General features: G+C 41.7%; 2 protein-coding genes across 4 annotated transcripts; both read left to right on the forward strand.

The window, feature by feature from the left end:
• Nucleotides 1-3,359: 3,359 nt before the first annotated feature.
• ago1 (argonaute RISC component 1) lies at nt 3,360-23,243 on the forward strand. Of its 2 annotated transcripts, none has more exons than XM_075466050.1 (19): nt 3,360-3,836; nt 7,378-7,564; nt 10,748-10,868; nt 11,929-12,110; nt 12,649-12,785; nt 13,056-13,214; nt 13,478-13,565; nt 14,124-14,271; nt 14,393-14,512; nt 14,655-14,777; nt 14,912-15,045; nt 15,444-15,628; nt 17,103-17,262; nt 17,693-17,783; nt 19,327-19,521; nt 19,645-19,779; nt 19,867-19,968; nt 20,150-20,349; nt 20,529-23,243. In XM_075466050.1, exons 1-19 carry the CDS (start codon nt 3,812-3,814, stop codon nt 20,635-20,637), a joined length of 2,601 nt encoding a protein of 866 aa, XP_075322165.1. In that variant the 5' UTR covers nt 3,360-3,811; the 3' UTR covers nt 20,638-23,243. The 2 variants fall into 2 exon arrangements, with proteins under 2 accessions (XP_075322165.1, XP_075322166.1); XM_075466051.1 differs by having other exon boundaries at nt 13,056-13,190.
• Nucleotides 23,244-24,313: 1,070 nt separating this feature from the next.
• Nucleotides 24,314-49,781, forward strand: ago3a (argonaute RISC catalytic component 3a). 2 transcript variants are annotated; one of them, XM_075466052.1, is made up of 19 exons: nt 24,314-25,206; nt 36,565-36,736; nt 36,991-37,111; nt 37,270-37,478; nt 38,334-38,470; nt 40,857-40,991; nt 41,145-41,232; nt 41,910-42,057; nt 42,193-42,312; nt 43,922-44,065; nt 44,885-45,018; nt 45,477-45,661; nt 46,017-46,176; nt 46,306-46,396; nt 46,520-46,714; nt 46,940-47,074; nt 48,445-48,546; nt 49,184-49,383; nt 49,482-49,781. In XM_075466052.1, exons 1-19 carry the CDS (start codon nt 25,188-25,190, stop codon nt 49,588-49,590), a joined length of 2,604 nt encoding a protein of 867 aa, XP_075322167.1. In that variant the 5' UTR covers nt 24,314-25,187; the 3' UTR covers nt 49,591-49,781. The 2 variants fall into 2 exon arrangements, with proteins under 2 accessions (XP_075322167.1, XP_075322168.1); XM_075466053.1 differs by having other exon boundaries at nt 24,315-25,206; nt 43,922-44,044.
• The last annotated feature ends 18,533 nt before the right edge of the window (nt 49,782-68,314 follow it).

Genomic DNA, 68,314 nt, shown 5'->3' on the forward strand with positions numbered 1-68,314 from the left:
TGAGGTCTTTACACTGGCTGCCTGTCCATCAGAGGATAGACTTTAAAGTCCTGATGCTGGTCCATAAAGCTCTGAATGGTCTAGGACCAAAACACATCAGTGACCTCCTGACCCAGTATGAACCTTCCAGAGCCCTCAGGTCATCTGGATCCGGTCTTCTATAAGTTCCCAGAGTCAGAACCAGACATGGAGAAGCTGCGTTCAGCTTCTATGCTCCACATGTCTGGAACAAACTCCCAGAAAGCCTCAGATCAGCTGAAACACTCAGTGTGTTTAAGTCCAGGTTGAAGACACACCTATTTTCAGCTGCGTTTGAATAAAGCTCCAAATCTGAAGCTAGAGTTTCAAAACTTAATCACATTTTAACTACTGATTTTATCTGATTTTATCTAATTCTATCTGTTGTTTTTATTTATTTCTTTTTTGTTTAAAATTTAAATCATGCTTTTTATTTCTACTGTTTTAATGTATCTGTAAAGCACTTTGAATCGCCCTGTAGTTGAATTGTGCTAAAAATCCTAACTTTTCAACAAAGTAAAGAGCATCTTCCACAATACATTCCAACCTCTGCCGAACATCTACAAATTTAGCGTATTAATTCATTCTTAGACCAGAAATATACTTGTTTTTGATTATGGATACACGTGTTTATCCCGGCTGCCTCTTTGTTTGGAGCATCCCTTGTTCACATCCTCAACGATTAGCGCTACGAGCTTGCAATGTTCTGCGCCTGCGCTTGCAAAGCTCATCAAACATCACAAGCTTTGAAGAATAACAGGCAGAGAAAGAGGCTTTAATTACGCTTTTAAAGACTGTATCACATCTGTACACGTCTTAAAATATGTAAAATGCATGAACAGAAAGAAGTTATCTGTTATCTGTTGAGTAAAGCACAATTACCTATATGGAAAGCCTTGTTGGTATGGTGAGATGTCGGAATGGTTAATGTTTAACTTAAAAATCTAACACACTGTTATCTCAATAGACACATTTCAGATTAAGCCTTTAGCATCATAACAACTTGAAAAATATATTTGATATAAAAGCATCTTTCCAACCTCCTAACTTTTTCTTTTTAAATCAATCTCTGAATCTAGAAAATAAGGGTGGAGCAAGCTCAGTGTCACATTCTGCTGACCTGCATGACTTGAAATGCTGCTCAGTCTGGTAAATGCAGGTTATTTCAGATGCTCATACCTTGTTTGACATGAAGGAACACATTCATAGATTGCCACACATTCCTTTTTGAGCCTTTCCTTTCTTGTGAGACACACATGTGTTGTCTTGTTTCACACCATGTTCTTGACCTGTGTGAAACAGAAAAATGATTTAGGCAAAAAGGCAACAAACTTATTGAAGCGTTAAGTTTTGAAAATAGAGCTAAACTAAATATTGGAGATCATTTAGTTTCTGAGACAAAGGGATAAAAATGCTGTGCAGTCGCACTCAAAGAGGGCCAATTAGCCACCTTACTAATCAAGGCTGAGCGAATTTCAGTCTTATTTTTTTCCTTTGAAGGTAATATCTAACAACACTTGATAGTTTGTCTACTAAATTACAGAATACAGGCACTTGAACTCTTTATTTTGGGTTGTATCTACTCATCGCAACGTCTTTAATATGTAGGTTCTTATTGATATTTATGTGTAACTACAAAATAATTTTCCTGTGTTTGAATACTTGTATTTTGTTCAAGTAATTGCTCATGTGACTTGGATATATCAGTTTACTCAATTTAGGTTTCTGTTATTTTATTCCTGATTTGTCGATTGATTTTTAGTTTTTGTTAATTTGGAAACGGTATATTTTTCTAAAATTGCTGATAAACTGATAAAACTGCTGATAAAAATGTTTTTAAAAAATGGTTTGTACCTTATATTTGCATGGATATAAAGGCAACACATGAAATCTGTAAAAATCACAATTCTTTTCTTGCTGACTCAATAATACGCACATATTTTGAAGTTGATGCCGGCAGCACATTTAATACAAAGTTATAGGATGGGGTGAGCTTACCACTGAATGTCCTCCTCTGTCACAGTAAGTGTTCCCAAACTGAGGAGACCAATTGCAATAGTCTTTGAGGCAGACTGTTTTTGCATGATGTAGGATTTTGTGGGTGATGTCAAATTTTTGTACCAAAGTTTTCATGGACGGGTCTGGATTGGACTATGGAGCCATGCTGTTATAATAGTGCTTTTCTAGTCTTGTTCACCACTTAAAGCACTTTTAAACTGCACGTTACGGTAACCCATTTGCACACATTCTCTTGAAAAAGTTCAGTTTTTTTCTTTATTATACATACATGCTGTTGAATGCATCTGAGGCTAAATGGGGTACAGTATTTTGCCCAAAGACACCTCAGCATGTGTACTGGGGAAGCTGAGAATTGGGCCACTGATCCTTCGATTGGCAGACAACCATGCCTGAGCTACAGCTGTTTGGGAAAATTGTCCAGACAAAATAAGAAAGGTCGTCCCTGAAAATGATGTCCGAAGGGCAGTAAAGGTTTCCCCAAAAACTTCATAGCATTAATAGTGCAAGCAAATTGCCCATAGCATGTGCCTTCGTGGAGTCTGAACTTTGCACTGATGATCTCTTTAATCTGAAGGATTCAGCACCAATAATCTAAAAAAATATTCTTAAAAATAAAAATACTTTGTATTTTATCTAGACACAAATGTCCAGGACTATAAAAGGTGGTGCCATTTCTGGATCTCATTGAATCCTGGTGGTGTTATGTTGAGAATTTGAAATTATCCTCCTTAATGACTGCACCTCTGGGATGCTCTTCCTTTACTCAGTAATGTCATCCATCTTTTTGCATTGCCATCCTTATCAATGTGAGATGTTTAATTCAATATTTTATATGACTATTTCTCCTTTTTAAAAAACTTCAAACATAAACTTTTTTTTTCATTTTTCTTTTACAAAAAACCCAAAAACATTTCTGCATTTGATATATTGTCTTCGTATAATTTTCTAATAATACTAGGGTTAAATGATTTGCAAGCCATTTTATTGTGTTTCGATGTGCACTTACCACAACATCAAAACTTTAAAAAAAAATTGGGTTAGAAAACTTGTGATAAAAACAGAATAAACCTTTGATAAATTGTTTATTAGATACGTCTATCGCAATAAGCATAGCTTTAAGTAACTGAATTACTTTACATTTTATGTTTGCATTAAGTTAGCATTAAAAATTATACATAATATTTTATTTTGAACTCATTGACTGAGCGCCCTGACAGAGATTTGTATATCTGCAGTGTAGTTCCACTGTTGACCTCCAGGGTGTGACATCAAGTTACTCAGCAGTTCCTTTGTACTTTTTTAATGGCAAAGAAGAAGTTTCATCTTATTTTTTTTTCGGGGATAGGGGGGTGAGGGGCTGGCCTTTTTGTTCCGCTGGAGAATCCTGCTTGAACGGTGAGCAGGAGAATAACACACCGACGAGAAATCACACTGCTCTGGCCAGTCGGCTCAATCACAGCACAAGGGGGGCACGCTGCGCTGCGGAGGAGGAGAGGGTAAAACAGGACGTTATCTCCCTCCAGCTCTACCTTTAGCAGCTCCAGGGTCAACGGGCAAACCAGCAACTGCCAGCTATCACCGTTAGCTTCAACTCCTCTGCGGGTCTGGGGGGTTCTGCTAGGGGCAGGGGGCGGGGGTACACCGAAAAGGGAGAAGACTACACGCCGAGAGGAGGGGGCTGGAAGTCTGAGACGCTTCCAGCCTGAAGGGGCCGGCGGTTTGGCCACAGCACCCCGGACTAGCTAGCTTATACCCGCGCGGCTAAGTGAATGGGATGGAGCCGGGACCGTCTGGCGCTGGTAGGTTAATTTTTTTTACTTATGCTGCTCAAAATACCATAAATTCTGATACCCGAGTCATGGTTACTGATGCTGAATGCAGTTGAAAAAGCAGGGCACCGTACCCTGGCCCAGCATCAGAGTGGGATGCACAAGGAGGCTTGGTGTCAGTCCTCTGTTGCATCGCAACGTTTAGAGAACAGAGTGTGAGATGGAGAGGGCTCTCTTCCAGGCTGCATGTACACCACTGGTGAAAACGTTAAACATTCAGATTTATAGCCATAGACAAGTCTTGTAGAGTCCTGACAATATCTTCAGCCATGAGCGGGGGCAGGGAGGTCGTGGGAACCTCTGTGAGGAGGAACGAGGTGAAGCCCGCCTTCAAGCAGCAGCAGCAGCAGCAGCAGCTGGCTGCACTCCGCATGCCCCACGCAGCACACCAGCCACCCGTTTCACTGATGGATGCTCCCACTATTAAACTTATCTAAACAGTGTTTAACACCAGTATTTTACATGCAACATTAAGGACAACATCAGGCCTGCCATTTGCAGAGAAGAATTAATGATTTATTTATGCGAAACCAAAAATAAAACTCAATTGTGATATCTGCACATTTACTGCAGCAGTTGACAGGACCTGTTTAAGACCGAGAGAGGCAGAAGCATTTGCAGGTGCACTGCATTTGTGTGTGAGGCTTTTTGGTCCGCATGCATCACTTTCAGATTTACAACAAGTGCTTATCAGTGCCAGGGATAGTGATCTTTATTTGTCAGATTTTTTTGAATAATGCAGTAGTGGGGGAGCAAACAGTTAAAAAAAACTATGCAGTGTTTCACTCTAAGCCAAGGTCTAAAGTCCATTTATTGTGGATTATATTGAACCCTGACTTTAATAATCAAACCTCAAATATCTAGAGTTGCATAGAGGTAGGGTTGTGGCCTCTTAGACAGTCACAAGTATCTCCTCAGACTGGCTTTATTAGGACAACCAGGCCATAGATTTAGACAAAAAAGAAAAAAAAATCACAATTTCATGCTATATCCTTCATCTTAAATTCAATTGAATAGACTTGTTTTTATTTTTGGGGATGGGGGAAGGGTCCCTGGGGCCCCTCATTTCAAAGTCTGCTTTTGTGTTTGAAGTGTGACGATTCAGAGTGCCGTTAACCCCAGATTGATCAGAAATGTTTACCTCGTTGTCGACCGCCATTGCGCAGCTTGTTTGGCCAAAGAAATTGATGTGTAACTGGGTCTTCCTTCTGCTACATGTGAAGTGGCCTTAAACTTGATTCAAAGTACACAGACACCACATGCATGTATACTATGCATAACTTTAAACGGCAATAACAGTAACTCCCATGTGCAATGGTCTTATTGTCTATTACGTCATTGTAAATACAGCAAGTAGTGAGTGACTTCATGTTGTGATGCTGCGCTCTTAATCTTACCGCCTGGGAGACACTGCTATTGTGTTGGGATATGTGAGAACGCTGGCTTTGCTTCTCACCATCTGCCTTCACTGGCACAAGGGCGAAGTGTGTGTCATTGTGCGTGAGTGTGCAACAATGACAACACACTTGCACGTTCACACCCATGTATGCTTTCTTGTGCATGTCTGGTGTCTTTGTTTTCTGTGTCTGTCAGACATGTGATTCTACACTCGAGGCGGATAAACAGGCTCCCGAAGCAGCATTTAATGGCTTTTCTTCCTGTCTGAAGGCATGGCGAATATATGGTTGAGTGGTGCGTTTAAGTCAGCAGCTTTTTAAAATGGGGGCTTTTCCAGTTTAGGTTGCTCATGCACCTCCGTCCCATGTGGGAACATCTTCAGAGCAGGACCAAAAAGGCCAAGGTCTCTACAGCATGACACAGGGGCACCCTGCCTCCTCTCATCTCCTCCAACAGCCCTACACATGCAGACACACACACACACACACACACACACACACACACACACAAGTCCCCTGATATCCATGACAATGCTGTGTTACCGTGGTGTCTCCATGGTGAGGCTGGGAATGTAGAGGGGGGCCCCTGTGTTTCTGTGTATGAGTGTGTTCATCGTAGCAAGGGCGATCCCTCTACCGTACACCCATGTATTTGTGAGTGTGAGATGGAGGAGCAGGGCAGCTGGGGTCTTTGTTGGGATGGATGAGGGCTGCTCTCTGGGGACCCAGAGGTTAAAGTAGTGGGCCCCTCTTGGGCAGGAATCACATCTAAGCTCACATCTACCCCCCTTATTTATGTATCAGACCCTCTGATTTGGTCAAGCTTTTCATATTTAAGAAGGGAAACTAGTCTGGGCACTGATAGTCACTTATCAGTCAGGTTAAGATTACGTGATGTTTGTGAGTAATACTTCTATTGGCCAAGATGATACAAGTCAGTGTCAAAGGTCAAATGGCCCACAAAGAGTCTTTTGCAGGCAGAAATGTAACTTTGTTTTAAAATTGCTAAACCAATGGCCATCCTCCTGCTGTTCTTATTTTAACCAAGACATGTTCAGTTTAACCATGGACAGGTACATTGTAACCAGAAGCACCCAGAACTTTAAAATACCCCAGAGAATTTAAAAAAAAAAAAGAGGAAAAGATCTAAAAGATGATTTCAGCCCTGGGCCATTTGCTATTTCCCTGAAGTTTAAGGACCAGGGTTGGAGCTGGAGTGTTGGGGCTGCTGTGCTGGTCAGCTGCCTACACAGAGCAGTAAAACCAGGAAGTGCACATCACCGGTATGAAGTAAAAGTCTGTTAATGTTACACATTTCTACAAGCTGAATATATATTTTTTGTGCCCTAGAAGATAAACAATTGTAAAACGATAAGAGATGAATGGTTTATTGCTCTGATTCACCACTTTGTTCTTACGAACGATCACCGATCTCTGCTCCACGACAGACGCACATAGTTGAACCAGGACGGGCACTTCAACTGTATTAACCCAAAATCTGTGAATGTTACACCTTTTTACTGTTAAATAGAGTTAACTGACTAATTGATGGGTATTTCTTCATATGGGGTCAATTTGCTAATTTATTCTCTCTCTTCTTCCTACCCTTATGTCTCTTTTGATTCTCCTCTTTCCCTCCCTCGTTCTTGCTCCCTAATCTGTTTGTTCCTCCTGTTCATTATGCCGTCTCAATACCTCCCTTCAATTCTGCTTATCTTACTTTTCCTGTAACATAATTTTTTTCCCCTGGCCCCAAACGCACACATCTGCTGCCTAACTATTTCCTTGAAATTGTTTCTTTTCTTTCCTATCTTTCCTCTCCCTGGCTTCCTGTCTCTGCTGCTGACTCCTGTGGCCACTTATCATGTGTATTTTTTTTTGTTGCCCCTGCCTACGCTTCCTTTCTGGCATGTGCCCACGTTTGTGGCGCTCTTTGCCCTTTCCTCTGCTGTTTTCAACCGCTTCCTCCTTTCTTTCATGCCTGCTCTGCCTGTACTTTGAATGAACTTATCATCTGATGTTCTGTTACTTCTTATATTTACTTTCCAATCCTCTTTGCTGTTGAACCCTCTTCCCTCTGTTACCTGTGATTGTGGATGCCTTATCTGGTCCAGTGCCCTTGGGGGTCTTCCCCCCACCCCTGCAGCAGGTGTTCCATGCCCCCCGCCGGCCAGGCATGGGCACCGTGGGCAAGCCCATCAAGCTGCTGGCCAACTACTTCGAAGTCGAGATCCCAAAGATGGACGTCTATCATTATGAGGTGGACATCAAGCCTGACAAGTGCCCACGACGAGTCAACAGGTAACAGAACTTGTTGATGGATTTGGTTAATCTTATTTTTTTTTGTGAAGTCCCACTTTAAGTTTACAGGTCATATCCTGTTGGCTGTCATTTCCCCCCCCTTTTTAATTTTTTTTTTTTAGCAACTTTAGGAAGTGGTGCATGCATTCAAACCAGTCAACAAGCAGCTGAAATGCCTGCTGTGAAGTCCAGTTTGAAACTGGATAATAAAAACCCAGCAGCCACCAGTAAATGACTGTTTTCAGGAGGCAGTGAAAGCAACTACTTTCAGCATGAGAATAGTTATTCTTTGTAACGACTATTTATGTATTTGTACATGAATTCCCAGGTTTTCTGTGTGGAAAAATCATTTAGAAAATTGAAGCATAAGCTCTTCAGGTTTAAAGTTGTAGTGTGTCATGAGTGAATTCTAAACAACATCTAAAGTTATTTCTATTCCTAAAACACACTTGAAGCGGTAAGGAGTGAGTGGAAATGAGGAGTTGTAAGCAAGAACGATTTTTGGTATCTGTGATGTAAAAATTGTATTAATTAAATAATCACCAATTCAATACATTTATACGAATTATATGTATGTATTTGTTAAATTTTGTTTTACAAAGTTTGGAGAAGAGTGTTTAATTTTGATCTGATGTTGACTTCTGCAAAAGAAAGACACCCAGTCTTTCCTTAACAGTCTGGACTTGAGTAATTAAATTAACTCTTGTATGAAATCAGTGCTCGTTACCGTCCGATACCAAAAGCAAAGGTTCTTATGAGGACTGAAACAATCAGAATTATTAGGATGTTATTGGATAAACATGAACAGACTTTAGAGGGCTTTTTAATCTACATTATAAATGTAATGCAGTGCAAATAAAAAATGTGTAACTTAAAGTTAACATGCTTACAAGTTAATGAATAGCTTTTCTTAATTTAACTATTCGTACTTGTGATGTTTTAATTGGCCCCCGACAATTTTTCAGGTGTGACACTTATATATAAGAAGGAACCGCTATGCTTGTGATTTGTCACATTTATTCCTTTAATCCCACCACTAAACGCTACATAAAACAACAAAAAATGTCAAAGCCCAGAAGGGAAATGTGCTGTCTGCCACACAGATTTGTCTCATGGCTCCCCAGAGAGCAAACTTCTTTAGAAAAAGAAAAAAAAACATGTTTTAGATGTCATGTTCCCATTTGCTTAGCATTCTCTACTTTTGTTACCAAACTGAAATAGTGTCATGTTTGTGACTCTGGTGGATGCCAACGAGACATGATGGGCCATCAGAGTCATGTGCCAGAGCTGGCTCGATACAGAAATATTATAACTTTGTTTATTGTCAGTAGGCCCAGAGCTCTGATGCTAACTGTGTCTTGTTAATGGCTTCAGGCGACTGTACGATTGTTGATCTTCATTTAAGCCACCTGAAAAGAATAGCAAAGATGCACTTTTGACCAGAGCATTTGGTTTTTAGAAGCTAGGTTTATTTGCAAACATGGGGAGTAGACGTGTGTTTTGCTAGAATTTCATCAGTCCTGGTTTATACTGATACTAGTTTTTATTATTGATATCATTACTTATATTATCTTCAATTTAAACCCAACGTTAGGAAACAGTTTAGAGATCTACATCCACATGTTGCTCACTATGTGAGCTGCTGCCACTGTTTGAAAACCTCACATTCTTCAGCTTGTCTCCTGTGGTAGGTTTATACAAAATGTGTGCAACAAATGCAGGCAGACAAACAGCTGTTACACTATTTTCTAACACAGACTAACAACTTAACTCTTAGCAACTCATCAGCAATCGTTAAACAGCTGGCCAAAGTGCAACTGTACCTTCACCAAGTAAACTGAATGGGAGCTAAAGCTTGGATATCTTCCAGATTAACTTTGGCGACAGCTCTGTGACATTCAGCTGTTTAGTTTTCCCTCGTCTTGCGATACATAATGGTCATTACCCGACTTCTACTAAACCCATCGCTGCTAACTATCTCATATAGACTGTGGGGATAATTTCAAAACATTATACGTTTTGAAAATGACTGCCAACTTAAAGCCAGACTCGCACACATTTTGGAGGTCTCAGAGAAATGGTTGAAGGGTAACCAGCTGCTAAGGGTTAACACTTCAGCGACAACCCGCAGACATGTCCCAGTCTCAAACCAAAGATTTAACATTGAATGAGGCGACAGGACGAGCTATGGCCAAATCACTGCACTTGAATTACCTTTGAGAGTTTGGCTGTGGTTGGAAATCAGAGCGTAAACAAACTCTTTAGTCAAACATAATCTTTGGGTGTAGGCAGGTAGTGGATGGAAGAATTTGTCCTGGAGCTTACCGGTTCTTTGAAAACCAACTAGTCTAGACCCAAAACAAGTTTAGCACCATTCTTTTATACCCATCTCTGATGCTGAGGCTCTGACTGTTGACTTTATATATGGACACGTACAGCTTTAACAAATGAGCTCATTTAGGTTATGTGCCTCTCCTGAAGTAAACATACGAATCTCCAAACAATAAAGAAACAACTTGGCAGTAAATACATCTGCCAGCTAAAACAAGCACGACACAATACTTTGTCTCCTCACAGCATTCTGTTTTTGAAGCTCTCCCCTAAAACCCTGAAGTCTCTCAGCGGAAAACTCTTAAGGGAGAGTCCTTGAGCTTTGAGTCTTATCTTTTAAGAGGGATACAAAAAGAAACAGGAAAAATGGAACAAATCAGTGTTACTTTTTCATCCTATTCTAATTAAACTGAGCTGTAGGGCTCAGCAAACCTGAAAGCAAAAGAAATAATCTTGAAAACTGCACTTCCTGGTACGAGCTCCTCTAACATTCAGAGAGGAGCTTAGTCCCTTTTGGATTTGAGACACAAAGAGTCCAAGAAAGCCAGCAAAGGTTGAGGCCTTTGACCTTTCCTTTTATGAACTGGTCCTCATCCCCCACACTTAAACAAAGGCCAAGGCATTGAACATTGCTCCCCGCTACCACCTGCACCCTCACTCTTTTTGTCCTTGCCTCCCTCCCATGACCATGAGTTGCAAGCACCAGCTGTATCCTGCTCGATCAATACTCTATCTAATCAAAACTATGCCTGCCAATCACTATAGAACATTCTAATGAGGCTGAGGGTTTAATTGCAAAGTGGCATTTCTTTCTGTTTTTATATTAATCCCATTATGTGTTGCTTCCCGCAGAGAGGTGGTTGAGTACATGGTTCAGCACTTCAAGCCCCAGCTCTTTGGCGACAGGAAACCGGTGTATGATGGCAAGAAGAACATTTACACGGTGCTAGCACTTCCAATTGGGAGTGAGAAGGTAAAAGTTTGCAGTTGTTTTGTATTACAGTGTAAAATCATATCTTGATTGGCAACTCATTTCTCCTCGGGGATCAATGAAGTCTATATTAGCCCTGTTGAGATTCGCTAGTAAAGCACAAATCTTTGTCACGATTTAAGAATGACGAGCACATTTTGCTACAGATTAAAAACCTAATTAGTGTGGTTTTTGGACAGAGCAAAGCTAGCATTTTGCCCCTGTGGCTACTTTTTCTGATCAGGGGCTTGCTAGTTTGTGGAGCTTTATATTTCCTAAGAGGATTTGAGTGGTTTGGATTTTTCTCATCTCATTCTTGGCAATAAAAGTAATTAATATTGTCTAATGTGGGATTCATGCTTATGTACCCTTGCATATGTTTATTGAGGTAACATTTCTGTCAGAAATAGATTATTGTGCCTTTGGATGCTGCTTGTAATTCTAAACTGAGAGTTAATTGTGATAAAAGTTATATTCTAACCAGTGCGAGGTGCATGAAAAGACTGGACAGCCTTCAGTCTCTGTAAGATGTGATAGACATGATCATTTATTAAATTGTTCTATTTTGGTATTTTTTTTGTTTCGAATGTTATTGCATCTCTTTGTTACTGCCTGGGAACACGCTGAAATGATTGCATTTTGTTACAGCTGGCTTCTGTTTCAGCCGTTTGAAAATACTGTTTAATTGATGTTTACTTGCGATGTGGAATAACACACAGAACGATTTTATCTTTTTTCATTTAATCTGATTTTACTTGAAGCCTGTCTTGGTTTCACATGACTGATCGTCTTTTCTCACTCAGCAGTGATGTAGACGAGGCTTCCGCCCTTCATTGTGTTTTATGTTTAAGTAAAGAATGGATGAATATATACAGTTCTGGAAAGCAAATCCATGCAAGCTCATAAATTATTAGAACGTGTAAATCATTTTGGGAACCCTGTTCATAAAGGGGTTTACCTCATGCTTTACAGTAAGAAAAGATCATCTTTATTCTGGTTGTTGCTCTCTCCCTGCAGCCTCGTTCTTTACTTCTGCTCTTTGGTCTTTATGTCCTCTGTCCAGGTGGATTTTGAGGTTACCATCCCCGGTGAGGGTAAGGATCGAATCTTTAAGGTGTCCATCCGTTGGCTGGCCAAGGTGTCATGGCGCCTGCTGCAGGAGACTCTTGTCAGCGGCCGGCTGCAGGTCCCCCTCGACTCAGTTCAAGCCCTGGATGTGGCTATGCGCCACTTGGCCTCTATGAGGTATACCACCGTAAAACGGATTTTTCTAACAGCACCCATGTGCATAAGTAATTATACTACAGTCCTTAATGTTCAGATCGATTGTCAGTTATAAGTATTTGTATATGTGTTTTTTTTTATGCTGTTGACAGTCACCGTTGCTAAAGTGAACCGTTACACTGAGTTCCTCCCTTCACTTATACTGTACAGTATCTTACCATCATATCTCCAGGTATTACTCAACAAAAGATGGTCGTTAGCTGAGACTTGTGTGAAAAGTGTCTGAACAATGCTGAGTAATGCAATAGTGATAGCTGGCTTCAGGACTTGACCTAAAAATGATCAAAATGGAAGTCCTCAAGTGATGGATTATTAGTTCAGTGACAACGTATCCCATTTCTCAGACTTCAGAAAAGATCGGCTCAGAACCTTTTTTGGCTTTTTCTGGTTAGAGTTGATGTTTTCTGAGGTCACAACTTTACTGGAAATGAACTCGTACTGAGATCATACTCTGAATTTGCACATTCATCATTTTCACCTCTCAACCCCCTCAAATTAGGTACACTCCAGTGGGCCGCTCATTCTTCTCCCCACCTGAAGGATACTACCACCCACTGGGTGGTGGGAGGGAAGTCTGGTTTGGATTCCACCAGTCTGTGCGTCCCGCCATGTGGAAGATGATGCTTAACATTGATGGTGAGTCTCTGCAGACGAGCTCACCAGACTGTGTAGTCAGTCCGTGACCTCAGAGGGTTTCATTGACATTGGAGAAATGCTAAAAAAATAAATGTACTCTTTGACAAAACAGGAATTGAATAAACAGTCATTTTTATCTTGAGTAATACATTTATTCTGCTGCTTTTGTGTTTATTTACTGCTTGTAACAGCTTGGGTAAAAGGCACGAGTGGTGACAAAAACATCCTGACAGTTGTAAACAGTCATTGTTGCTCTCTGTCTCCCTCCAGTGTCTGCCACGGCCTTCTACAAAGCCCAGCCTGTAATTGAGTTCATGTGTGAGGTTTTGGACATTCGCAACATAGACGAGCAGCCCAAGACTCTCACAGACTCTCAAAGGGTTCGCTTCACGAAGGAAATTAAAGGTAGACAACTAGATCGTTTTGAAAGTACGTCCAATATGTCCTATGAACGATGTAACCCCATTGCCCTTATTGAAAGCATGATTCCTTATTTTCCAACTTTTAGAATGCATAATATAACCTAATTTACCATGTTGTTACTTACAAATTATTGTAGTTTTTTTTCTTATTCGTTGACATGTGTCTTTTGTTACTGGTGCTTTTTTTTTTCATATCAAGATTTTGCTTTTATTTGATCAATCTTTGTGCATATGTTTGTGTTGATGCTTGTGCATCCCACCTGTTTGCAGGCCTGAAGGTAGAGGTAACCCACTGTGGCCAAATGAAGAGGAAGTACCGTGTATGCAATGTCACCAGACGTCCTGCCAGCCACCAAACGTAAATATAAAGCAAAAAACAAATTTTTAAAACACCTTGCACAAATCTACATTATTGAGAGAGAAAAATAAATTGGCTGTATGGACTTTAGGGGTGTTGACACAAGGGCTGCTGGATCAAATAAAGTTGAACATAAACTGTTTTTTACATTTTTGTATCATTATTCTGGAAAACAGTTGCCCATAATAATTACATTAAAACAGATTTATCAATCTTTTATCCTAAATGTCTATTTTTGGTCTTAAAATATATTTATTAATTAATTTAAATAATTAATAAATTTTTGATGTTTGACAGATTTTAGTCTTGTTTTAAAATGGAGACACATGTTCTCTTCTGTTAAATATCAATCCGCTGGTCAGACTGAGGAAGCAATCACAGCACATTACTTGATAAGATGTGTCACATATGATCCATACTTGAAACATTTTACCAGTTTGATGAATAACCGATTCATTGAGTTGATCAGTAACATTTATTTACATTCGATGGAACTGTAGGGCATAACCCACAGTGATGATAACATGATAACCAATCTGATGGTGTTTTCACTACCAGGTTTCCCCTCCAGCTTGAAAGCGGGCAGACGGTCGAATGTACAGTGGCCCAGTACTTCAAGCAGAAGTACAACTTGCAGCTTAAATACCCCCACCTACCCTGTCTCCAAGTGGGGCAAGAGCAGAAGCACACCTACCTGCCACTGGAGGTGAGGAAGAGTACACAGATGATTCAGCTGTTTGAAGACTAAAGCCTGAACAAGTGTTATAATACCATGAACACAGACTCGTGTTTACACCCTTGGGACTCTTTGCTTTCACTCATTCCAGGTTTGTAACATTGTAGCTGGTCAACGATGCATCAAGAAACTGACAGATAATCAGACCTCCACTATGATAAAAGCCACAGCTCGCTCTGCACCAGACAGGCAGGAGGAGATCAGCAGGCTGGTGAGTTGTATTGAAAATTGGCTGATGGAGGCCTCATGTTTGACATAACGGATGAGAATATATGGCGCTGTGATTTATTTATTTATTTTTTTAAGTATAAGTTGGAGGCATTGAAATATGACCCATGTTGTTCACTCTACAGATGAAGAATGCAAACTTCAACCTGGACCCGTACATCCAGGAGTTTGGAATCAAGGTGAAGGATGACATGGCCGAGGTGACGGGCAGGGTGCTGCCAGCTCCTATTCTGCAGTACGGAGGACGGGTAAACATGGTTCATTTTCAAAGCCTTGATAAATAGCTTTTATGCTGGGAAATTACAACCATTCAGCAGTATGTTTTCACACAAGTCTGACCGGGTGTAGCTTACAGTTTCTCCTCTGGTCCTCTCTTCCACAGAACCGAGCCATAGCTACCCCCAACCAGGGAGTGTGGGATATGAGGGGAAAGCAGTTTTACAATGGCATTGAGATCAAAGTGTGGGCTATCGCCTGCTTTGCTCCCCAGAAACAGTGTCGAGAAGAGGTGCTCAAGTAAGTTCTAATGAGTTGCTGTTGTGAGGATTATTTTCTTCAAAAGCGGATTAAATGGTCTTCACTCACAACATCCTTTGGCTTTGAATTGCGTTTAAGTAATTACATCCACTGTTAATTGAAATGTTTCACAAGAAAGAAGAAATATGCCTCATGATGCTGTGCATTCAGCCTGTATTCAGTATCCCAAAGAAAGTTATTATTTTTAGACTCTGTAAACTCTAAATACAGTATTTAATGTTTTTCCTAATGAATGGGGAGGAAAAAGACAGCATTTCCCATACAGCACCACCTCTTAAACACTGTTAGACAAATGTTTGGCAGAGTTTTACAAACCTAAGCTTGTCTTGGATTTATTTGGTGCAGCTTGCCCCAACTATCTTGTGGTTTAATCTCAGGAACTTCACAGACCAGCTGCGTAAGATCTCAAAGGATGCTGGAATGCCAATTCAGGGCCAGCCATGCTTCTGTAAATACGCCCAGGGAGCAGACAGTGTGGAGCCGATGTTCAGACACCTGAAGAACACCTACTCTGGACTTCAGCTCATCATTGTCATCCTGCCAGGAAAAACTCCAGTCTATGGTATTTTAATTTCTTTTTCTATCTTATTTTAGAATGTTTATATTGTTGTTTTTTTATGTTGCATCCCCAAATCAAAGTGAAAATCCCGCAATGCCAAGAAAAACACACAAACGATATCCAGAAACAAAGCTGCCATCTTATTTGAGATGGAGTGATTTGTGATGGGTGGGTGCATTACTGCACGTGGCACGGCTACATGTACATCAGTGAAGACACCATCAATGTTGAACACTTTATACAGATTCTAGAGCCACTTATGCTGCCATCCATCCATAACCCAGCATGGTTACCCACTGAAGATATTTGGCATCAAATACAAAAAAAAGCAGGCCCTGAACTGTGCTGTTCAGAGATTACGTAACACAGTGGCAAACCCGTCTTTTGCCAACTTTTTATTTACATATTGTTCTGGCATCAAATATTTTCCTAAAAACATATAAAGATCCGTTTCAACATTTGATTAGCTCTATATGTTCTGTTTTCAGAAGGGTGAAAATGGTTTGTAAATGACTGTTCTGTCAGAATGCCAAGCATTTTTTTGTTTCCGCTCAAGAGGGTATGCTCTCAAGTTAAAGGAAAGTACTTAGTAGAAAGTACTCCTCTCCTTCTCCGCTCTCTACACTGGCTCCCGTTAGCTGCTCGCATCCAGTTTAAGACTCTGGTGCTGGCCTACAGGGCAGTGGAAGGAACAGCTCCTTCATACCTCCAGGCTATGGTCAAGCCCTACACCCCCGCCCGACCACTTTGCTCTGCGGCCACCAGGCGCCTGGCTGCCCCGTCACTCAGGGGTCCCTGCGCACGATCGACACGGTCACGGCTTTTCTCTGTTCTGGCACCCCGATGGTGGAACGATCTCCCGACTGATATCAGGACAGCTGAGTCGCTGCCCATCTTTCGCCGCAGGCTGAAAACCCACCTCTTCAAGAAAAACTACCCTGATCCGTCCTAGTTCCTTACGCACTTATTGTTTCCTCCACCACTGGCACCCTCTAAATTATCATTACCCCCTACCCGAACCAGGGTTTGAATCCCATTCCTGCTTTTCTTACCTCTTTTATTTCTTCCCCTACCCGAACAAGGGTTTGCATCCCCACCCCGCTGTGACTGGTGTGCAGTTGGTGAGAGGCTGGTTGGTTATCGCACTTACTCTAGCACTAGTTTTGCTCTTAGCTGTTTGGTATTGGAAGGAAATGCACTTATGATTTCTTGTGACCTTAAGTTCTTTTGCCTACCGATGTTGAACGCACTTATTGTAAGTCGCTTTGGTTAAAAGCGTCTGCAAAATGACCGTAATGTAATGTAATGTAATGTAATGTCCTCTCTTCTACAATAAAAAGCACGGTTGTCACCAACTCTTCTTGAGACAAACTCTGCTGCCAAAGTATCACCGTCAAGAAGCATTGAGACAGATTACTGAGAAGAAAATTAAAAAAACTTGACCAAAGTGTCTAATTTCCAAACCTTTTCTTTTCAGCGGAGGTAAAGCGTGTTGGAGACACTCTCCTCGGCATGGCCACGCAATGTGTCCAGGTTAAGAACGTTGTGAAGACGTCACCGCAGACTCTCTCCAACCTCTGCCTCAAGATCAATGTGAAGCTGGGAGGCATAAACAACATCCTGGTGCCTCACCAACGGTGAGCTTCTGTTAACTTACACGCTTCGGTATCTTTCTCAGTCTGTGTACATTCATTTCTCTCTCTGAATGATTGCCATAATTGCCATATAATATAGAATTTTATTAGGACCCCATAGGTTGTTGTGACCCATCTCCATGCCTACCCTCATAGTTCACATGTGACATTCAGCCACCTGATAAAAGAAACTATTTAAATGAGAGAAGCCTGATAGGGAATTACTCTGTATTAGTATATGCTTATACTTTACTGTTTTTACAAAAAGATGCAAAAAGAGCACCCAACCCCTTCTGAGTCTGTTTGACTCGAAGCCACATATTGACCCATCTCGTTATTTCTGTTGCTGATGATGATAAAACGTCAAACGCAGCCCAGTTTTGCCTTGATGAACAAGTGTAATTTGCATGTCCTCCCCTTTGTGTGCCCTCAGGTCAGCGGTATTTCAGCAGCCGGTCATCTTCCTGGGAGCAGACGTCACACACCCCCCAGCTGGAGATGGCAAGAAGCCCTCCATTACTGCTGTAAGTCTTTAAAATCCCACCTACATAAAACAATACGAGTTGAGCTTGAACACAAATTCAGGAAAGGGAAAGGAAACCAAGCCACTTGCCAAATGTGGGCGTGCAGGTTAAACCCATGTGTGGGGAGCACCGGGGTGGTTTTGGCTTTGGTTTTAGTGGATTTCCTTTCTCATTATTACTATGCTTAAAAGGGCATGTATGTTGTTTTGTAATGGAAGTAAGAGTTCTGATTCCCTAATTTCTTGTTGTCAGGGGATCTGAGTCACTGGGTCATGAAAGAAACGGTGTCCATCAAAGTAGCATTTTGTCGCTACTTGGTGACGATTTACTACAAGGTCAAAGTGATGGATTTATACTTTAGTCAGTCAGTTACCATGTTGGTTTCTGCCGACTGCTTTCATTTGTGGTACACAGTTTTATATCAACTCCCTGCGACACAAACGTGCAAAGGTTGATCAAACCTGTATCTTTCTATGTACAACATTTTAATTTATTATTTATTATTGATCATTAATATGCAGGTAAGAGAAGAATGCCACAGCCAGAGACATCTTTGATCTTTAACACACGAAAACTTTGAAAAGATAAAAATCAGAAAGTGATCTCACTTTGATATTTGTACTAATTAAAAATCATTTTAAATGTTTAAGCTTTTAGGCAATTGGCTATAACAATTTTTTAATCAATTTAGTCATTTTTCATAAATTATATAATTTAGTGGAATTCAGGGAGAAGAAAACAATAGACAGTTTAATAATAGTGTATCGTAGAGCCTCTCCAAGAATGTGTTCACTATAACTTGTGAGTTCAGGCTGATCAGAACCTGAAAACATGAACCAGTTTCTTATCTCATGTATCAATTGTGTGATGAACGCACAAACTCCCTCTACCTTTTAGAGTCCATGTCACAATGATCGTATGCGGCCAATTTGACTTTTTGTTTGACGTTAACGCACAATAACGCACAATAAAAGAGCCAGAGCGAAGGAGGGGGAAAAAGTGTGACGGGAGGAGATGGTTATGATTAAAGGGAAAGAAATGGCTCATCACTGACTCACATTCAGAAAGGAAATGACGTCATCTCTTGTACAATCTTGACCTCAACTCAGCTGTGGTTGGCTGTGTTGTTGCCTAGCAATCATGACAAATGATTGAGTCACGCAGAGAGAGGAAGAGAGTGCGTACGCTTGGATCATCCGGATTAAGGAGAAAACTCAAGAATAAAAGAATAACGATAGAGTATTTGATTTGAGGAGAAGAATAAGATGTTGATGTTGAACCTCAGCCTAATGTTCAAGTGTACACAGGAGAAAAGGAGACATAAAAGGAAATAAGAATGAAGCAGTGTTAATGCCATCAGTGCAGTCTTGAGTCCTTTTCAGGGCACAAGTAGGCTGACATGTATTCCACTAATATGCTTTTTTTGGGTCTCTTTATCATGTTTGATAGATGAGCGATGCAAAGTGGCTTCTAATACCTAAAGGCACGCCCTGATGGTGTCGTGTTCACATCCTCACCCCTCTCCTCCTCCTCCATCTTCCAGGTGGTAGGCAGTATGGATGCTCATCCCAGTAGATACTGTGCCACAGTGCGTGTCCAGAGACCGAGGCAGGAAATAATCGAGGACTTATCTTACATGGTGCGTGAGCTGCTCATTCAGTTCTACAAGTCGACTCGCTTCAAGCCCACCAGGATCATTTTCTACAGAGATGGTGTTCCCGAGGGACAGTTGCCGCAGGTATCTGGGTTGATACAGTCCACTAAAAGACAAAAAAATGCCTTTGAGTGTGTGAATTCCTAAGATTGAGCTTGAATACTATTGAATTAGCTTGAATGCTAATGTGATATCTCTCTTCTTTAGATTCTCCACTATGAGCTCCTGGCCATCAGAGATGCATGCATAAAGTTGGAGAAGGACTATCAGCCTGGTATCACTTACATTGTGGTACAGAAACGCCACCACACGCGCCTCTTCTGTGCTGACAAATCTGAACGGGTGAGTTTTCTCAAATTCTTTTGTTATTGTTTATATATTCATCTGCTTTTCTGTAATTTAGAATTGGTGTTGTGTTTTCTTTGACAGATTGGCAAGAGTGGGAATATACCAGCAGGAACTACAGTGGACACCAACATCACTCATCCATTTGAGTTTGATTTCTACCTGTGCAGCCATGCAGGCATACAGGTATTAAGAGCAGAAATAAATTGGATCAGTATGTTGTAGGTACTGACCGACCTTTTGTTGTATTTTAAAAACACCCAGTCCATTTGACCCTTTGTTAAACTCTTTGATTATTTTACTCCATGTGACTTTTAAAAACATTCTGGCACATATTTAACTTTCATTGCTTCCTCTGGGTCACCAGGGTACCAGCCGGCCGTCTCATTACTACGTCTTATGGGACGACAATCGATTCACGGCTGACGAGTTGCAGATTCTAACCTACCAGTTGTGCCACACTTACGTTCGTTGTACCCGCTCAGTCTCCATCCCTGCGCCAGCATACTATGCCCGTCTCGTGGCCTTCCGTGCCCGCTACCATCTGGTAGACAAAGAACATGACAGGTTAGTGTGCTTATGACCGCATGGCCTAATAAAACACTTTGTTATCATTATTTCTGACATGAAGTGATTAGATCTGAAGCATTCTACCATCTACTATTATCGACTTTGTTCTGACAAACTGCTGTCAAGTGTATTTGGCTTTTTACTCAGTGTGTGTTCTTCCTGTTGTCACTTTGCAGTGGAGAGGGCAGCCACGTGTCTGGTCAGAGTAACGGTCGGGACCCCCAGGCGCTGGCTAAAGCTGTTCAGATTCACCACGACACTCTGAGGACCATGTACTTCGCCTGAACTCCACCAGCCATCGCCACCATCGTTTCCCTCCCACCTCATTTCTACCCGAGCGGGCCGACGGTCCGCTCTCACCTCATCCTCATCCCTTGCTCCCAACAACAGCCCACCACACATCCTCCACAGACCTGCCAGCCAGTCACTCAAGTCCAAGAAACATAAGGCCCTTCTCCTGTAAACACAGGCAGACTCTGCAGCCTCATGCACTCAAAAAGGTTATGAATATTGTTATTGTCATTTTGTTGTTTTTACTTTACCAGGACAATTGCTCTTTTTATGTTGAATTTTTTCAAATGTGGGTATTTTTGTGTAATTCTATTGTACGCTACCTTCACACTCCTATGTATGTAAGTATGCAATACGGATGGGAGGAAAAGTAGGCAAAAGAAAAGAAAAAAAAAAAATACTAGAAACTTTTTTAACTGCCACCACGATACTGCCTCTTTACCCATCCGAAAGCCGGATGCCAGTGTTCCAAGCCCCTTAGTATGGGGACCCTCCAGAGGGGCGGTACTGGGCACACACTTACTTGTATCATTTTAGCATCGTCATTCATGTTTTTAATGCTTTTGAATAATGTTATTTTTTTAAATGGCCTTGGAGTCTGAGGTATGGTACATTAGCACTTAGCGTTAGCTTGTAGGTGCCACCAGTCCTGCACATGAGGAGTTTGTTAGTGTATGTGAGGCTAGCCCTCTGGTCTTTATATTCACAGAGACAGAAGGAGCAGGTGTAGCATATTGTAGAGACGGGAGAGAGGTGCTGCTGCACCCTCAGTCCTGGTTGGTCAGTCCCTAGAGATTTAGCCTTTAGAGTCAAGCTTAGCATAATAGTAGAGGGACCATTTGCATAGAGTGTATCAAATATACTTGCACCCCATGCACCTAAACCAGCATTATTAACCAGCCAAAAGTGATGCCAACCAATGGAAAAGGGGCACTTAAACAGTAAGATGATCTTTTATTTCTGTGGACATTGCCCTTTTAGGATTTACGAGGCACTTTTTTTTGTTTACTTATTGATTTTATTTTACTTCAAAATGGTGAACGTCTTTTTTTGTGGGACTTGACACAGACTAGTTTGGAGTTTAACACCCACACTTGCATAGCTTTCAGAATAAAAGGCAAACGGCAAGGTCAACACTACGCTGTAAATCTGAATAGTCTGTGATCACTCAAGTGCTGCAAAGCTGAACTTCCATTCAGCCACGGATCTTGTTTTATTCATTCTGCTCATTTCTACTTGTATCGGTGGAGATAATGCCGCAGAGTGCATTCTACACTTCCACCCATGCAATTATTTGCATACCTCTGCACACCTACCTTCCACCTCTCCTGTTCTTACACAAAACTCTTCCGTCTGCAGGCATTTACAACCCATAGCCTGGGTAATAGAAGCACACATATAAAGTATGCCCTCTTTCTTAAGTCTCTTTCTTTGCATGTGGAGACCATCATGTTCAAATGCACTTGTCCCCTTATTTCCCCTCAAGCCAAACTCACTCATCAGCTTCTCCATTTTTTTCGCTCCTTGCAGTCTGTTTTCATGTTTGGCATCACACACCTGCAGCATCCCCTGCCCCAATCCCCTAGCTTGTGTTAGCCAATCCCTATTGGTGCTCTGTGTGCATGGGCAGCACAGGTAGGGGATTGCTACATTGGACAGGGTGGGCCTTTTCACTACAACTCAATATGCCCCGCCTTCAAGTTATTATCTGAATTTGTGATTTACAAAAAAAAAAAAAAAAAAAAAAAAAATGCATGTAACTATTATTTTTTTTAATGACTGGATATTCTGAGCCACCTTACTTTGGTCTTCTTAGAGGTAGGAGCCCTGTGCTCACCACTGCCTGTCAAATGTTTTGCCTCAGTTGTGTAATGGTTCTTAAGACTGCTTTTTCTTTTGTCATTATTATTATGAATATTGTGACTATTGTCGGAGTGTATCCTCAAGAGGGCACTGTGGAGACGGTCTCAAAATTCCACCTCAGTTGCCCTTAAAGCGCCTCAAATCTCGTCTGATGGTCAGAGCCCCTTAAAGCTGAAAGGGATTAGAAGATAAGCGATCAGATGAGTTTGATTTTTAAATCATGGTAATGAACTTGCATAATCAGAATGCCTTTGTACACCGTTTTACTGATCCTCCATTGTGTCCAAGGTGATTTGTATATATAAATATGTAATATTTACCTGTGATGTATTTTGGCCCAACACATGCCGGGCCTTTCACAGTTGCGGCCGGTGTTCTACTACTCGTTCTGTGCTAAACAAAAAAATCGGTCTGGGGCATTTCCCAGCACCACTGAAACCAGATGCAGTTCTTCACTCACTGAAGCCACAAAAAGCACCTTGCAAAGGGAGACGCCAAATTACAGTCACCCTAGAAATGTATCGTGGACACAGGAGAGCCCATTCCTCTCCACACAGCCTCACGGTCTGACTAAGCAATATTGAAGCCACTGATCAAGAACAGTCCTTGTCATAGCACTTCCCAATAGATTTGAATGAAAGGACATGGAAACATATTACTTTGGCTCTGTGTGTGATAGTATGGGAACTCTGTTGGGGAGGGTTATTTTTTAAAGAAAATAAAATTGTTTTTTATTACTCTTGTTGTTTTTTTTAATTGCTTGAAGTTTAATACTTTGTTTTTGGATTTTTTTCTTTCTCTAAAAAAAGCTTTTGCCTCCTCAGAGCAGAGAATACAACAGAATGTAGCCTAGCAGGGTTTGCATGTTATACATTACTGAGGAGGAACTGTAACTTTAAACTCAGCCTTATACCTACCCTATCTACCAATGGAGTCTGACAGAACAACTAGAAGACCTGGATTTCGCCGATGACATTGCTCTACTCTCACACAATCACCAACAGATGCAGGAGAAAACCCAACTGCTTGAAAAGAACGCAGCAGGACTGGGGCTCAAAATAAATGGAGGGAAAACCAAAATAATGCGAGTAAACAACAAAAGCACAAGTCCCATAAACATCAGGGACAGCCCATTAGAAGAGGTAGACAAATTCACATACCTAGGAAGTGTAATTGCAGTGGATGGTGGAACAGAAGAAGATGTGAAATCAAGAATAGGGAAGGCAAGAACAGCATTCAACATATTAAATAAGATCTGGAAAGCCAAAAACATTTCACTCAACACCAAGCTCAAAATCTTCAACTCCAACGTCAAAACAGTGCTGCTATATGGATCAGAAACCTGGAGGACCACCAAACAAATCACCAATAAGCTGCAGACCTTCACCAACCACTGCCTAAGACGCATCCTCAGGATCTTCTGGCCCAACTGCATCAGCAACACCAGCCTGTGGGAACGCACCAAGCAGGAAAAAATAGAGGCACAGCTCATGAGGAGGAAGTGGAGCTGGATTGGACATACCCTGCGAAAAAACAACACAGCTATAACCAAACAGGCATTAACATGGAACCCACAAGGCAAAAGAAGCAGAGGGAGACCCAAGAACAACTGGAGAAGGAGCACAGAGATGGATGTAAAGAAGAGGGGACTGTCGTGGAAACAGCTGGAGAAAATGGCACAAGACAGACGAGGGTGGAAAGTCTTCATCAATGGCCTATGTTCCGAAAGGAATATAAAGGCCTAAGAAGATATCTACCCTAACTACAGATTATTCTGATGTATGATTTAAAAAAAAAAAGCTCATCCACTGATTAATTCATAAACGGAGGATTACCTCTTGCTGAAGGCGGAGTTGGTTGTTCTGACGTCTGGTGTCACAGAGCCCACCTCTTCCTGTCGGTGTCAGAAAGGCAACTTCACCATATTTAGCTGGCTTGCCGAAGCCGTGCAGAGTTGATCTGTCAACCAGCCTGGAAACCCTGACACTCATCGGCAGATACACAGCGGTCTTGACAGCTTTCTTTTTGCACCTGGATACAAATACAGAGGACGACGTCATCGGGATACGGCGCTTGGGAAAGGGATCCGTGTTATCAGCTGTTTTTAACGCGATAAAAGTAGCCGTCGTCTGTCAGAATTCCAACTATCAGCCGAGCTAGCCGAGCTAGCTAATTACTGTAGCTGCTCCGACTCTCGCTGTCCCGTAGATACGTATTTATGTCGTCCTTGCTAACGTTCAGCCATCGGTAGGGATTCATTTGGACTCCATGACCCCGCTGTGATGATATCCTGACAGCTCCTCTCGTTGTTCCAGCCACTTTCCTAAGCCTGGCTAGCGAGCTAACTTGGCTAACTAGCAGGTTTTCACCGCTACGGCGCCGTTGAGTAGCCAGTAGCTTTCGCCGTGGCATTGAAATCCAATTTAGTACGTTGACTGTGTGCAAACGGCAGTTTCAGGGGACGCCGAAGACCACCGGCCGGCGAAACAACCGTACCTAAGGGACCCCTTTGACAGTACATATAGAGAGGGAGAGGTGGGGGGGATAGCAGAGATCAGGATACTCGGACACTCAGCGCTGCTGAGGCGCTGTACTGCTGAAGGAGACACCGGAGCTAACGGAGGAGCCCGAACCGTTTGACATCTGTGATCCGGGAAGTGAACCGGACAGGGACCTCATGAATGGAAATCGGAACTACAGGTAATTTATCCGACACTATCTCTTCACTATGTCGTTGACAGCTCAACAGTAGACGTGTAAGCAGAAGTTATGCATCTTTAGTGTAGTGTTACGAGTTATCCTTAGTCAGATGGAGCGCCGGTGTAATGTCAAATTCTGTGACCCATCAGGCTCGATCTGACTTTTCCTGTGGGTTTTCAGCTACTGAGATATATATGTATATGTAAATATATTTGTTTAAATCACGCCTTATGAACTCACTATGGTATCTATGTGTAAACGTGGCTGTAGCATGGCATTTACATGGATCACAAATGTTCATATCTGGGATTCCCCCCCACCTCCCGCTGCTTTTGCTGTTATCTATCATCATGAGCCAAGTGTGGGCTTCATCAGACAGCAATCGAAGATCAACGTGGTATTCCCCTGCATCAGTAGAGGACTGTTACATCAAATCTAGCATAGTTGGTCACCTGAGAACATGTGACACAGGGTGAACTCAGTCCCTTCAAGGTTCCCTGGGTCTCGGTCAGCAGCTGACCCCCAACTGACCTCAGCATATTTAGCAGGAGCATCTAAGGATGGCATTTGACCCGTTTTTGTCATGCACATGCTTGGTGCCCAAAACGTGAAGCCATACTTTATCACTCTTAATGTGCGGGTAGGTATTTCCCAATTGCGGCTTCAAGTTCAACCTTGAAATGATTTAAGGTTTAACTTCATGTAAACAGTTTTCTGTGCAGTGGCAAGGTGTCGGTCTCTTTTGTGGTTGTAGCGGCAGTTAAACTGTCTGAACCACCTGGCTTTGTCTCCACTGTAACGGAAGCTTTCCACTTATGTGACTATAAACTGAATGTTGGGTACACTTGATTAGCCAGTGATACTTGATACAGCAGTTGGTTTCCAGCCCACTCGCTGCTTCTGAGGAGGAGATCCCTCTCTGCTGCCTATTCTCTTACTTGCGTATCAGCTCCTTTCAGGTGGGACACTTCCCAGCTTGAATAGCAATGACCACAAGGCGCTTTCCCAGCAACCAGTGATATCAGACAAATGCAAACATGTGCGCACAGTCCCGATCTGTAACCTGGAATCGGCTTGGTATTTCCTCATGGACCATTTGACGAATGAAGTCTTTTCCAATGTTTTTCTAAAATTACTTGAGTTCTGATGTGACTTTTCTGTCTGTGCACCTAAACCAAATTTAAATAGTATCATTCAGATAGATAAAAACAATTTGTATAACATAGTCTTGTGGCTTGCAGTGTCTTAGTCTTTGATGGTTTTCTGTTTACCTCTTCCTCTGAGGAGTTTGATTTGTGTATGCTGCTAAAATACCACTTAATCAGCATTGTTGCCATAAGGAAAGAAAAAAAGAACAGAGTTAGAGACCCACCATCAGTTTGAAAGTCTTTACACAGGATGCACTGCTGGACAACTTTGCATTAAGTGTGTCAAGAGTGAGATTGGTGCTTCCACTTTAGAAGGCATTAATGCATTAATACGAACACACAAGCGAGTCTTACTGAATCATTGTGTGGCTGTCTGGATATTGTTTGTGTGTGTTGTTGGTCACTAACCGCCACGGGCCAGCCAGTGAGCCCTACGCTTGAGTAAATGATTAAAAGGGGGCCCTCAATCAGTCAGTCAGTGGCATGGAGAGCAGTGTGAGAAAATGCAAATAGATTTCTCTGCCCGCTAAGCAACTGACAGTCCCTCTTCTCCCCGGTACCAACCTGAGAAGCAGCATATGTGGAAAATGGAAACCGTGGCTCTCGAGAGCTTAGCGGCTTTTAGGCATTAAACAAATGAAATCCGTTTGATGCGCTGACCTCACAGCAGTCCACTAACAGTTCGCCACTTAATACTGATTTTAGGGAGTGAAAAGTATTTAAACATCTGTCTGTTTGTAGAGTATGTCAGTTATATTGAAAAGGAAAATAATAGGATCACCGCTTAACTTTCCAGAAATGTATATTACAAACTAGTTGGCGGTTTACCATGAAGAGACTGCCTGCCACTGCCTGATCACCTATCCTGTGCACTGCGCTGCAGGCAGTGCAGTATGTGTGAGTATGGAGCCGTCCTGCTGGACAAACTATGTGCTACCATTATTACTTAATGGCCCCAGATAACTTTTGTTCAGCTTGGCCAGAACTGACTAAAATTTTCCAATTATGTGCTTGTCTTAGTTAACATTTCTGGAAACCTCATGATATAGATAGCCTTTATTGAAATGTTTGCGCTGACATTCATCATGCAAATGTGTCGTTTTAGTTGCTGGCTGCTCTTAAAGTGAAATATGTTCGATAGCTTTCTTATAAATTGCTTTTCACTGGGATATCTGTACTTCAGCTCAGAGTCAGCAGCATGAACGCTGAAGTAACAAAGTCTGAGTATCATAATCCCCCATAGTTGTCCAACTCCTATCAAATGAGCATGTTTAAGGAAAGAAAATCATAATTTCTTTTGGTCAAATTAGTGCTTGAGCTGAGCTGAATCAAAGTGAAACGTATGCCTGTTTGATTTTTAAGAGATATTTAATTTATTCTTCATTTTGGTGCCACGTTCCCTACACATAGGCACATTTGATGTATTGAGACAAGCGGTTTACTGGAAGACGATTAGGCGGAGCATTCAGCACAAAAGGAAGGGGCTTCCCACCCTCCGCTCTCCACCTGTCACACTTTAACCAGGTGGGGTTTGAGTTGGCTGCTGGTGACTCAGCTTGGTATGAGAGGCAGCTCTGGTGTAGGTGGGGTTTGCGGTCCATTAAAACGATGATGTGTCTTTGAAATATTTTTGGGGCAAAAACTGAAAGAGGATTACTGTTTGTATGATTGTTTTCTTCGTCTTCGTCCACCAGTTTTTCTTTTTTCTTTTTCTCTCACAATCCTGAGATTCCCGCTCTTTTTTTTTTTCTTTTTTTTTTTCCCTTCATTCAGTTACCACCCTCAACCCTCCTTTCTCTTCCTTGGTTACCGCTTCTGTTCCCTCTCTGTGCCCCAGAGGGACACTCTGCCTTCCCTGTCATTCTTCTTGTAGGTCGATTCTCTGTGGATTTTGAACAGACAGTAGGGTCTGCTTTGAGGGAGGGCTTAGTGCTTGATTTGCAGTCTCTCCTCATAATACTCAGTTCATTCAAGCAGCCCAGTGACAATGGACTGGCCCCCGTCTGCAATCCCAGCCACCCATAAGGCTTTGGTAGATTGTCATTGGTGTCGATGGGGAATGCACTTTATTATTGCTCCTTAGCTTGTTGTCTTAAAAGGAGTGTATGGGGGGCTGTTAATGTCATTAGGGAAAAGGTGAATTACCATCCTTTTATTCCCTATTTTTTACATCATATGCCATTATATGTATTTCCAAATGAGTAAAGGGATTTGCCTACTCTTTTGTGAATGTAAAGCTTGTCGTCCTCTTTTTTTAGTTGCCTAACAAGAAGTCCCAAAAGAACTGCAGCGTGTAACGTGCTGATTTCTTTTCAGCCAACACTGACACCATTACTGTGTGTTTTATATCCATTTACTGACCTTCATTCCTTCAATAGGAAGACAGAAGTATTGTTTAGCTTAGCTTTTTTGAGTGTTTTGAACCCAAAACTGTCCTATATGTGCATCACGTTGTCTATCTAAAACACTCAATATTGTTATTTGAAACCTTTGGCTCTGTCTGGAATATATTTTCTGATGTTCGCTGAAAGGTCCTAATCATGTGTCAGTGTGGGGGGGTGGCTCTGACTGACTCATGTGTGGTGTTTACAACAAACTCGAACAAAGTGGGCAGAGTTCACAGTGGGGGAAATCAAGTGGTGTGTGTGTATGTGTTAGAGGAGGAAGAGGACTGAAGTTTGTGATGTGTCACATTGTTTTAAGCCAGAGCAGCCAGACTACGCTTCTTTTCCACCTCCTCCTCCTCCTCCCTCTGCCTTTCCTTTTCCTGAGGTCTGCTTTTTTTTTGGGGGGGGGGCTGCTGCTGCTGCAAGGGGCTCATTTTTGGGGGAGGTTTTGGACAGGAAGAGGGGGACCTGGAAGGGGAAGTCTATGGGTTCTGTTTTGAGGCACTGGAGTACAGGGAAAAATCATCTGTTCAGCACGTATAAAACATCTTTGTCCTTTTTCTTGTGCAGTGTTGAAAACAGAATAATCAATAGAGAGGCCGATAGTTGCATTTAAAGCTCAAATCACATCACTACTTAAAGATGTGTTTGTTTGCAATGGAGGATGAACTATAGCCCACCCCCTAAAAAAAGAAAGCAAAATGTTTGGAGCCAGAAAAATACGATGTTTAGATGCTCATTCGTAGCATTATAACAGATGCAAAGTTACCATTGTATGAGGCTGATTCTGGGAGATTATTACCGGTAAATTTCTCTTTTTTTCCTTCTCGATTTTGACAATCCGACTTTTAACTCGCGTAAGATCTTCCTGTTCAGATGTTGACATTTGGGGTTGCCTTGTTTTGGTCTGTTAATTTATTAGTGTGCAAGCGAACCCTCAGAGTGACAGAGCCCCTCATCCTGCCCAAGTCAACATTAAAAGTCAACAAGCCGTGGCCCCCCGTTCGCTGTTCCACTCAGGCTCAACCAGCACGACAGAGGGTTTCATTTAGCCTGCCTGAATAAGATCTTCTTGTCGGTTTCAGAGAGCTGGTACTTTGTCTGAATGAAGAGACTGAATTCATGTGCGTGTGTTTATCATAAGTCGCCTACTTATGTCAGTAAGACAGTTGGGCCTTCCCTTACGCCACTGAGTCAGAACTAGTTCCCCACTACACATGATTCTTTACCCCCTCCAAATACCCCCACCCCCTTCTTTCTGATATTTCTGTCGAGTGGACTCCTTTGCTCTCATTCTGCCTCGGGTTTGGCTTGAGGGGGGATTTCAACATTTTTGCATGTTGTTGTGACCGTGCCCTCCCCAGCCTGTCAGTACGTGGTGGCCTGCTGGTGTTTATCAGTAGTAGAGAGTGGTAGTGACTCCCTCGACTGCCAGATGCAACTCTCTTGAGGTTGAAGAGGGGAATTGGGGGGAGGAGTCTTGCTGTGCACGACTTGCATCAGTCCATCCTTGCCAGCTCTCAGTCTTTCAGTGTAGTGCTGTGAGTGTGTGTTTCGAGGTTCTGCCTGCTGTGACTGACGCTATTGTGCCTGGCCACTGAGCACTCGCCCTGTTCCCACAGCTCAGGCCTCTCTGGATTAGAAATACAACAGCTGTATTGTGTGTGTGTGTGTGTCTGCGTGTGTGTGTTTGGAGGGGGGCATGTGCACACGTTAGCAGCGTGGACGTTCGTGTATAGGAGGGAGGAGGTTGAGGGGGTTTGCAGCGACTGGATGTCAGCCTAGCTTCTCACCATCCAGTTTCTCTGGCTTGCAGCCCACTGTGTACAGTGTGACTGTGTTGTGTTGCAAAGCAGCCGAGGGGAATGAGTTCACATAGCTGAGATGTTTCTGCAACATATTTGTGTGCAAAGAACAGCATCACAGTTATTGGTGTGTTTATATAATGCTCATTTGACCTTATTGTACTATCTGCAGTGCAGCATAGCTCAGGTAGCTAAAGCTAAAGATACCTTTTTGGTATCTTTAGTTACTCATGTTCTTGCCACACATTTACCACAAATACAGCGGTAAGGCAGCAAATGGAATAGTACTAGCTGCACATAACTCCCCGTTTACTACTAAGTTTTTATTCATTTGATTATGACCTACTGAAAAATTACTTTCAGGGGTGGTCCGTGGCGTAGTGGGTTAAGCAGGCGCCCCATGTACAGAGGCTATAGTCCTCGCTGCAGCTGGCCCCGGTTCGAGTCCCGCATCGGACGGCCCTTTGCTGCATGTCGTTCCCCCTCTCTCTGCCCCCTGCTTCCTGTCTCTCTAAACTGTCCTATCCATTAAAGGCATTAAAAAAAAAAAAAACCTGAAGCAAAAAAGAAAAATGACTTTCAATGTACTTGTTATTAATGGTAAATGCACACTTGTGTCAGAGCCAGACAAGGATCAGGTTAAACACACTCGGTTTGATAAGCTCTCAGATACATGTACAGCAAAGAACACCGTCATAGGAAAAGCATGGATGAGCTTGAATCGTATGTTGTGTACATGCATCTGTTGGATGTCCTGATGTAGGATTCCCTGAATTTGCAGACAGTGTCAGAAACTTTGTTTGTGCCTTTCTTGTTGGCTTGTTTAAAGCTGAATGTCGCTCAAAAGGAGTAAAACAGAAGTAAACTGAAGCCTGTTTTTAGAAAATCTTGGCAAAAATGTCAGTATTTGGAGCATGTTTTTCATGCTGATGAAAGAATTATGCTGCACAAGCTGTGGGAGTTTGTTTGATATTGTATACTTGCAATGAAGCAATGTTGCTGTTGGAGAACAGTGCAAATGATGTCAGTTCCAGCTGACCACGGCAGCTGTTTTGTGAAACAGAAAACTTTCAACATTTAAAAGCTCTCTCTGGGAGCCTAAATGACTGCTTTTGATCGGCACATCACTTCAAAGTAGAACATAGGTAAAATAAAGTGGCTCATTTGTTAGACAGTGGGCAAGATTCCAACCCCACATTGGCCCCTAATGTGTTCCTCACTGTAAATCAGTTTGGATAAAAGAATATCTCTTTAAATGGATGTAAGTGTTTTTTGGTAATATAATTTGTTTTAGAATGCAAAATATTTGGTCAAGAATAGAAATGAAACGATGCTAAATGTTGGTTAAAGAGCATCGGTGTAAATATTATGCCTTGGCTCTCACTTTTGGATCAACAGCTTGCAGTCATCTATATTCATTACCCCGTATGGGATTGTAAATGTTGTAGAATACTTCATTCATCCATTTTCCATATCCCAGAAACGGAGAGAGAGAACAAAAATGAAAGAAAATGAAAATGATTCTGGCATTGAGTTACGTTTTTTGCACATCCAGGTGTTACCTCGCCGGCTGTGTTTGGTTCAGTGCGAGGGACCAAAGGCAGTTAAACCAGCGCCCATCAGAGGAACCCAACAGAGGAGAAACCTTCCCATTATAGAACAACTTATTGAGTGAATACACTGCAGTAGAATAAATGGTTTCCTCCACAATAAAGTGAACGGCAAAAGACATGAGGCTCCATCCATCCTTCCCATTTTTTGGAACAATTTCACCAAGATGCAGACTTCATTTCAACTGTGGTCATTAAAGGTTCACTGTTTGTTTTATCATCTTTTACTAATTGACTCTGCAGGCTCAGTGCATAAGAACACACTGATAGACAAGACAAGATTTAATCTGCTCTCCTCAGTTTAGGCATGTCCTTCCTGTAATTATCCGAAAGTGCACCCACATACATACCGTGCAGCATTTCTCAACTAAACAACAGGTTTCCTTAAACCCTTAAACACACTCACTGTGTGGAAGGTTGTTGAGCATCAAGTGTGCAGATTTGTGGTTGACTTTCAGCATTTGTAATAGCCAGCTATAACATGTCATCCACCAGCAGTAGAACTACTTTAGGCCCCAACATGTCCAAGGTTAGTCTTTTGTGTTAAATCTTACTGAGTCTGGATGTTCTTGTAAACTCATGTTAGCAAGTTTGTGTGTTTGGTGGTTTTGCTTCCTCCCACACACCTTGCACAGTGTGGGAGAGGCCAATTTGACTGTCTCGTATTAAAGTAGATTAAAGATAACATTATGCACATGAATGTCTGAGCGTATTACATTGTTGGAGGCAGTGGGTATCTTGGATAAATGTGCAGAAGCTTGGATGTGAAGGGCACTGTCCATCCTGCGTTCATTTCAAGTTTCAGCTGTGAAACTCTGCTCATGAATGAGCACATTTATTATGTCTCTCAGTGAAGGAATACACGACGATTGAGGGGGAGTTTTCTGATGTGTTGCTGAATCATCAGGGCCAGGTTGGCTGCTCATAAATGCTGCAACACACATCTGTGTGACACACTTGGTAGATTTTCAGAAAATCGCAGCTTGTTGCGTTGTTGTGTACTGTCGCAAGATCCCATCTGTGTTCACAGGCAGCAGTAATCGTTGCAGATGACTGCTTTGGCTAAAGTGAATTTTCTTAAGCTGGAGGTGTTTATAGAACGATCTCTTGTCCAATAATAAAAAGACTTTTATTTTTACACAACTGAAGTTACGCTTTAGCCGGTTTTAAGCCGCAAATTGAGTGAGCGAAATGTTTCACTGAATGGAGAGATGGTCCTAGAAGGGAATATTAGCGGTCTGATTTTCATTTGGGAGCCTTAATATCCAAACATCTCAGAACATTTCATCAGCAGGCTTCACAGGAAGCCAAAGAATGCAGAGGAAGTTCAGCTAAATAACAGTGATGAGGCCAGTGTTTTAATTAGAGCAACACGAGTTGTTTGTTTTGGTGCCCGTTTACATCGAGTCAGATTACCAAAGTGCCAACACAAGAGACTGCAGGTGGTACGCTGCTTTTGATTTCAGTGATATTTTGTATGAATGTGAAATTAATCAGGGAAAGCACGTGGTTGTGGTTGTGCGAAATGCTAAAATAATAACTCTCTGTATCAAAAACAGTCACATGTGGCTGTGCAATACCACTGCTACAAATGACTGTATGTTTCTGTGTAGTTTTCATTCTAAAACAAAACTAAGGGGCTGTGTTTGTGCACTGGTGGCTGGAATATAGGAACTCACCCTCCGTGTGTGGGTTTTTAAATTTGTTTTCTTTGCTTTAAGTAAGACCCCATCATTGCTTCTGTATGGGATCCATTGAGTCCAGAGGCCGGATGCTCTGCCGTGTGTTTCTTTGACTGTGGTGGTGGTTCTGTGACTCACGCTGAACGTAGGCCCGTCCCAAGAGGCAGATGAAAGCTGCAAAACACTAACCCTGCCCAGTCTGTAATCCTGCCACTCCCTGCTATCCTGGTACTGCTCGCCAATTTAACTGGGACCATCGCATCACAGAAAAAACAATAAACAAAAAGCGGCTCCAAGTCAAGAAGCACATTTTACTGTTTGTGTTGAGGGACTTCTGTTCCTCATAATCTGTGACAGACTACAGATAAGAATTATATCTGTGCTCCCTCTGTTTCTCACTGTCTGCCTAGAGTTGGGCGTATCTCACAAGTTTCACCAAAGACCCTGTGGGAATTACCATGACAAAGTTAGTGTGCATAGTTTTTGTGTGACAAAGACAGCTGTGGCAGGAACACCAGACGTTCCTCTTTTCTTTTCAGCATTATACCCCAGCGAGGCATTTCATTCAAGAGTCTTGCTCAGCTCAACTGTAAATAAACAAGCTCTTATTGTTTGCTATTACGGTACCTCACATAAGGTTTCTGTTTTGCCGAGAGGAGTTTTTAATGAACTTCCCCTCAGCAGAGCGCTCACCCCCAGATTCACCTACACATCTATGCCTATGAGTCAAGTCGGTGTTGAATCACACACTCGTCCATGACTCTCATTTATCAATGACACATTCGGGGGAATGTTTATTTTTGTCTTTTTTAGTAGAGGGCACTATGCAAGGCAGCGATTGCCAGGCTAATGGAAAAAGTTTCACTTGTTTTTATGTGTAAATGTGTTTTGCGTTACAACAGCAGAATGCGTCATAAGCGTAATCCTAAAATTGCAATAGTACATCAACCATGTGAATGTGGATTTAAGCCTCAGCAGACCCAAAAATAGCCTCAACATGAGTGTGCCACATTAAATTGAGAACTCACTGTTTCTGGATTAAAGTGACTCATGTCTGGGACATCTCATGGTCTCTGTTACAAACGCATGAACTTTGTGTTGATTTCCTCAGGCATCCTCGGTTCTGCTTGTATTACATATGCGACTAACAGACATTTGTCATTGATGTCCCCTTCAAATGCTGTTGCGTTGCTTCATTGGGTTTTCAGTCACGCTGCACTGACTTTTAAACGTGTTTTCATGTTGCAAAATCCTTTTGAGAAGTTTCATCCAAGCCGACAACGAGGTATCGCGATCCTCTGTGACCGTTTATCTGCCTTTTGTCATTTTGGTGTGTTATGTTCTGTCGGCTCTTATGGCGGGGCATTTTTTATTATTTTTTTATTTTTTTATAATTATTTTTTGGGGCTTTTGGGGTTGGGGTTACTTTTTTTTTTTTTGTACTTTACGTTCAACAGACATTACATTTAGCAGACGCTTTTACTAATTAGGATATGATGACAGACAGACAGTCATCATTGAAAAAAATAAACGTGCACAATCGGCCTCCTATAATGCAATCTATGCAGTTTCCAAGTATAGAATCTAGCGAGTGAAATGAAAGAATTCCCGATTTCCATGTCTTTTTTTTAAATTAAAAAAATTAAAAAATTAATTATTATTATTTAATTTTTTTCTCCAATCTCACGTTTGGAATGTCTCGCGGACCGGTAGAGACTCTTGCTCCATTCTGCACCACCAAGCTATGTCCTCCTGCGTACGCCTACCTTGTATGTTAGAGTCGGCAGTTGTCTGTATTATGCGTTCAAGAGCAATTTTTTATTTTTTCCCATGACCCTGCCAACACGAGGAGACTCAGCAGGGTGTCTGCTGTCAGTGCTTGTTCTCTGTGTCGGTTTGTTGCATAAAATGCGTAATATCAGAGATTTTGGATGATATTGTTTCTTATTCGCACCACAGTGCAACAAACTTTCACTTTTTTTTAGCTCTCGTATTTTTTTCTTTGTATATTTGTGATGATGTTGACGTCTTAATTTGGATGAGCGAATTGTCTTTTGTTTCGCATCCTAAATTAGTTTCCATACCATCACGACTGTTCATCTGCTGATTCATGCACTTCCCGATTCGTATACACGTGTTTAATGCATCGAAGTCGCGAGCACCTGAGATGCCCTTTGCTTCAGAATTTGTGTACCTTAGAAAACATGTTATTAGATGTGAAATAATTTAAAATGTATTTTATTGTTTTATTTTTAATCATGGCTGTTTGGTATTCATTTTGAAACGAGTTATTCAGTAGGTCTGATCAAATATAATGTTCGTTTTACAAACACTTGGTTTAGTTGATAATGAAGCATGTGTATGAAAGTTTATTTTTCATTTTTTACCTTGTACACCAACCTTATCTTGACATTTGTAATTTCATCTGTTAATTCTTTAATTTACAGTCAGATGCTGGTTACAATGTGTTTTTTTTTTTTTTTTCCTGCAAAGCAGTGCTGACAGGGTTGTTGAAAGTCAAAGAAATAGCATTATACTTTTAGTTTGGTTAAAGTGATATAAGAAACATTAAATTGAAGAAAGAGCCATTAAACATTGATGCACTGTGATACAGAATCTGTGATGAGCACTCACTGTCAGCTAAGGTTTATAAAACGTTTTGGCTTGACTCAGATCCACATAGGGACAGCTGTTTATTCACCTTTCCCTCCTTTTTCTCCTGTCAGGAGCCGTTGGGGCCCAGGCCCTGTTCTCCATGCCTCGGCGGCCTGGCTATGGCACCATGGGGAAGCCAATCAAGCTGCTGGCCAACTGCTTCCAGGTGGATATCCCAAAGATGGATGTCTACCTCTACGAGGTGGACATCAAGCCTGACAAGTGCCCACGGAGAGTCAACAGGTAGGATGGCTACTATACGTAAAACTTCTTGCATTACTTTATCAAACATTTCCTTTGAATAATGCCAGATGTGGACATCTCGCTGATATCTAATATTGTGCAGCTAAGTGCACAATATTTCAGTGGCTTGCCAAAGGACTCAGAGGCTCTTCCCGATGATTTGATTTGTTGATACGACAGCGTAAACATGCTTTGACGACTTGTACTTCATCTCAAAAGAAGTTTACCAGAAAAACTGTCTGAATGTTGTGCAGGGAGGTGGTTGACTCCATGGTGCAGCACTTCAAGGTGACAATCTTTGGGGATCGCAGGCCAGTCTATGATGGAAAGAAGAGTCTGTACACAGCCAATCCACTGCCTGTGGCACCCGCAGGGGTGAGCTGGACACACACAAACATTCATCTTCAGTGCATCCTGAATGTAAACCATGCATATAGTATCAGTTGCTTCACAGCAGGAGCGAGAAAAACACACATAGATGAGTGAAAAAAAACTTACTTTTACTGTTTGCTCTCTTTGTTTTTGCCCCACAGGTGGACCTTGACGTCACTCTTCCAGGTGAAGGGGGGAAAGATCGGCCCTTCAAAGTTTCCATCAAGTTCGTGTCTCTGGTCAGCTGGCACATGCTCCATGAGGTGCTGACTGGCCGCAGCATGCCTGAGCCTCTGGAGCTTGACAAGCCTATCAGCACCAACCCTGTTCACGCAGTGGATGTAGTGCTGCGACACCTGCCCTCCATGAAGTGAGCAGCCGGGGTTTCATTTAGCCAAATGGTTCATTTAGACTCCCGGGATCTCTAATGACAGTTTTATTAGTAGATCATTCACAGACGAAGTTGAAAAATGAACTTTCTTCACAGCTAAGGAAAGAATCCATTCATCCCCACTGATTTTTCTTCCCTCCACCATCAGGTCAAAGGGCAGAAAAACCCACTCTGAAAGCGATCCCCCTGATGCTCTTAATATCTTGTACTTGTGTGTTGTCATAGTGACACAAATATCGGCACTCTGATCCAAACGGAAATCAAACACATAATATGTGGGCTCTCACAAAGCACCACACCACCTTCCACTCAATATCACTTCCAAAGGCTCAGCAAAAGACGCAGTCAAACCTAATATTGCCGGAGCTGTAATGAAAATGTCTTTCGAAGGCTTATCAAAAGGTGGTTTTTATCAACACCTTTCATTTAGGTCTGCTCACAGGTGCTGGAGGCCTGGCATCACACAGGCTTCTTGACAGACCTCTTTTTTTTTTTTTTTGTCTTGAATTCACAAAGAAAAGCTGGCCGACATGCAGGAATTAATGTATCTTTTGTGAAGAGTAATAAGAGGCTGACGGGTCCGGGCATTGTCACCACCCTCTCATTTCACTGATGTCGTCTCGGGCTGTATTGAAGAGCAGCTGAATGGGACACTGTATAAACACGTTTTGACCTTCATTCTGAAGTCAGGATGCCATTTTGTTGTCATTTCCTGCCCTTGCTCTCCTCCTTTTGTCTTTTTTGAAAAAGCAATTTGATTTTCTAACACTCCATTTTCTTAATTTCCTCGGTTTCTTTACTCTTCACTTATGATTCCTACTTTTCTCCATCTAGGTACACTCCAGTGGGTCGATCCTTCTTCTCCGCTCCAGAGGGCTATGACCATCCTCTGGGAGGTGGGAGGGAGGTTTGGTTTGGTTTCCACCAATCTGTGCGCCCTGCCATGTGGAAGATGATGCTTAACATTGATGGTTAGAAACAAATTCAGTTGCTTTTTGCTTTGCTTTTGAATTTTACTGCCAACTGCCTGAAACTTTGAGGAAGAAATAGACAAGGCTGTTCATATTTAAAGATATCCTTACATGCAGAGCTCTCACAATGTTTTTCTTGAACTTCAATCTTCGTTTTAAAATATGGAAAAGAAAGCTCTTGGGTAAAGACACACAGAAATATATCACTGTGCTTAAAGTGTAGCTGTCAGAGAGGCGGGAAATTGGATTTTAATAATTAAACAGATGATTAGAACGACACAGAGCCTCCATCATGCAGACTGCTTTTGGAGATTTACACAAGACCAGTTTACTTTCAGTGTTTTATTTGAAAAAAACATGAAATCTACATGTCGGACTTACAAAGGAATAAGGTCGGCAGGTCATTCCTAAGCATCTTTCCCTCAAAACGAAGGCTGTTGCGTAGTTTAAATAAATAGTTCAGAACCATTTGATAAATTTGCTATATTTCTGAACATTCTGCCTGCGTTTCTTGCTATGAACACTCCATAAGTTGAGCTCCACCTCATGGCCGTAACCCCGAAGGTTAGACCATAAGGTCTAACCTTTGGGGTCTGAGTGTAAGACCCCAAAGGTTAGACTACCTGATTTCATGTGGACTGATGGGATCAGATCTTCTCGTTGAGAATCGGTTGATTTGAAGTAGAAGGAACGGCTTGAGATCTACTCTGTAATTTACACGAGGCTCAAGCCTTGACTTGATAACTTTGGATAGCGACAATAGTTGCAACAACTTTTAGAAAACGAATGAGCGGATGGTGTTTTGCTGCATCGACGCTGCAGGAGGCTGTTAAAAGTCTCTACTACTACACGAGAGAAAGCGAGTGTGTGAGAGAAAATGTGTAAGCAACATGGAGGAAGGTGGGTTCTTGGCTAGATGGGAACTGTTGCTGTGGAGACAGGGGTTAGCATGTAGGTGTGTGTGTGTGTGTGTGTGTGTGTACTGGATGGCTGAGACCAGTGGGTGTTGCCGGGGTCAGGAGAGTGGGGCCTTTCCTTGACGCAGCTTTTGTGTTACTCAAAGGGCTTGAAGCCTCCGTCTGTTTTTGAGTCTTCACATCCCTACTACCCGATTCTCTCTTTGTCTTATTTTCCCGCTCTTTGTAAATCAGTTGCCGACCAGAGTTTTTTTTTTTTTTTTTTTTTTTCCCACCAACTAGTGCAACTGTTGGCAAAGCATTCAGTACGCCACTATGTCCTGGCAAAGTCATCCAGTAAGACTTTTTAAAGCTCATTCTCAACAAAGCCTTCTTCCCACTCTCTGTATCATGGATAATGAAAAGCCCATAGAGTAATTTCAGAAAAAGGAAAACTTAGTCACAGTAGGCGGGACGTCACCTCCTGTCTGATGGGAAAGCTTGTTTCCCGGTGCAAATGCAGGGTTCTGTGTCTACAGTGCATCATCTGCCTTCTGGTTTTGCATCACACACAGATGTGCATTTGCAACTCTTTCATAAAGGCAGAGAGCCTTTTAGAAAAAGTTCTTTTATTTATTTATTTTTGTTTCTTTTAAACATCACAGCATCTGTTGAACTTCCTCCACATTCATTCTCCTCATTTCTATTTTTGGATTTGTGTTGAAATGGATTTTTGTTATACTGCCTCTTCTTTTCCACTTAAAGTTGAACATCTTTTGCATGTCACCTGACATATTTTAATGTGTCTGTGCTCCACTTTTTTCGTTTCAACAAAATCAGGAAAATCTCTCATCTGTATGAATTGCTCTCTCTGTGTTTAGTGTTTCTTCTACATCCATTTAGTGCGTTAGTGTGGGTTGATTATTTGAACTTATGATATTCCTGTAAAAGCGTAATTCCAGACGATATTCTGTCCCTGAGTTGCATCTTATCTGGTGTCCGTGCATCAAGGTTTGAAGCTACATGTCAATATGATGTGCAAAATTGTATGTTAAGAAAAAGTATAGCTCATCAAGAATTCTAGTGAGGTGCTTATTACTGGATTTAGATCAGAAAAGACTGTGTAAAGTGTCACACTCTCAGACTCCAAACGTATTTTCTTGATACGTTTCTTCCTTTTCAATAAAAATGCTTGCAGTTATCCTGTAGAAGGCCATTGATTACTAAAACGAAAGTACTTATGGAGCCTGACTGTGTGCCAAAACTGTGTGTAACATAACATGTGGCCCTACAAAAGGATGTTGGTGGAGTTCTCATAACGGTCTGTAACTATACTTCTGCTACAATTCCAAACAATCTCACAAATTTTGACTGCAATCCAGTGTTGCGTGTCTTTTCAGGCAGGTGGAAGACTTTTGTACTGCTCTGTGACAGCATATGCTTTTTTTGTTGTTGCCCTAAATGATTTTTGGTCATGCTTTATTTTCCAGTCTCTGCCACAGCCTTCTACAAAGCCCAGCCAGTTATCCAGTTCATGTGTGAAGTGCTGGATATCCACAACATAGACGAGCAGCCTCGCCCTCTCACAGACTCTCACCGGGTCAAATTCACCAAAGAAATCAAAGGTGAGGCAAGGGGATTTCACGTATGCCTGCTTCTGAAAAATGGGGGCCGACTTAGATTTTGTGTATTCGGAGTGACAGTTTGAGCAGACCAATTTGAGCCCGTGTCACAGCCATTGTTCGTGTTACTACAACGCTTTCAAATCCATTTTTCAGGTTTAAAGGTGGAGGTGACGCACTGTGGGACCATGCGGAGGAAGTACCGGGTTTGCAACGTGACCCGTCGGCCTGCCAGCCATCAAACGTGAGTCAGCCTCTGGGCGCGTGAGGGAACAGGAGACTCCTGGCTGAGTATGGATGGGAGGGGGAGCAGCGAACACGCACCAAAGAGGATGCGATCACCAATTCACCAAACACACCACATAATGGCTGATTCATCAGACAACCATGCGGCCAGCATTAGTCATCCATGACTGAAGTAGCATTTGGCTGCTGCTCCTCAGTGTGTTGGAGTAGAATTAGATTTTAGTTATTTATATTCTAATAATTTTAGTAATCAAGAGAAGATTCTTGTCCACATTGCAAAGTCGAACCAATCAAACTGACTTCTAATAAGCTTAAAAACATTACTGGATCTCTCCTTAAAACACCCACAGTTCACGGCCTCATTCTCTTCCTTTGGTCATTGCAAGACATTCAATCAAAGACTGAAACTGATATTTATTTCAGACTAATGTAGCTACACTTTAAGCATAGACAGTATGAGGGTACGTCGTATCGTGATGCCAATCTGACGTGTGATGTCAGCTTTGTATTCTCTGTATAAAGCCAGTGAGGCTTGTCCCTGTTTGAAAGGGGACGTTAAAACCATTTAATGGCTCTTTATTTAAAAAAAAAAAAAAGCACAGCTTGCCTTTAATGGGCTGTTTTATATTTTATTTTTATGGAACAAATTGAAATAAAGACATTTTTTCTTTGCAGGTTCCCTCTGCAGTTGGAGAACGGTCAGACCGTAGAACGTACTGTAGCCCAGTACTTCAGGGAGAAGTACAACCTGCAGCTAAAATACCCTCATTTGCCCTGTCTACAAGTGGGCCAGGAGCAAAAGCACACCTACCTGCCCCTAGAGGTGAGGAAAAAACAAGCTGCTCTAACACACTGTAAAGGATGATGAATCATTTCATCTGGTCAGGCCTACCTGAGGAACACCCTCGAGTGTGCAGAAAATGATAAAAATGGATAAAAACCTTTTGTTTCTTTGCAGGTTTGTAACATTGTAGCTGGTCAACGGTGCATTAAGAAGCTGACAGATAATCAGACCTCAACAATGATTAAAGCCACAGCTCGCTCTGCACCCGACAGACAGGAGGAGATCAGCAGACTGGTGAGTTCGTAGTCATGACCTCCAAACACTGGGATAGACGCTGTTTAAACACTGACATGACAATAAATGGGAATTGTTAATGGGCTGCGTTTTCATACTGATAGTTGAGCAATTTTTTATATATATATATATATATATATATATATATATATATTTTTTTTTTTTTGGAAATGAAAACCGAAGATTCCTCCAGAATTTGTCCTGTATTATAAATTCTAAAATCTTTCTAATATAGTCGGTTACAGAAAACAATAGTGTTTGCATACTTAATTATTGTCCTTCTTTTTTTCTTTGAAATGTCTCTAATGTGGCGAAACAAAATAAAATTTCCCAATCTAAGATCCAGATACCAGAGGTTATAAGTCGAAAGAAGTGAGTGAGAACAACGCTAAATAATGTCCATTGAATGCAAAATTGAGTACAATCAAGTCCCTGTGCTCAGAAACGTTGCGTCCTGTATGTTAAATGTAGAAAATCCAACAATTCACTATGTAGTATAATTGAACTGCAGCAGGTAAGACTGATGTGTAAAGTCCATGATGTCAAATCTTTGCTGTGCTGCTCATCGTTATGTCAAATTACTGGTTTTGTAATCACCTCGCCTCTCCCTCTGTCTCATTTTCTATTATTAACAGAGGCATGTCTATGTGCTTCTCCATCACATTTGGCAATTACAGTGCAGACCTGCACAGGGTCAACAAAATGCCACAGTCATAATGGCTTTAATGTGAATCTGCCTCAGTGCCTGCACCATCTTGTTTTTACAGAGCTTGAAAAAGCGTATTCCGACTGCCTCTGGCTCCCATCAGATTAGAAATACACATTTCATACCTGTTGTTACTTCATTAAACTCCCTATCTTATCACTAAGAAGCAAATTGGTTGGGTGTGTGTACAATAAATCATTGTAACATCCCTGTGCTGGTGTTTTCATGCACCAGTGGCAGGACAAAGTGGGTGGTAAACATGCTGATAAGATGTCTGTCACAAGTAAGGTGTGATTTCTGTCATGGCAGCGAGGCTGACATTGAGTGCTGACACCTGGCATTTTGTAGCAAGTCTGTAAGTGACTATCCCACCTTTATGGACCCCATCATACAAAATCTGAAACGATAAAAAATGTTACAAACCAGTAACCTGGTTAACAAAAACCAGAGAATGATAAATTCTCCCCTAGAATTGGATGATGCTAGTTTGTCTTAGTTGTTATGGTATACTACCATACTCCGCTTGTATTATCGTGAGAAACATGTTCTTGTTTTTTTTAATTAACAGAGGATATTTAACCTATTAAACGATATTTAGAGGCTCTGGTTGTCAGATATTTATTAGCTTTAGGCTAGCCAGCTGTTTCCCTCTGTTTCCAGTTGTGTTTACACAGTGCTAACCTAACCAGCTGCTGGATTTAACCATATTATTTATGAGCAGAAATGAGAGTTGTAGTCTTCTCCAAACAAGACTATTCCCTTTAAAACAAAATAAAATGCTCGTAAGCAAACAGGCATAAGGAATATTTGAGGGAATACTTTTGCAGTGGCCCCTGCTTATGCTGGGATTTATGACTTTAGCCTAACCCCGTGCCTAATTTTCCCACCTCTCTTGCCTCGCAGGTGCGCAGTGCCAACTATGAAGCAGATCCTTTCGTGCAAGAATTCCAGTTCAAAGTGCGCGACGAGATGGCCCACGTGACGGGGCGAGTGCTACCCGCCCCCATGCTGCAGTACGGCGGCAGGGTGAGCACAGAGCACTTTATGGTACCCTTTTTTTAAATCACACCCATTCTCTCTGTTTGTCTGACACGCTCTCCCCTGCGGCACACTTTATTCCACCGTCTCTGTGGGGGAACTAACTCACTGGCTTCTGTTTGTACTTCATGGTGTCTTTAATATGTTTTTTTATTCCGTTTGACTTTTGTAGTTGAGTCTTAGTAGTGCAGCCTTTGTTTCCAAATTCTACCTAAAAGGCAGCGATCTGAGCACTAAAACTTTCTATCCAGAAGAATTGTTTTGAATACACAAGAATACTCAAACTATGATTGGGCAGCGCTCAATAAGTTTCTGAAAATTGCAGAAGCAGCTTATTAAGACTGAACTACAATTTCAATTAACATAGTCATTTCCTTTGAGGAGACATACTATTTATCATACATTTGTATTACCTTAAACTTTGGCACAGTTATGCACAAAATACTACATATGATACACACACACACACACACACACACACACACACACACACACACGCACCAAATTGCATCTTACATACTATAGACTGCAGAACATCTTACATCATACTAGATGAGCACATTTAGGGTTAAATGACTTGAAAATGTGTCTCTGTAGTGAAATCTTTTAAATGTGCATGCTTCTTTGATTGGGTTTATGTCTTCGTGTGAACTTTGTGCACAGAAGTGATGTGGATGCAGAGTGCATTTGGTTTGCGTGTGCGTTTACTCGTGTATGAAATGGTGTGCGCTGCTCTTGTTGTGCCTGTTGAAGTGCGAGTCGGTATGAACATGAGTGTTAGCCATCATCATTTTAAGGACACGTGTTGAGATGGAGATGTTGTTTCAGAACCGCACTGTAGCCACGCCCAGCCATGGGGTGTGGGACATGAGGGGAAAGCAGTTCCACACGGGGGTGGAGATCAAGATGTGGGCCATTGCCTGCTTCGCCACACAGAGGCAGTGTCGGGAAGAAATACTCAAGTGAGCTCCTTTGGTTAATGTGATGATGTGTTGCACCTTTCCCCAGAAGGTTGCACATGAACACAATGTTTGTATCGCTTAATGGGTTGATTACACGTTAATGCCAGAGGGACGGAGTGGGTTGATAAACAAATAATCATCAGTAAGACAAAATAATCACTTTCATTTTAAGTTTAAAATGAAAATGATTTTGGCATGCAATCTGTCAATGCAGTCTTTCAAGCTGGAATTAGAAGCATTCCAGCAGGATTTCTAAACCCTAAACCCTCCGAAATACAGATTTGAGACGTGGTGTCAGAATGACATCCAATCTGCAATGTAATAAACAATTAGAGAACAGATGAATATAGGCTTTGGCATAAGCTAATCAGCCTGTTGCACACTTTATGCTGGTTAGAGACCATTTTTATGACTTTTCCGAGCGCAGATCTGAGGGCTTTCTTTCATCTGTCGTATAGGGGTTTCACAGACCAGCTGCGTAAAATCTCGAAGGACGCTGGGATGCCCATCCAAGGCCAGCCATGTTTCTGTAAATACGCCCAGGGAGCGGACAGCGTGGAGCCTATGTTCAGACACCTGAAGAACACCTACGCTGGACTGCAGCTCATCATTGTCATCCTGCCGGGAAAGACTCCAGTCTATGGTTAGAGAGCTGTTAAAAGATTGAATTCTTGTTTACCTGTTGCAGAGCTGTGCTTCTAAACCTGCGTGCAAACTCATCTCATTAGTTTTCAAGCTGTGACTCTGTTGGAGATATGAATTCCTCCGAGTATTCCATCGTTTTCTTTGTTCATGTGTCTTGCTGTCTTGTTTTTTTCTGACAAAGTATAAAACATTTTAATTATTTGACAGTCAGATCTGAAACATTTAATTGGACTTCTGATCGGGACATGAATGGTGTTCTTCTGCTTTCCTAGCCTCCTATGCTGAGAACGTCACCATTATAAAGTCTGAACCACAGTTAAAACATGTTTGTATTTTACTCACACCACTCATAGCGGAAGTGAAGCGTGTGGGAGACACCCTTTTGGGCATGGCAACCCAGTGTGTTCAGGTGAAGAATGTGGTGAAGACGTCACCTCAGACTCTCTCCAACCTCTGCCTCAAGATCAATGTGAAGCTGGGAGGCATAAACAACATCTTGGTGCCTCACCAACGGTGAGCCACGCATTTTTCTCTCCTTGAATAAGGCAGTGTTTTAATAAAAACGGTTTGAAATCATTACAGACACTGTGTGTATGACAAAGCTTCTTTTCACTCATGCCTTTACTGTCTGTTGATTCACAGGCCATCAGTGTTTCAGCAGCCAGTTATCTTCTTAGGGGCAGATGTTACTCATCCGCCAGCTGGAGATGGGAAGAAACCTTCAATTGCAGCTGTTAGTTTCTTTTCTTTTTAAACAAGTCATCGAGATATTTCATGTTTCGTTTTTTTCTTTCATCTTCTAATGTACCATCATGCCCCTACACTTACGCTCCTGTCCCTCACTTATCTTTTTCAGGTGGTTGGCAGCATGGACGCCCACCCCAGCAGGTACTGTGCTACTGTGCGTGTCCAGAGACCCAGGCAGGAGGTCATCCAGGATCTGGCGTCTATGGTGCGGGAACTGCTCATCCAGTTCTACAAGTCGACTCGCTACAAGCCCACCAGGATCATTTTCTACAGGGACGGAGTTTCAGAAGGCCAGTTCAGACAGGTCTGCTCCCTCCCTTTTCCTTCTTTTCCCAAAACATGGTTTTAGTTTTTCTTAGGGGTTGAATTTAACATGAAATAATCACAGATTTGTAACTTTTGCCCCTCAGAAGTTTCTTAAAACTGTTTTATAGTAACTTGTAACGTAGGGTAAAGAGTTTTCTTCAGTTGTTTCTTTTTAAAAATAAAATCTTCAAGCAGAGTTTCTCTTCCTCCTCCTTCTCTTTAGGTGCTGTATTATGAGCTGCTGGCCATCCGTGAGGCCTGTATCAGCCTGGAGAAGGAGTACCAGCCAGGCATCACCTACATCGTTGTGCAAAAACGCCACCATACACGCCTCTTCTGTGCCGACCGCAATGAGAGAGTAAGTCCTCACCAAGCGCAAACGACAGCTCAGACTCACTCTTTGAGGGTCACAAGACAATGGTACCCCATTATTCAATTAAATTCGATAATATTTTATTGATCCCCAAAGAGAGAGTATTTTGCTGCTGTAGAAATTATTGTTAAAGATACTTTATCAAAATAGATGGATAACAAAATGAGAAAAAATTAAATGGATTGACAAACTTTTGAAAAGTTGAAGTGAAGCAGAGAGAGATCAACAAGGATAAATTGAGGTGTTATTTTTAGCTTTTAACTCCATAACTCAAGAATTTTAGCTATTTATGACATTTTATGCAAACATTAGGCAGAAAGAGGTGATGTGTTCAACTCCAAAAGGTCAAAGGCCAAATTCACAGTAAACACCATTAAATGATGATCGAAAAGCTACAAAGTGTAGCTTCTCAAATCTGGACTAAAATTCTCAGATCATGCGGGTGGAGTTCACATCGCTCATGCCCGTGTACACTGAACAAGACTCAGATGGAGGACCTAGGTGCTCTGCAGCAACAGTTGTGTAAAAGTAATTTTCATACAGCGCAATTCCCGATAAAGCTGCTCTCATTAACATATTTTTCGCATCATATATTGTAGCTGAAAATCGGCTGGTTAAGACGATGTGTCTCCTCTTAACGTTGTCACTTAAAGCATTTCCAGAGTGTCGCTCTGCTCTGATCAAATCAATCTGATCAAACGAGAGCCAAGTCCTGCTGTAGCTTTTTAAAAATCAGGATCAATATTTATCTGACACTTGCAAAATAATTCCAGCTGATGTAGTAAAGTTGAGCAGGGTGAACAGCTCCAGCCACAGAAGTTTTCTCAACGGTCAGGGGTAATTGGATTAGTTTGGCTATGTAAAGGTGTGTATTTACCTTTAAGGCACAAAGGGATTAATAAAAGCGAAAATATGTTACATATGTGAACTGAGATGACTTCAGCCTCACTGGTTGCTGTAATCTGTGGGGCAGTAATTCCAGTTCATTCTCTTTATTAGGACAGTAAGTACTGAAAATGGGCTTCTTTAGTTACCTCTCGTAGTCCTGGATAACCTGGATAATTACATTCGATTAAAGCATTAGGGCCCAACACAAACCAATCTCCCTAGAGTGGCATTCAAGGCCCCCTGAGTAAGACCAAGCCAGTAACAACCTTGTTTTCTACACAGGCTCCCTCATACGGAGCATTAAGCTCTCAAGGGCATTAGGGTTTTAATTGGTTGTTTTTGGACGCAGTGAGAGAACTTCTGCCTGGGTTGCACCATTAACTGCTTTTTTTTTTTTTTTTTTTAAGATGGAAAAAAAAAGGAGTAATTTTTGAGGAAATAACTGACTTTGAATTTTGCTTCATCAGGTTGGACGTAGTGGAAACATTCCTGCTGGTACTACTGTGGATACGGACATCACGCATCCCTACGAGTTCGATTTTTACCTCTGCAGTCACGCTGGAATACAGGTCAGAGTTGTTTTCTCTGCCCCACCTGTGGCCTTTTCTTTTTTTTTTTTTTTTTTCATCATCCTCTCCCCCCACTAGAATCTTACCTGACAACTTTGTGCCTTTGCAGTGCTGTGCATTGCTCTGAGTAGATAATACCGCTCATTATTTCTTTTTATTGCTCATTTTGTTTAAATATTTCAACTTGGATCGAGTGAAACGAAGGTGAAAATTTCAAGCTGTGGTTGATTTTGTTACAGGCTGCTTAAAAAAAAAATCCGTCGCTCAGAGTTTCAGCTCTGAATATCTGCAACAAATGCCTTTCAGTTGTATTTAAAGGAACAAAGGAACCTTTTTAATTTCCCCCTTCCCTTAACAGATTAGAAAGGATTAGAGCTGGGCCAACAAAATGGTGCAACAGCACACCCACAGAGATTGTGTCTTTAACTCTTTAATCACAATTATGCTTGCTGCTGTACATCCTCATGGTATATTTATGGTGTTTTTTTTTTTTTTTTTTTTTTTTTTTTTTGTAATCTCAGCTTAGTTATCTGATGCACTAAGGTTTGTTTTTTTTTTTTTTTTTTACAGCAAATTTCTGTCAACCTCAATAAAAAAGGCAGTATAATACAAATGTATCTTCATCTGTGACTCTCAGGGCACCAGCCGCCCCTCCCACTACCACGTGCTGTGGGATGACAACTCTTTCACCGCTGACGAGTTCCAGCTGCTCACCTACCAGTTGTGCCACACCTACGTGCGCTGTACCCGCTCAGTCTCCATCCCTGCGCCAGCCTACTACGCCCACCTGGTGGCCTTCCGCGCACGCTACCATCTGGTGGACAAAGAGCATGACAGGTGAGGGGAGTCTTTTAGCTCTGAGACGCTTTCAGTTATGCACGCCATATATTTTTGACGGTGCGTCACAGCTGGTCCTTTCTCCTCCTTTTCCGCAGCGCTGAAGGCAGCCACGTGTCTGGTCAGAGTAACGGTCGAGACCCCCAGGCGCTGGCCAAAGCTGTCCAGATTCACCACGACACCCTGAGGACCATGTACTTCGCCTGAGCGAACAACAACAACCCTCTCCAACCATTACCCCCCCCCCCCCCAACACCACACACAGATAGACAGATACACACACAACCATGCACGCCTGGCTTGCCAGTCAAGGAGTCCTCTTAGGTGCATGTCCCACCCGCCCCCCACATGCCTAGTCAATCCGGACCTGACACTGTGCAGAGGAAGGAGGGAGGAGGGAGGGAGGGAGGGGAGGAGGCACCCCCACACTGGACTGAGGATGCAAACGCTGCTTTACAAACAAACAAGAGAGAAACTCAGCACTATTATGCAATATTAAACCAGCCAACTAGTTGATTTCCACCCTTATCGGGCCCCCTTTTCAGTGCTCCTCCTATCTGTTTTCCGTGGGTTGTCTCCTTCACTTGTGGCCTAGTGGGTGTTATTATTTTTGTTTCTTTTTACTTTTCCCCCCTCATTTGGCACAGTCTTTTTCTTAAGTCTGTTATTATGCTCCTTTTTGCCATCTCCAGTACCTCAAGTCAGTTTGAGCCTCAGCACTTTTACATTCTTTCAGTTCTACTGTAGTTTGTTGATACTCCCCAAGCTTTGAAACGAGGAAGAGGTGTTTGATTTATTTTGGAGTACAGTTTTAAGGACCACAGGTCCTCCCAGTTGCCACTTTTCTTTTCTTTTTTTTCCTTATCATGTTACTTGTTTGGAGCCGCATTTTTTTTGAGCACACTGCCATCTGTTGGCAACGAGGTATAATGCCCCCTAAAAGTCGAAACAAGGAGTTGTCGTCTTGTAAGGTTTTAGATGAGTTTTGATTTATTTTAAGTCAGTTGTCACATTTGAACTGGGGCAGTTTATATTGGCTGATATATCAATTGCTGAATTGCAGCCATGTGTATGGAGTTCATTTTAGTATAACACTGTTTTAATCTGGTTATGTTTCTTCTGCATTATGTGAAACATTTTTGTGAGTCTACCTTCTTTTTTTTTCCAATTACTTAATTGTGTAAGCTTTTGTTTGTAATCTCAGCAATCCGCATACATCCATTTCCCTCGATGCTTTATCTTACATTTCCTTCGTGCATTTTAGACGGTGGATGAATGGATTGTTTCGATAGTTTCCTTTAGTGCAATAATCAGTTGAACGAAGGGAAGAGGATTTTAGGGGACTTGGATGACTCAAACGTAGAGTTATGTGTTTCATTTGAAAGTGAGAGTCCTGGAAAGGAGAACAGTTTTGCCACTTCCAAAGCACTTTCATGTGAGTCGAACGAGCAGCATGTTTCCTGAGTTTTCCCCCTTGCTGTTAGATTGAAATGGTGCAGCCACGGTTTTGGTGATTTTCATGTTTTTACTTGAATTGAAGGATTATTTTTTTGCGCCCCTGTGGTTGGAGTATGATCAATGATTTACAATTTCCTGATCATCAGTTACGTAATGAGGCTGATTTTCTTAATTCCAGAAGAATAACAAAGCTTTTCACCTGATGACGGCCATATGGAGGTAGTATTTAAGTGCCTGGTGGAAATGTATCATCAACAAAAGCTGCACGTGTTGTTTTAGGAATCCCATTTTAAGAGGGGGGGGGGGGTCAAAAAGCATATTTCAACAAATAGAATAAGTCCAGAGAGTTGAAACAAGAGAGCTTCACCTGTTGCCTCTTATTCTGATCAACAGCCGTCGACTGACTTTTCTATACATCTCATTCAAAGCAACAGTGGATCAATATATTTATTCTCTTAGCCCAAACAGCAGTGTTAGCTGTTGGCTTTACTTCGGAGCAGTCTGCTTCGAAGCTGTCTTTTGCTCAACATACAAACTGACGTTAATCCAGCTGCTACAGTGTGTTTGTGACTAATGGGCTGGATTCAAGGGCATGGAGTTATCCTCGTTTTAACAGATCCTTTCAGTAACGTTTTGTCCTCAATTGAAATTACAAGTGCATTACCTGTCGTATTTCCTGCCCTTGTAACTGGCCCAGAGTTGGGACTGGCTTCAAAACACAGCTGAGGAGTCAATTGGACGACCGGCATTTGCAGCAGAAGCGCAGCTAACTGATGCGGTTACGGTCGCCACGTTGCTCCTCTCCTCCGCTGATGACACGAAGCTTGTCGGGCGCAAGTTTTTAAAAAAAAGTTATCTGCACTAAAAGAAGCATGTGTTTCGGGAATGAACACAGGCATGGTGCTACTCTGTCTGAATAAGAATTTGAACCTGAGCCTCTACGTATGAGACTCCATAACGGTTAAGAAAACAAACGGTAAACCTCACTTAATTGAAGGACAGGAGACAAGAGGGCCTCTGCTGTGGTTGGTGTGGGGAGTTCTAGGTTTCTGGGTTTTAATCCGCATAGATTAATGTTTTTATTTGGGTTAGATCGGCGAATTTTAAACGGTACAGCAGCAGACGTTCCCTTGTGCAGTGAGGTATAATGTTGGGGTCCTGTTGCATTCGACTGCCTTTCACAGGCGAGCCTTTCACTGTGGAGGCCAGTGGGTTTGAGCCTTCATTATTTCACTAGTATCTGAAAGCCTTTTTAAAAAGCCAGATCGAAAGTATATTTGTACATTTTAAATTATGTAATGCACACCACTTATTTTTGCTAACAGAAAAAAAAGTAGTCTAATTATTAATCTTAGTAATAAATGTATCATTATAAGTAATGGTTAAAAAGATATAACAAAGTTTTATTATTGCAATCGACTGTTGACTTGTGCCTGTGTCACTGTATAACGTATAGTATATGTGTGAACAGTGGTGGGGTTGTTGAAACTAGTGATGTGTGTTGGGACTGTCATACTGTAATTGATAAGGATGTGGACTTCAACCACCTCTTGCTTTTGGTGTCTGGAAAAAAAAAAAAAAAAGAAGCAAGATGCTGAATGCTTATTCCTCTTTTTTTTGTAGACGTTCACACAGCTAGAGGCTTTTCCATAGTTCAGACAATGCAACATACTCTGAAAGCCTTTGTATTAAGAATCTACAACTTTTATTGTGAAGACAAGTAGGAGAAAAGAAGAAGAGTCGGTGGTTATATTAAGCTCATGCTCTTGAATGTTCTCGGTTTTTCCTTCAACTGGTGCTGATGCCTGCTGCTTATCAAAGCGGGGCAGAGTGGAAAGGAACGAAGCAAGTGGTTCCGAAAGTTTCTGTGATCCATTTCAAAGACACATGATCAAAGAGTAACACAACGAGGTTCAGTCATTCTCCATTCCTTTGTGCTAAATCTTTTGGGGATTTGTGGCAGATTGCAACCTCTGTTGCTTTCCTCAGACCGGCCTCCTTATTCGAGCCACTTCATGAGCACACAAATCCAGAGAGCCGGCCTCCCGGTAAATCTGTGCTGTGACAAAGCCAGTAATCTTATTTTTTGCTCCCAAACATTTACTCCCCTGTGCCAGAGGACTACATTCCACGGCCAAACAATCTCATCCAATCCCCCTAAGAGGTATAAGAAAGGTTAGAGCTGAAGGACAATTTAGTGGGCTCTCTGATTCATTCAAGTATGTGTGTGTGTGTGTGTGTGTATTCTGGAAGGAATTTAAGCTGATCAGTCAAAGCTTTATGTGGCAGGTTATATTGGAAGTTGGAGTGTGTGTGTGTTTGAGTGTATGGGGGGGGGTAATTTACTCACTATATCTCTGCTGTCTGAAATGGATGTTCAGGTTGTGTAAACGACACGCTGAGGGCAGTTGAACACATGTTTACATAGCAGATGTGTTTGCCTGGCTTACATTTGAAATGTCATCAGCTCTGCTTTGCAAATATTAACTGGTAGTGACCTGACAAAAAAAAAAAAAAAAGACCATTTTGGGCCCGTGGAAGTGAATGTTTGGACACCAAGATTATTATTTTTTTTCTTTCTGTTTGGACCATTTTCCCCCAAATGACATTAGTGTTACATAGCAGAGGAAAAGTCTTGTTTTTCCTCCTGTTTCTATTACGATCACTTGTCAGATTTGCTAATAATACGGGCTGAAGTTTAAGGAGGCTGAATAAAAAAACACATTCCCCACAAATTTGTCTGGTTGGGGAGGAGAAAAAGGAGAAAGTCCAATTAACTCGCAGAAGGTCAGCGTCTCCGTTTCTAATGGAAGTAAAGCTGTTTTCCATTTTCGGTAGTCGATTAATTTCGCTGCCTTTGGTTGCTCTTTACTTGTGGTGGAAGGTAGCAGAGGAGTGACAAACAGTCCACAGAAAGTGCCTTTCCTCTTGATGGTGCTGTAAATTGAAAGCGAAAATGTCAAATCGAAGAAAAAAAGATTTCTCCTTCAAAAAACAAGTTTGCAATGCAGGTATGGCTGTATTGTACACACTCACTGTGCATGTTTGTGTTTTTGTAGAGACGACAGTGCAAACATTTTTCTTTTATTTTTAAAAGTAAGCCTACATAGAAGTAGAATATTATGCCAAGTATATGGTTGTGGTTGAGATCCTGCTTGTAGTGCATTTAGTGTCTTGGACCAATGGTGTTGTTGGTACAGTGGAATGTGGGTTTGCGGGGATCGGGTGTGGGGTGGTTGGGGGGTCATATCTGACACTAGCGTGGTGTGGACGTACCCCAGCCCTCGAATGACAAACATAGCACAGCACTTTAGAGACTGCCACTCTCACTCAGACACATAGCCAAGAGGTTTCATTCTCTGTCCGTCCAGTCCCCTTCCTCCTCCTGCTCAGGAGGAGAGGATCCAAACCTCAGCGTGAACGAGGAGTCGAAGGGATGCGTGTTACCAAACAATGCAGTCGGTCATTAAAAGAGTGCCTCATGCTGTCGTGACTTTGCCGTCGGCTCGGTCGAGCCGGCCTGCTCTCGGGTGGCGGTTTACTCTGTGGAGCTGCCGCTTGATACTTTGTTACAGCTAGGGCTGGGTGTCTAAACCTCATTCATGTGTACCTCCCTGAAAACTCTGAAGCAAGTGAAGAAAAGCAGCCCAGAATTTTATTTTTACAATAGTACATGCTTGCACTGACAAACAATCTTTTCTTCTTGAATAGCATCTATTTCAGTGAAGACAGCGACATGAATAAGATCCGAGTCTGTTGGAACAGGCAGAAAAATAAGAAACAGCAGACGATGCTTCGAGCTGTCCCAGTGAAGTGTCCTTTGATGTGACAGTACACATGGAGATTGAATTAGCAGTGTCAGTATTGAGACTTTTCTCTCGATGCCCAGCCCTAGTAGTAGCCCATGGCATTCTTACATCTTCGTGCAATGCCCTGCCATGTGTCTTGTCCCCGATGGAGGGAAAATGTACCCAGCAGTATCCTTGTCTTGAGCTGGTTTGGTGACGACTGAAAGCAGGACGCTGTGTTAGTTCTGCGGGTACCTTTTCAGTCCAGGGGGTGAAATCTTTCTATTACAAGAAATCTCAAAAAAACACTGCACCTCACTTAACCTTGGTATGCTGCATATGTTATACTACATGAAAGAAAACTGCAAATTGCTTTTATTATGACATATAAATGCTTGAGTAATGCCTGATTGCGATATTCTTATACAGTAACTATTTTAGAGTCGATAGGTATAACTGTAAAAAAATTCTGTTTTGTCTTAACACTTATTCGATTTTGGAAAATTGTTCTTGAGCCGACTTTTGTTTTGTTTTCCTATTTAAATGTGTTGTTCTTTAAATATATATATATATATATATATGAAATATATGCGGAATATTTTATGGTGTATTTATTGAGAGTGCGTTTAAGCGGCTGGAGTCTCCGCATCATTTTGCAGCATGGTGGGGGCGGAGCCAGGAGGAAGAGGCCTTTTTTTTTTTTTAAATAGCCCCTCCCCCTTCATGTTGACGCCTTATTCTCCGAGACATGCAAGCACAACAATATGTAGGGGGTGCGAGGTTGAACGGGAGGGTGTGGATTTGACTTGATACAGAGTTGTGCGTCGGGCTCTGATATTTACAGGTCAGCTCTCTCATCCTCCTATTCTTGATATTCTTTACCTTCAACTTTGATTTTACCACCGGAGAGGGCCAAAAGGCAACCCCCACATGTTGCAGCTCATCTCTGACGAAGGGAACCATTTCTGAACTACACTGACCCAAGTGTCGAAAAGCTGACTTTTCATCCCAAGCTGCTAATTGGTACGTTAGACATGTAAATTCCCCGAAGCCAGTACGGGACGAGTGGAGTGGGGGAAGGATGGAAAGATGTTCAAGAGGCAAATAGTTTTGGGTTTTTTTTGGATTATGTTGAGGATATTTGTGTAGGCTTAGCTTCTTTGCTCTTAAATTGCCACCTGTCGAGTTTTATCTTTCTCGTGCCACAATAATTTCCCGCAGGAACAGGTCTCATTCCACAAGAGAAGACATGCCTCAGCCTTAAGTGCGTTCTTACATAATCGTCAAAAATCGGTGACCTTGCAAAGCCTCCGTTGGGTAGCCTAACAAGAAAACAAGCCTATGTACTTGATCTGTCCTGACTCCCCCGACCCGTGTCCTCATTTCTTCTCACCTCATCTAAACCACTAACATTGGTAGAGAACTTTGCAAACTCTTGGTGACAAAGTGTAAGCTTTTGAAAGTTGCTCCATCTCATTTGTACTGATGTCGGAACAGAAACCAGGTCTGGGTCAAACGGCATTTGGAAACCATTCTTGGCATTTGTTTTCCCCAGTGGAGCAGTGTCTGCTGCCTCAGGACAATTCGGACATCAACGTATAAATTCTGAATCTGATCCATTTGCTAATTGGACTACATTCAGTGTAGTTTGTGTAAAGTTGGTTGTCTTTGTCTTGTGATTCATGGCAAATCCAAAGAACAGTATTTTCAGATTCAGTTTGACCTCGGCCTTACAAGAACCGGAAGGTTCCCAAGTGTGCTGGATTACAGAGACTTGTGCCTGTATTATGACCCAAGGATGAAATGTGTTGTGAATGAACTGTTTTTTGTTTTGTTTTGTTTCTGTTTTTCTGTTGGTTGTCCCTCACCCCATTGGAGGATCAGAGACATGGACCTTTTGAGTGTTGTCTGCTCCAAAGCAAATAGGCCCTCCTTTAAACCAAATGATTTTTGGTCTAATAAATAATAACTGTTTACTGTAATGTTTACTCCCATGGCCAATGTGTAACATGTGCTCTTGCATTTGCATTCCAGCAGATTTCAAACCAAATATTGCAGCAGAGATTAAGGCTCCTGATGCCGTTTAACTTGTGTACACAATGGGTTTTGGTGATTGATATTTGACAGCGGCCAAGGATTTGAAACATATTGTGTAGTCTGTTCAAATTGTTTTTGGTTTATTCTTTTGTTCTTTTTTCATCGTAGCAATCTAAAGATCGTGGGCTCTGATACCTCCGAGTGAGGCACCAGCAAACAGACGCAAATGTTGAAAAGTCAACACAAGATGATCCATGTCTCACTTTCTGTAATTTGCAAAGGCTCTGTTGTACCAACAGCTCGATTCCTTTCAGTTTTAAATGTCTTTCTTTTGTAACCATCGCCTATAGTTTGTTGGCCTTTTTAGTGTTGCTTTGCTTCAGTTTGAGGTGTATCTTTGACTAATACTTGCAATAAAATGCTTTGCTTTACCTTTCTTGTCTTGGTGAGTTGTTCTTACCGGGTTTGAGGTTCTTCTGATGTTTTTTTTCCGGCCTAGCTCATATTTTAATCATATGTTTGACCTAAAAGGTTTTTTAATACCACATACTTTATCCCCTTATTGTGATAACCTTTCCTAGTTGGTAAAGTTGAAAGCGTTATTATTAGCATAAAGTATTAATGTCAGAATTGCGGATCATAAAACCAAAGGTACTGAAAAAAACTGAAATTTGGACTGGCAATAGCCCCCCAAATAAAATGGATATACAAAAATGGATAAACGTTGCAGTGTCAAAACCTGCATTCTATCTAATGATCAGCAGGGGGCGACTTGTGTTTGAAAAGTGACATAGTGACTTTTTTTTATCAATGCCTTGGGAAATTGCCCTGCCATTCCTTCATGTTTTGACCTCAGTAAGTTTCACACCCTTTGTGATATTATTCTGTGGTCATACAAAAATGATATTTGGATATTCATGTGTAGATTAACAAAAGCAGCAAATATTATTATGTCCTTAACCAGTCCACAACTTAACGCTCTGAGCACTTGGAGTCACTGTTGCTCCTGTCTGTATTAAAGAATCTGATCAACGTGGGTTGTTGAACACTTTAAAAGTTATTATTATTATTATTATTATGTATGAATTATTTTGTTGTTTTTATAAAACTGAACTATGTATTTAATAAAGATTCATTATACAACATAATGTTGAATTTATAAAAAATGGCTCCATTTTGAACAGACAATACGAGGTATGCTTTGGAGCGGGACTACCTTATGATCGACAAGCAGATACCCATATGGCATCAGATTCAGGGGTTCCCAGTTAGACCTACTACTCAAAAGTTGTTTATGCCTGACACCTGCTCTGTTGCTTCTAACTTCCTCTGTGGGAGATTATTTTACATGTTAGTATAGAAGAGTTCTCTAAGCAGACGTTGTCTTTAAATTACTTAAATGGTTATGATTTTTGTCTGATGACTCTACAGTTTAAAATCAGGATTTTATTAGAGCAGAGCGACAGTCATGGGCTGATTTTAGCTATCTGAAGGCCCTGTCACACTGTTGCGTATGAGAGAAGCATATGAGTTGCAAATGAAAATTATCACTCATACGCTGACATACGTCAGGGGAACGTTAGGCATAGGTTGTATACGTTTCAAGCACGCTGGCATACGTTGGCATATGTTGGCATACGTTGGCATACGCTGAGGCAGAAATAAATTTTTGAACATGCTCAAAACTTTTGTGCGTATGGTGCATACGCTAGGCATACGCTGAATACGCTAGAGGTACGATATAGGTACTTTCCTGATAGGTCGAGAACGCTGGACATAAATTGCCATATGTTGGCATGAAGGTGTACCGTACAGCTAGCGTATTTATAGCCTCCGCCCGTCTGCCGCCTCCATCTCCGCCAGACGGGCGGAGATGCAGGCGGCAGGCAACCGACGATTCACGGGAGCGGTCAGGAGGAGGAGTTGGGGATCTTGATTGCTCAGAAGCATGTAACTCATCAGCCGCAGGTGCATCAGGCATTTCAGCAGGTTTGGGTGAGAATAATTCTTGTGTTTTTTTGCCTTTTCCTCGACCTTGGCCCAGGGCCCCCAAGTACCCCTGACTGCACAGGGCCCGGGCAAACGACGATTGCTTCTTGGCAGGCATGATCGAGATGAATGTCTCGAGAGATGTTGATAGCGCGTCGTCTACTGCAGTGTTTCCCAACCTTTTTTGGCCTGAGTACCCCCTGAGCCTTCTTGTCACACCACGAGTACCCCCTCACACATACAACGCGTGCGATGATTCTCCAAAAGTAGAGCAACACAGTGGTTATTACATGAAAATCATTTTATTTAATATCCTTAACTTGAACATAAAATTCTCAGGCTTTCTCTCTCTTTTTTTTTAACCTCAGTTGAATTCAACATAAGAATAAAAAACATTTTCTTGAAATATAAATAATTAACCAAAATAGTATAAATACTAAATCAAAATAATCTTCCTTTGTTATCTTACTTAAACAAGTAACATTTCTCTTTTTTTAAGAATACATGAACATAACTCATTTTTCTCTCTTTTTAAGAATACATTAACAGACACGATGTCACACGTCTGTGTTTTCGAATTTGTTTTTTTAAACCAAACAGGAAGGTTAAAAAAGAACATTTCATCCGCGCACCTTAGTATGAGAAGGAATATTTTAATGCCAAATCTCAGTTGAATAAAGGACCAAATCCAATCAAGAAACTGGTAATTAATCAGTAAATATTGATCAGCATTTGTCAGCATCTATAAGGACACAATTTTCACTGATGTGCTGTCTGCGCTAACAAGCTGAAGTGTTCACAGGTGAGTAGTTGAAGTGAGCAGTGCCTGAAAAGCAGCAGGAGCCAAAGGCTCTAGTCTAATCACTTGTAGTCTCTGCACAGCTGCAGATGTTTTCACTCATTTCCCCTGATTGGTGTGCGTCGGTGTGTACAAACTATCATTGATCTACCGTGCCGTACTTCCCCTGACACAAATCATGTCATTACTGACGGGACATTAAATGTGGTCTCACATAATTCCCAACACCGGCTATCTGAGCAAAGGTTAAACCAGTTACAGTAACTGAACACATCTCCATGGTGACTGAAACCCTTTCAATCCGTTTTATATGTGTAGGTTCTGTTAAGAAAATTATAAATATGGTCACCGAAGGAACTTTTAATTGTGATCACGATCATTTATTAGCTTGTGAGTACAGTGATGAAGTATTAAAAATGATAATTTCATGCATGATCTGTACCAAGATGGAGGAGTAGACTTATTATCAGGCTCATTCTATAATGCTCTCCTTAATTTTATTTTGATCCATGGACCCATTATACTTTAGGAGTGTAATGCTTCACGCACAGCTTCACAGCTGCCTGACAAAAATACAGATTACAGACTGAGATAAACTGATCCACGAAAAACCTGCATTAACGGCTGATTAAATTTTTTATATCACATTTATTGGAGAGACTTAACTACATTTCTCTTTTTCTCGATATCATTGTGAACTGGATGTTTTTTTGGTTTTGGACAGTTTTAGGATAACTTTACATCCTGGTTGAAAAAAAAGGAAAATTGATCGTAAATTATTACTAGTAATGCAAAGATTGTGAAATGGGTAAAATGTAAAAGATGATCATTTGACCAATTCAATTCAATTCAATTAAAAAATACTTTATTGATCCCAGAGGGAAATTAAATGTTGATGTAACTCAATTAAATCAAGGAGTTATTATAGATGCTGATGGCTGTGGGTAGGAAAGATTTCCTGTAGCGGTCCGTTTTGCATCCAAACTGAAGAAGCCTTTGACTGAAGAGACTCTGTTTTCCGATAACAGTCTCATGGAGAGGATGTTCAGGGTTGTCCATAATTCTCTTGATTTTATGCAAAATCCTTCTTTGCATTATTGTCTCCAGAGGTTCCACAGTCGTCCCCAGAACAGAACCAGCCTTCTTTATCAGGTTGTTGAGTCTTTTTAGGTCCCTGGTTCTGATGCTGCTGCCCCAACAGAGGAAATGACGCTCTCAACAACAGACTTGTAGAAGATCTGCAACATCTTGCTGCAAACCTTGAAGGACCTTAGCTTCCTCAAGGAGTACAGTCTGCTCTGTCCTTTCGTGTAGATGGCTTCACTGTTGTGTCTCCAGTCCAGTCTGTTGTCCACATGAACACCAAGGTATTTATATTCCTCAACCACCTCCACTTCTTCTCCCATGATGGAAACAGGGTTTGATCTGACCCTGTTTCTCCTGAAATCTACAATCATCTCCTTTGTTTTGTTAACATTCAAGATGAGATGATTGTTCCCACATCATGCCACAAAGCGGTCCACCAGCTCTCTGTACTCAGCTTCTTGTCCATCTCTGATACACCCGACAACTGCAGAGTCATCTGAATATTTCTGTAGATGACAGGAGTCTGACTTGTACTGGAAGTCTGAAGTGTAAAGAGTGAAAAGAAATGGTGAGAGTACAGTCCCCTGTGGTGCTCCTGTGCTGCTGATCACCTGGTTAGACACACAATTCTTCAGTCTGACAAACTGTGGTCTGTTTGTCAGGTAGTCATTAATCCAGGTGATTGTTGAGGCCTCCACCTGAGTCTTCTGGAGTTTCAGACGAAGCAGATCAGGCTGGATTGTATTAAATGCACTGGAGAAATCAAAGAACATGATCCTCACAGTGCTGCCTGCTTTATCCAGATGACAGTGGGTTTGTTGAAGCAGGTGTATGATAGCGTCTTCAACTCCAACTCCATGGCGATAAGCAAACTGCAGGGGGTCCTGATATGTGCTGGTTTGCTTACACAGGTGGGTCAACAGGAGTCTCTCCAGGACCTTCATGATGTGGGATGTCAGGGCAGCAGATCTGTAGTCATTGATGACTGAAGGATGAGTTTTCTTTGGTACCGGAACCAGACAGGATGTCTTCCACAACAGTGGTACCTTCTCTTGGGTCAAGCTAAGGTTGAAAAGGTGTTGCAGAATCCCACAGAGCTGCTCTGCACAGGCCTTCAGGACTCGGGGGCTGACACCATCTGGACCTGCAGCCTTGTTCCGGTTCAGTCTTTCCAACTGCCTCTTCACCTGACTTCTAGAAACAGAAAAGTGGGAGGGGGAGGCAAAGGGGACAGCAGCATCTCCTGATTGGGTTGAAGACAAACTAGTGGAAGCAGAAGAATCCATGACTGAGGTGGAGGTGGAGATGTTACAGGAAAGCTGTGGGTCAGAGGAGGGTGGGATGTCTCTTTGGCTGGGAACAGGAGGGGAGGATGGTGAGCTTTTTCCTGAACTGAACCTGTTGAAGAATGTGTTCAGCTCATTTTCTCTGTCCAGACTTCCATCCATCCGATCATCCCTCTGCTTGAGGCCTGTGATCTTCTTCATTCCTGACCACACATCTCTGATATTGTTCCTCTGCAGTTTACTCTCAAGTTTCTTTCTATACACCTCCTTGCTCTCTCTGATCTTAACTTTGAGCTGCTTCTGTATACTCCTCAGTAACTACCTGTCTCGCTCCCTAAAGGCTCTTTTTTTCTTGTTCAATAGTTCCTTTAGCTCACTGGTGATCCAGGGTTTGTTATTAGGGAAGCATCTCACTGTTCTGGTGGGGATGGTGTTGTCCACACAGAAGTTTATATAGTCAGACACACACTCAGTCATGGCATTAATGTCCTCTCCATATGGCTTACAAGGAGAAATCCAATCGGTTGCATCAAAACAACCCTGTAAGGCTTCTTCAGCTTCCTGTGACCACTTTCTAACAGTCCTTTTTGTGACAGGTAGTCTCTGGACAAGGGGTTTATATGCTGAACAGAGAAAAACAAGGTTGTGATCTGATTTACCCAGGGGAGGTCTTGATTTGGAAATGTATGAATCCTTGACATTTGTGTAAAACAAATCCAATGTCTTGTTTTCTCTGGTAGAGCAGCTGACAAACTGTTGAAAAGTTGGCAGTGTAGCAGAGAGTGAGGCATGATTAAAATCACCAGATGTTGCCACAAAAGAATTGGGGTGTTGTGTCTGTATCTTAGCAACAATGGAACTGATGACATCACATGCAGTGTCGGCAAAAGCTGAGGGTGGAATGTAAACAGCCACCAAAACAACACTGGTGAACTCTCTTGGAAAATAATATGGACGAAAACTTACTGCCAATAGTTCAATGTCAGAACTGCAGAGACGACTCTTCACAGTAACATGTCCTGGGTGACACCATCTGTTGTTGACAAGCACTGCCAATCCACCCCCTTTCCTTTTCCTGCTACTCTTTAAATCTCGATCTGCTCGTACAGTCAGGAAGCCAATAGTTGATGGCTGATATAACAATTGCTTCTGTCATTAATTCCCCCTTCAACACCAGGGAAACAATCAAATAAACACTTAACAGAACAGTTTCAAAGCATTTAGGCCTTCATCGATCTATTTTTGAATGAGCACTAATTCTTTATTAAAAACCTTTAAAAAAGTGTATTCAGTATATTTCAAAGGACCCTTTAACTTAACCCTAACCCTTACCCTAACCCAAGGGCCACTGACAGGTTTGGCTGGGCCCGGGACAAAATTCTCTGAATGGGTTAAACCAGAGCCGCGTTACACTGACTGTCATTCAGCTGACCGGGGATGATTCTCAAATCAATTCAGCCTGATTGGCGTGCGTGCCTGAAACATTTGGACATATTTGCGGACTAATGCGCATATTCCTTTTTTTTTTTTTTTTTTTGGGCCCCCCCCATTCCTGGGCCCGGGACAAAATACCCGTTTGTCCCCCCCTATAGGCGGGCCTGCCTAACCCTTACCCTAACCCTAAACCCATAAACGTAAAGCATTTTCAAAGTACAGTATTTAAAATCCCAATGAAATCAAATATGAATAGATCTTGTCATTTTCAGGGCAAAGTCAATGCGACACAACCAGGACACATCAGATAAGTATTAGCCTATTAACTGCTGGCTGAAAGGCCAATTGCAATCAACAAGGTGAATATCAGCTGATATCAAAGTTTGGCCAACATGTGCATTCCTACAATTTATAGACAAGCAGAGATCAAATGTACCGGCTGAGTGAGTAAATGAGCCAAATTGAATCAAAAGTGTTGGTTGTGAAAAAAAAATTTCGTGCTCATGCCCATCTGTTCAGTGATGACTGATTAATAAATGTTATCATGTACAAAGTTACATAAAAACTCAGTAATTGATTCTGTCTGACAGCTGATATTTTATTCAATCCTTCTGTGATTGTCAAGTATCTGTATGGATGTATTTATTTACTGTTTTTTTTTTTTTACTGGTTAACTCGGCCGAAACTGGAATAAACATTTTGTTTTTACACATTTAGAACATCTAAATTTTGTGGGAAACTTGGGACGCATTAAACTTCGAGCAGCATAATGAGAAAACGATAACCAACAGCAAGAGATCAGCGCTGAGCTGCAGCGTCATTAAAACTGTGTTGTGATAGATTCTCTGATACCAGATGCTCTGCAGGGTGGGACTAAACACTGATTATATTCACATCCTAACTGTCAGTCCCTGTGCGTCAAGCCACATCCATTTGATAAAATGATGGTGTTAATTTCTGTACATCGTTTAAATAAGGGAGAGCCACTGTTTAGACAAACAGATGTCCCCCTGTGGGCCTAAATGCAGCTGTCACGGTTTCTCTCTGCCTGAGAATAACACCTTCATCTCTTACGGCAGCGTATTCTAACCCATAGTTATAGGCTGAATCAGCACTAAATCGCAACCAGGAATTAAACCGCTTCGTAAATTTGAAGCATTCACAGACACCTCCGAGGTGGGGAGTTATGAACATGCCCAGCCAGAGGGAGACCTGGGATAGACCCAGGAAACATTTCTGAAGTGGTGTGGGCCTGTTTGGCGTTTCCCCAACAAGAGCCAAAGGAGGTGGTCAGCGAAAGGGAGGCCCGGGCTCTGTTGCCCTCGCGACCTGGACCTGGATAAGCGGCAGAAGATGGATGATGAAGGTTTTCCACCTCTAAAAGGCGGAACACATTAAGGCCAATGTCAAGCATTTGACAAGAAGATTTAAAGTAGTGTTTGTGTCACCTTAACCTAATGGGGAAAAAAATGGGAACAACTCTTGGAATAGCATCCGTTAATCTTCTTGCCTCTTGGGAGCAGCAGAACAAGCTGAACACTGACATCACGTCGCATTAAAAATGACAGAGGGGTGTTCGCAACCAGCTGCCCATTCACACAGCCTGCAAGGAAGAGTTTTATCATTTGAGTTGTAACTCTGGATACCAGGTGAATGTAAATCAATACTCCCCTTAGTTTTTTTCAGTCAGTACTTGTTGTGATTTAGTGTTACGACACAGTTTGAGGGCTACAACATAAGACACAAAATTCAGAAAATTCAAAGTTTTTCATTTTAGAAATAGAAATGTGACAGAAGTTAAAAAAACTGTACACAACAGTAGCAAAGGGGGGGTGAACTCCTAATGTCACCACCTTCACAGATGCTGCTAATTAAGACAATTAGCATGCTGATGCCCTAACACCACCCAAAGACTCTTGAGTAAAATGCAGGTTAATTTTTTTTTTCACATTTGCAGAAATGTACATCAGCCTGTAAAACAGCACAATAAGTCAAATTAGTGCTAATATCATCACCAGGGGACAATGTTTTGCATCAGTATTTTAGATTTTAAGGACTGATTCAGTCATTTTTGAGCCAGTGCTTTGAATTTTTCATGCATCTTGTTTTATATTTCTCAGTGACTGTGGTTGAGGATCTGTCATGTTTTTTCTTTTGTTTGTTTTAGTATTTGCTACAACTTATAATGTTGCAGTCGACTACTGATGCATCAGCACGTTACACGGCCAATACTTTATCATGATTACCAAAGCGGAGACACAACTGGCTCTTATGAAAATAAATACCAGTTTAAAGTGTCTGTCAGCTTTCATAACAGTCTTAATCCCCATTTCAGCAGATTAAATGTACAAGCAAATAAATGCTGCCTGTCTCATAGCCACCTCCTGAACTGCAGGGGAGTTGAAAAGACAACTAAGTATGTTCTTCACGTATACTGTTCTCTCATTACGGGTTGTTTTGATTGGTAAATCTTACACAAAAACTGCTGTATTTGCCCTGTGCTGGTATTCATTTTGTCATCTGCTCTTCTTTGTTTTCCTCTTTTGCTTTCAGCCATCGTCTCAGCAGGTTTTCCTGATTAGCTAATGACGATTAGGCACATCTGTGAAGCTTTGACCTTTCAGCTATAAAAGGAACAAGTTAGAGCTGAAGGGTGGAAGCATTCTGGTTTCTCTGCCTGTTGTAGCTGCTGGTTGTTAATATCTGCAGTATGAAGGCTGATGATGAGTCTGTTGCTGGGGGGAGAAAAATATGCATAAGAATATCTTGTGCAAGAAAACAATGTTGTGCAATGTTTTGTGTAAAATAAGAAAGTAAGGGACTGTTTTTGTGTCATTCAGTATATGACTGGCTTCATTGTGGTTAAGAGCAGACCCCAACTACACCTGACCTTTATAAAGACGGCCCTTGGCACTCTAAACCGAATGTCAACGCCAAAAACAAGCTGGAGTTCAACTGATCTGCAGCTAAACACATAAGGTGGATACACAAACAAAAAACCGAGAGAATCTCTGGTTGACCTGCCAAACATGGTCATCAAAATGACATATTTAAAGTAAAATGTCTGTGCAGTCTATAAAAGCAAGCAATATCACTAACCCAAGCTTGCTCATTTGTGTTGTATTGTCTTATTTTAGGGGTTAGTGTGAAAAACTGTGATCACATGTAATGGCCTACAGTCAATCTAAAATGACAATAATTCACAAAAAATGTGCTCTGCCAGTCTTGAATCCTTTATATCCATCTCCAGCCTGAACAAAAATGTATCCTGCAGTTCCACCTCTGACCAGGAGTGGGAACAGTTTACCAGGGGAAAAGCCTGGGATGGAGAGGCAATGACTCTGTGGAGTATGTATGGAATGTAAAAGGTGTTGTCAGACACTTGTGGGAAGTCAGGGTAGGTGTTAAAGTGAAGACATGTGTGGGCATGGAGATAGACTTAGACAAGACGTGATTGTGTGGTACTGAACTACCTTCAAAATGTTTTTCTTTACATCATTTGATGTACTTAGAATATTTGCCACAGTGTATCAACTTGAGCATGGCATTTTCAATTTACCTCTGACCTCCCCAGTTGTTTCTGTCAGGATGGTGGATGTTATAGAGGGAAAACATCTTGATTCCCAGACTGCACAACCCTGTCCCCTGTACTGTGGATGACAAACGACCTGGTAGCACAGGGGATTATCAGACGTCAGCCCGCAGAAGAGAATCCACCAGCTGCAGAGGGCTCTGTGTGTAAGGCATCTGCTGGACACAGCCAACAGCAAATATTGATTTCATAATACTACAAACTTTGTGTATGTAAGCACGGTCTGTGATGGACTGTTTGTTCAGTAAATATCTGGCTTTTTAAAGATTTCTGGAAAGACATTAAACAAATCATGTTACATCATGATTCAATTTCATGAACTTTCTCATTTCTGTCAAAATGTTCCCCTCGATGAGCTCGATGAAAAGATCTATACAACCGTCTCTCCAGAAAGTGTGTGTAGTGTATGGCTCCAGCAAACAATTAGTGTTTATCTGGTCTGAAGTGCTTTTTATTCAATTGCACAAGTTATTTTATTAGATTAGATTAGATTAGATTAGCTGTACTTTATTTATCCCACAACGGGGAAATTCACTTGTCACAGCAGCAACAACAGACATGAAACAAGAAATTAAAAAAGAGAAAACATTTTTTTTAAAGAGAAAAAGCAAGTACTAAAAGCTAAAAAAAAAGTAAGCACTAAAACGTAAAGTGGCCAAAAAGTAAAGTGACCTAGTATAAATAATATTGCACATTGTGAAGTTGAAATGAAATGAATAAAATATAAATAATACGGATAAAGAAAAAAATCTCTATATGAGTGGTGGATTATCAAGGGAAAGGCAACAACATGATCAGTGTGTGCATGTGTTGTAAAGTCTGACAGCTGCCGGGATGAAAGACCTGCGGAACCTCTCCTTCTTGCACCGTGGATGCAAAAGTGTGCTGCTGAAGGAGCTGTACAGGGACCCCACAGTGTCATGGAGGGGGTGAGGGGAGTTGTCCATGATGGATGACAGCTTAGCTAACATCCTCCTCTCACCCATATCCTCAATGGAGTCCAGGGAACAGTCCAGGACAGAGCTCGCTCTCCTGATCAGTTTGTTCAGTCTCCCTCTGTCTCTCAAATCTCAAATATTGAGAGTTGAGCCTTGAAATAGTTTATTTTGTTTGGCTTCCTCTGTGCTGTACAGCTGTCTGTCAATAAAAACACTTAACAGGCAAAGGGCCTACTCAGCTGAAGAGTCAGACGAGCAAAGAGATGAAATCAAGAATGATAAGAGAATTTTAACGTACAAGTCTGGCTTGAGAAACCTTATCAGAATTACTAAGAGTGAACTACTGATAGTTGGGGGGGGGGGGGGGGGGGGGCTCTGAAGGAACTTTATATCTATTCATAGATATAATAGATATTCACACGTGGATTAATTATCATTGTGCAAACAGATTGTGGCGGTAGGAGGTGTTTCTGTTTTGATCTGAGTGTTTTGTGTCATGCTCTAGCAGTATGCAACACTAAGTT

Source organism: Odontesthes bonariensis, chromosome 5 (assembly GCF_027942865.1).
Source record: "Odontesthes bonariensis isolate fOdoBon6 chromosome 5, fOdoBon6.hap1, whole genome shotgun sequence".
NCBI lineage: Eukaryota > Metazoa > Chordata > Actinopteri > Atheriniformes > Atherinopsidae > Odontesthes > Odontesthes bonariensis.

Excerpts from the sequence above, each read along its gene's own strand:
- ago3a (XM_075466052.1), top strand. Across the intron at positions 36,737-36,990 it reads TGCCCACGGAGAGTCAACAG|GGAGGTGGTTGACTCCATGG; the intron begins GTAGGATGGCTA and ends AATGTTGTGCAG. Across the intron at positions 38,471-40,856 it reads GATGATGCTTAACATTGATG|TCTCTGCCACAGCCTTCTAC; the intron begins GTTAGAAACAAA and ends TTTATTTTCCAG.
- ago1 (XM_075466050.1), top strand. The coding sequence starts at position 3,812 with ATGGAGCCGGGACCGTCTGGCGCTG. Across the intron at positions 12,786-13,055 it reads GATGATGCTTAACATTGATG|TGTCTGCCACGGCCTTCTAC; the intron begins GTGAGTCTCTGC and ends GTCTCCCTCCAG. Across the intron at positions 19,522-19,644 it reads CCGAGGGACAGTTGCCGCAG|ATTCTCCACTATGAGCTCCT; the intron begins GTATCTGGGTTG and ends TCTCTTCTTTAG.